The 72,089-nt window shown below is 44.9% G+C and overlaps 1 pseudogene; it reads left to right on the top strand.

Moving 5' to 3' along the window:
- Nucleotides 1–12,621: 12,621 nt before the first annotated feature.
- On the top strand, nt 12,622–41,922 carry LOC130085704 (uncharacterized; annotated as a pseudogene).
- Nucleotides 41,923–72,089: the final 30,167 nt, after the last annotated feature.

Here is a 72,089-nt window from a genome sequence, read left to right as displayed (position 1 = left end):
TAGGCCGAACGGAAGAACCCGATATTGGTAAGCTTCGCCCCCGAAAGCGAACCTCAGGTATCTCCTGTGACATGGAAGGATGGAGATGTGAAAATAAGCGTCTTTTAGATCTATCGTGACAAACCAGTCCTCGGACCTGATCTGACTCACGATTGCAGGAATGGTTAGCATTTTGAACCTGAACCTCCTCAGAGACCGGTTCAAAACCCTGAGATCTAAAATTGGCCTTAACCCCCCATCCTTCTTTGGAACTATAAAGTACCGGCTGTAAAACCCGGACTCCCTGTCCAAAGGAAGAACACGTTCTATGGCTTCCTTTAGCAGCAGAGTCTGTACCTCCTGTTCCATCACCTGAGCCTGCTCTGGAACCACTGTAGTCTGCACTACCCCTGAAAACCTGGGGGGGCAGCGCGCGAACTGCAGTCTGTACCCTGATTTTATTATATGCAGGACCCATGCAGATATGTTGGGAAGATGATACCATGCCTCTACAAAATCTACTAGGGGTACCAGCCTCTCGAGACTGGCCTCTGGTGTTTTTCGAGCATCTTTCTCGACTCCCTGAAGCGGAATACCGGCAGGGTGTAGTCGATACGGCTTTTGTGACCATAATTGATGCTTTTTCTTTATTAAAATATTTTCGCTGGAAAGAGATGCGGCCCGAAGCGTCGTGGACGGCGGGCAACATACATCGTTTCCTAGAGGGCTCCGCTGCGAGAACAACCTCGGTTGCCCTACAGTGGAGGGGACAGCCCTCAGAGGTCCTACCACTTCGGTTAGGACCTCTTCCCCGAAGCCCTCCTAGCCTGAATGACGTCCCTCAGGTCGCCCTTCTGGCTGGAGGACTTCGACTTTTGAGAGTGTTTCCTCTGTTGCCAAGCTCCAGGAGGAGGGGCTCTAGAGGAAACGCTCTCTCTCTGCTCTGCTCGGTGTGAGGAGCCGGCTGATGGCTGGGGCTGATCTTTTGGCCCCACCCTACTCGATTTGGATTTCGCCTTACGGGGGAGGTACTGCTGGAACGCCGCAGATTGTTTCTTCGCCTCCTGAAACCTGTCGACGACCGATGTAACGGCGTCGCCGAACAGGCCAGAAGGCGAAAGCGGCGCATCCAGCAGAAAGGATCTATCTTTCTCTTTCATGCCAGATAAATTCAGCCACAGATGTCTCTCCGTGGCCACCATAGCTGCCATAGAGCGGCCAATAGCGCGGGCCGTCTCTTTTGTGGCCCGAAGAGACAGATCTGTGGCTCTCCTTAACTCCGCAATATCTTCAGGAGTTGGCCCCTCCCCCTCATCCAAATCTTTCAGGAGGTCGGCCTGGTATGCCTGCAAGAGTGCCATAGAGTGCAGACATGAACCAGCCCGACCTGCCGCCATGTAAGCCCTGCCTATTAATGCAGATGTATCTCTGCAGGGCTTACTAGGCAACGCCGGGGTTTTTAGGGAAGATGCCGACTCAGGAGAAAGATAACCCGCTAAAGCCTCTTCCACCTTAGGCATCTTCCCATAACCCATATCCCGTGCCCCCATAACATTGCTGTAATCCACCATACTGGGATTGGAGACACGGGATGAGTGCGGTTTATCCCACGATCTCGAAATCTCTTTGTGGAGATCGGGGAAAAACGGCAAACCCCGGCGCTGAGGTTGCGATCTGTGCTGCAGGAAACGCTCATCAAGCTTGCTTCTCACTTGCGTTCCCTGCTCATCATGTGGCCAGCTGATGTTAAGTCTGGCCACAGCACGAGTCACAACCTCCACCAGCTCCTCATAACCTTGGCCGTGAACTGGCGCGCCTAGATCACGGTCATCCGCATCGATGCTGAGCACATCTACTTCCTCGGAAGCAGAGAGCTCAAGCATCGGGACCTGATCATGGGCAGGAGAAGCCGCGATGCGGGCTCCTGCACCACTCTCAGAGGCTACGAGATCCTCGGATGAAGAGTGAGAAGGTGCCTCAGCAGTCTCAATCTCATCCACAAGATCCCGCTGCGAACCCCACGATCTCAATCGCCGCGCCGCCTCAACGGACGCGGGACCAGAACCATGGGGAACGCGAGCCTGACCGTGCTCATCAAAGCACGCCAGCCGGGAGCGCAGCACTCTAATGGGAAGTGCTTCACAGTCTACACAAGCAGCTCCCTCGAGAGCTGCCCGTGCATGCTGCGCTCCCAAACAACTCACACACAAAGCATGTGTGTCCCCACCCGTGATAAAACGAGGGCAGGGAGGCACACAAGCTTTGAATTGTTCGCTGGCCATTATATACAATATATGTGACAAACAACACCAAATAAGACACACAGTTTCAACACAGAGCGCTTGCTGAAGAGCGAAAGCTAGTTTGTGTTTGTTCCGGCGTAGCTTTTATGCATCCGGTTATGCCGTCACATGTTACGTCATGACGCAACACCAATCAGGATTGGAATAGTTTCATTCATACTTCAGAGGCGCACGCTAAGGGAGCGTCCCCAAAGAGTCGATTCTCGACGCAGTGTTAAGTTCCCTCGAAAGGGAACACCCAAAATAGCAGTAGAAAAACTCTTATTACAATAAAAAAACGATGAACCAAATAAAAAAAAAAAGAGGGAAGCAAGTCCAAAGTCCTGATCTTCAGCTCAGAGGACCGTCAAATTCAACTTAGTCTCTGCTAGGCATCTATATTACAGCTGATGTCCATTTACGCTCCAGTCCCACGTAGAGGCCAGTATCAGCCCGATGCTGGAACACAGAGAAAGAAAAAGACTGCCAGCGTACGACGTCCAACTCACATCACTTTGCATCTACATATTTTTCAGTTTATTACGTCAAACTAAAACCTCCTTAAAATATCGGCAGGTTCAAAAGTCACTCAAGTAAAATTATGCAAAGCAGGCTCGTTCTCGTCCGTTAAAAGGCAATAAAACTGGATTTGATAGGCGCACCGCAAGATAGAAGCCAGAACGTACTCACAGCATGACTGGACAGCAACCCTGCTATCCAGTCCCATGTGTTCACGACAGAAGAACCACAGCAGTTATCTCCACTCGTCTCCTCAGCACTCACGGTAGTCTCTCGCAGCCGGTCATCAGCCCGTCTCACACGCTGCTCCTCCGACAGTGCTCCGCGAATCGCCGACTTTGTGGTTACTCGTCTAACGTTACAGTGTGCTGCAATCTCGCATAGCCATAAGCCGTCTCAACGCAAGTAAAACACTCTCTCTCTGATTCAGGCACACGTAATTTCTTCTCGCTCTTGCTGTGTTGACTTCAGTTATGGATGCACGATGCTGCCACCACCAGTCTCAGTCACAGTTGTTACGTTTTTTTATAGAGGAACATATTCACCGCTCCACCCCAAAATCCATCACTTAAATTATCAAAAAGAGAGGTGTGGCTATGGGAATACTGCTTGCAAAAAAAAGACACAGCAATCAACTGTGATCATGCATATATATAAAATACATTGTGCAACACCTTTGCTCCACAACATATAACTAATCGGTAACACTTTACAATAAGGTTCCATTTATTACATAAATTACATAAAAAGTACAGTTTGCTTACTCAAGTGTAAGCTTTAAAACAAATAAAACCACTTGTTTTTTCCCCCGAAAAAAGCATATGACTTCTTTTTTCCACACAGTGCTATTAGGAATCGATAAGAGAATCGTTAAAGAATCGGATCGATAAGCAGAATCGTTAGTGGCATTGATATTGATAAAATCTTATCAATTCCCATCCCTAGGAGACAGTTTTCAAAAATTTGCATCAAGTCGTTCCAGTTGCATAGTTCGCCGGTGCTAGGCTAGCGCGAGTCAACGGTAACTGCTAGCCTGCCATTAACCCTCTGGGGTCTGAGGTGTTTTTGGGGCCCTTGAGATGTTTTGACGTGCCCTGACATTTGTGCTTATTTCAGCTACTTAAAACATACCATTTGCCAACATATAAATTTGCTGTATTCAGCACAAACTCTGCTACAATAAATATGTGAGCAAAATGGATGTACATGTTTGCATTTTATAGAAAAAAATATATTATGCGTCTTAAGTACGTTTTGGGAAAAAAAATGTCAACGTAATAAGGCCATTTAACACAAACTGAATAGTTGTCCACAAGACTTTTGAGTTACTATTCTTGTAGGCTAGAATGTTTACTTCAAAATGAAGTGAAAATCATTCTGACCACTCTTTAACAAACAACAATATAACTATTTACATTTCTTACGTCAGTTTTTGGGTCAGCACTGCTGTATGCGTGGGAGTGTGAATGGCCATGAATATTAATGTGATTTACACCTGGGTGGGAAGACTAAAGACACTCCCCCAATGGCCCATCAAGGTTCTGTGAGGCAGCCTGAACTAAGAATAATTCACTGATGAATAAAAAGTTAAAAAGAACAGCATTTATTCAAAATAGAAAGTCATTCCTATCACTTAACACATCCTTTCAAAAAAACAAACATAAAAAGACCAAACTTGTTTTTGTTTAAAAAAAAAAATGTATTCAAAGAATCCTAAAAAAAAACTATTACAGGTAAAAAAAAAAAAAAAAGCAGCACAACTGTTTCCAACATTGATTTAAAAAAAAAAAAATCATATCAGAATGATTTCTGAAGGCTGATGGTTAGTTAGGTAAGTTAGCGGTACATCTCACTGATGCTGACATCTGTCCATTTATATTTGCAGCCTTTTGCAGTTGCCTTGGCAGCCTGGGTAATAGACTAACCAAAACTGAACATTTATATATAAAAAATATATTATATTTAGACAGTGTCACATATTTGCATAGGTATCGATTTCGGTGGGGGCGGTGGGTACGCGTCCCCACCAGATTTCGTCATGAGTCATTTTGTACCCACCACTTTTGGAAACATTGAGGCACGGATGTACCTAATATACAAATAAAACATCTCCAGTTAACTAGCAGAGCATTCATTTAGTCCGCTCTTAAATAAGAGATCTAGCGCTAAAATGTTTTGTTTTTGAACTCAAGCTAAGCGCTCATGTCCGCTGATATCAGTGTCATGGATACAGTGTTCTCTTGTGGCGGCGCGCGCGCAGTCTTCACTCGGACGCGCTCTTCAATCTATCGCCGTTGCGGCGGACACTATTCATTCCGGTGAAATCACAAAATAAAAGACACACAACTGCTTGATATAGACTGTAACCACTGATGAACATTCATGAGGGTTTTGATGAGGGACAAAAACTATACCGAGGGCGGATTAGAACCCGTAACCTTTGACACGCTTGGCAAAAGATCTGCCACTAGACCACTGAAGTACTCAAACAAAACTTGCGGATCGACATATTTTACTAAGTCATTATAACCTAAGCAGTTATTCAAAAAGTTTACACGTAATATTTCCTATGTCAAAACTAGGCAAAATATAGTCTGAAAATTCATTTGAGCTCTATGATCAGAAAAGGAATTATATAACACTAAACAACTTACTTCGAGCTTGTATCCTCGGCGGGGTCAGTTCGTTCTTCAAAATGCAGCCGTTCGTCGTCCGAGTTTCAAATTCCTCTGAGGAAAAGGTGAATTTTTCCCCGCTGTCCATAATCCTCTGAAGGAGTAGCGTGCTGCCATCCTCAAAACGCGATGAACTATCAATGATTCTGAATCTGATGAAGAAACTTCGTGTTGTTATGGCATTGATCGGGGGGCGTGCCGCGTGTGCGATGCATAGATCGCCTATTTACCATGTGAAAAGCTCTGGGGGCGTGGCGGCCTCAGCTCATTAAAGGTAATGAAGGGAGAACGAAAAAACTGTACCTCTCCTTGGTTTCAAACGGATTACATAAACTGGAAATATTTTTTTTTTAAATAAATTACTTCATTTACTTCACTCGTATCTCTGTGACAAATATTGACTGAGTTACAGTTAATTTTTCGGACGCGTTTCAGAATGGACTTTACTGACAGAGAGAAGGCAAAACGCGCATCATGTTTATTTTTCTTTATTTGGCGAAAAGCACAACACTTTGTTTTTATTGTGAGTATCCACAAATCGATTAATGTACAACACTTATATGTACGATCAAAATCAACAGAGTATTTTGAGTCTCTTTTGCACTGATGAGGAAAAAAGCGAGCAGATCACGCCGGCGTGATTGCCGACCCCAGAGGGTTAAAAACAGTTTTACCCACTCCACAGTACACCAAAAGCAAATACATTATAACGCTAGACTATCGATGTAAATGTCTGTTAAGAGAATAATGTTAGAAATCAAATTTGCATTGCAATTGCAATAGTTATACTTTGTTCCCTGTATTTATTAGCGCTGTCTACAGCAGCGGCAGAGTGATATTAAGTTACCTAGGCAACCGAGAGAGGTAGTGCGAGAGAGAGGTAGAGAGAGGTAGTGAGAGAGAGAGGAAGAGAGAGGTAGTGAGAGTGAAGTAGAGAGAGTTAGTCCCAAACGTGGGTTCGTGGAAAAAAGCCCATGTTAACAAGCTGCCATTGGGCGCACTATGGGCCGGAGGGATCGTAGGGTGAATTTGGATGACAATTGCCCACAGACTTGTAGAGGAGTGGGCCTTTATTAATAACCCCCCTATTCACGGATCCTTACCTACTTGCCACGGAACAGGTGGTTTTCGGACACCTCTAGTGGGCGACAGAGAGCATATTGCCCCATGACCCCCCCCCCCCCCCTCATCTCACTAACCCACTATTTGTCCAATAACCCACTAAATTGGGCAAATGCCCCCCACTGGTCGTAGGTTAGTGGTGGCAATCTCAGGTGGAAAAATAAGCCGTTGGTCAAGATCAGCCAGCATCTTCCAGTCCCTAGCAGCTTCCAGTTGTCCTGGGCGAGAATTGGTGTTAACACCTTTTCTTGGTGGTTGCTCGCCTGGGCGGAGGAATATTGTCTTCTGCGTGTAATGTTTTGCTAGAACAGGTGGCAACTTATTGGTCATGTTACGCTTGCCTTCTAATGCTAAAGCCAAACATCGCAGTACTTGGTCATGGCGCCAAGTAAACCGACCCTGGCTAAGAGCCACCTTACATCCTGTCAAAATGTGCCTTAATGTGGCAGGTGATGAACACAAAGGACAAGAGGGATCCTCTCCTACCCAGAGGTTTAGGTTCTGCGGTGATGGGAGAACATCATATGTTGACCTAATAAGGAAACTGATCCTACTCTCTTCCATTGACCAGAGGTCTTGCCAGCCCATCTTACGCTGTTCCACACTCTCCCATCTCATCCACTCTCCCTGCTTGGCCTGGGAAATGGCCTTTATACACCTCATCCTCTCCTCCTGCTGTCGCACCTCGTTGACTACCAGCTTCCTCCTTTGAGCTGGGCCTGCCTTGTGCCATTTAGGAGGAGCTAAACTGAGCCTAAAACCCCCTCTTCCATGCTGTACCTGTCCCACGATATCCCTAATTTGAAGGGTAGCCTTTGCCTCTACTACAGATTTCTTTGCTGACCACTTTCTACCAGTTTTTAACACAGGGGCTGCCTCCCTTACACATTTGTCGCGTGACTCTACTAAGGTCATTTCCAGTCTGACCTTGGCACACTTGAACTCCTCGGTTAAAGCAGAGACTGGCAGCTGCAATATTCCTTTACTATAAAGTCCTACTCTGCTGAGGCAGCGTGGAACTCCCAACCATTTCCTGATGTATGAACTTATCAACGCTTCCAGCTTATCCACTGTTGTCAAAGAAACGTCGTACACGGTCAGTGGCCACAGCAACCTCGGCAGTAGACCAAACTGAAAGCACCAGAGTTTTAGTTTACCAGGTAGAGCACAGCTGTTTATGCTCTTCAACCCTTCCACTGCTTGTCGTCTAACTTCTCCCACCCGAACTGTGTCCTTTAGATCCCCGTCGTACCATCTCCCAAGACTCCTCACTGGCTTCTCAGAAACTGTTGGTATTGCCTCACCATTAATGAAGAATGTTTTATCTACTACCTTTCCTTTAACTATCGAGATGCTCCTTGATTTAGAGGGCTTAAATTTCATTCGTGCCCATTCAATATTATCTGTTAACTTCCCCAATAACCGATTAGTGCAGGCTACTGTTGTAGTCATGGTTGCCATGTAATCCATGTATGCTCTGATTGGTGGTAGTCGCATCCCAGAAGCCAAGCGCTCTCCTCCTACTACCCATCTTGATGCCCTCATGATTACTTCCATCGCCTTGGTAAAAGCCAGTGGAGAAATGGTGCATCCTGCCATTATTCCAACCTCTAGGCATTGCCATGCAGTGCTGGATTTTGGAGTTGATATATAGGGAATGTACATATTCACCCTTTATTCAAATTATGAACACATGCAAAAGCAAGAGAGAACCAATGAAAATATTAATAACTTTTTGTTTTTCTTTTATTAACATTTCTTAAAATTAATAAATAATTAATACTACAGTGTTCGCTGCTGGATGAACAGATTAGTTGATAGTGGTATTAATTCTGCTAAATCGAGTTAGTTCTATTAATTGATACAGATATTTGTAATAATTAACAAATTATTTGCCAAATAATCTATAAATACCATAACCAAGTTTAGTGTTTTGTTCTTAACTCATATTTAAAATATTCAAAAATATTATATGTTTTTCCTCGTTGATGGTTTAAGCAAACTTGTAGGGTCATTGAATACAAATCCCCAAACCAGTCCCCTCCAGACATCACCTTTGGCCACTGCTTTATATAACTGGGCACTGAGCACTGTCTGACAAACTTTTGTAAAGCTGTTTCTTTTTTTCTTTTATCCCTTCCTGATAAGCCATGAGTACTGTCATAACTTTTCTTGATGTGAATGATGATGTGATTCCTATGAATAAATGTCCTGTTGCCTTTTAGACCATTATTTTACACTGGGCCTTTCACTTCCTTAGTCCTCTTCAATGTCTTTGCTTCTAGGAAAGGAATGGTTAGGAAGTCTTGATTCTGGGTGTAAAGTCATCCTGCCCTGGGTAGGACCTGCGGCTGGTGTGGCTCCCTGAGGAAGTCCTAACCGGATGCCACATCACATTAAGGTGCCAGCGAGACGTTCTAGTGTGGAAGAGCGTTGAATTGCTTCCCAGCCAGCCAGAGGGTGGCATAATTAATGATGTCCTCTCAAATTGTCTCTGTCACTCTAATGTTTCTAAATATCCTGCTAGGCAGTGGATGTTTGCATGTTTGTTTGAAAAGATTTCTACATGCGTGAAACCCTGCAGTTTCTAATATCTAGAAGGGGTTGGCACTCTGGCATGGTCAATGTCAGGCCACTGAAATGTAGTCCAATATTTTTTCTCAAGCACATTCATGCACACTGCATTTAGTACAGCTATTTTCTAGTCAACATTTAAAGCTACAGCTTGTGATTTGCGCACTGCTGGCATAATTACAGAAATAAAGACCATAGAGATTTGTTCACTCTCTGTCTGCCATTATTAGGCAAACAGGAACTCCTAACTGAAAACCATGCCACTGGTTGAGACAATGTAGACACAAACCCAAGGGTCAAGTTTTAGCAGCTAGCCAAAAATAATCTTTCTCCATTTTTTTTTTTTTTTTTCATCCACATATTTTTGGTGTATTTTGAGTATAAAAATGCAGGATCGAAACACCAAGATGTGATTAAATTTAACAAAATGTGCATAACAAGTGTATACACTTGCTTGGTAGATGCATTTTTTTATTCATTTGCACATAAATCTCAAATGTTGCTCAAATCTCAAATGTCAAAAGCCCAAATCTTCATAACTGACTTCTATTCTTTCTAGAACTTACTGTCATATTGTTGCTCCCATAAATGAGGCATCAGCCACCTTCTGTGCCAGTCTCCTCTGAAGTGACTATTTGGTAACACTTTATTTTAATGGCGCAGTTAAAGGGATAGTTCACTTTGAAATAAATTTTTGATATGTTTTAGCTTACCTCAAGGGCATCCAAGATGTAGGTGTCTTTGTTTCCGCAGTAGTTTCAATTTTGATATTTTTAGGTCAAACCATTCTTGTCTGTCAGTCATATAATGCAGGTCTATGGTCACCACCTCAAAGAGCATGCACAGAGAAGTCCAAATTAAACATGATTTAATGACTCGTAAATGTAAGTACACATTGATGGGCTAAGACACGAAACGAGCGGTTTGTGTGAGAAAACGAACAGTATTTATATCGTTTTTACCTCTTGTAACGCACAGACCGAAGCGCCCGCGCCCTCAGATCACTTGGACGTGGCTGTGGTTACAAGAGGTAAAAACGATAGCCACGTCCAAGTGATCTGAGGGTGCGGGCGCTTCGCTTCGGCTGGTGTATGAACGTGAGCTTAAAGCACAATTTATACTTCTGCGTCGAACTCACGGCGTAGCTGCGTCGCACCTCTCCAAAAATGTAACAACGCATCAATTCTACGCTGATGCAAGCGCTGAACAGCCTACTACGCAGCTACGCCGTGATTCGACGCAGAAGTATAAATTGTGCTTTAAGGTCACGTTCATACACCAGCCTCCCCCCAAAAAAGATAAAACTCACTTTCATTCAATTAGATTAAAATGGCAACTTGCATTGGATCATACCATCAAATTGAAGAAACAAAAAATATCAGTATATTATAGTTGATGTTTCTATGGCTCAAAAAATGTTTATTACACATGAAGCAAAACGGTAGCATCCAGGTTGCTAACTTCAGTGCTCCAGCCAAGCAACTACCATTGAGATGACTAGGAGTGCAAAGAGATATCAGGTTGTGTTTTAGTTCGGTACTGCAGAAATTACACACTGCGGCTTTGAAGCTAGTTGTAAGAATGCCTCAGTCACAGCACCTCACACAAACACACACTGTCTTTGAGCTCAGATGCAGTGTGTAAAAAGGCTCAGAATGGCTGAACGAGAGATACTCCCTTCTATTGACTCTATTGACGTTAGTCTGCGCAATAAGAAAGGAAATAAGAAAACAGGAATAAAACAAGAGAGGCTTTTCCTGCAAATGGGACGCGACAACACTAGCAACACAATGTTGACCTTGTTAATTATAGAGGGAGACAAAGGGGAAATGGAGTGTGTGTGTGTGTGTGTGTGTGTGTGTGTGTGTGTGTGTGTGTGTGTGTTGTGCAGTGTGGGCTGGGTCAATGATGGCAGCATAATCAAGCCTGATTTTTGGCACTATGTTGCCCTGGCAACCAGACTCATTTGCAACTGTACCAATTGCAGTGCCTGTGTTAAAAGCCCACTGTTTCATTCCCCCCCTTTTACCCGTAATGAGAGAAAATGGTTCGGAGGTCAGTTAAACAATTATTGCTATTTATGAGGAGCTGTTTAAGTGATTTATTCCTTATTTTCCTGAACAACTAATGTGCTGTTGCTCTTGCTGCACAGATTTGAAGCAGAGAGCGTGTTGTTTTGGTGAACATTCGGACGCACCTTCACTTAGCAAGAAGCTGATGAGATTTAAAACAAGATGACTATCTTCTGGTCTTGATGTTGCTTTGGAAAACGATTTTTAAGGAGTGAACAGGGAACAGATGGCAACATTTGAATCACTATTCGCTGCCTTGTACTGAATGCTTTCCTTTTTAGACTGCTTATTTTCTTATTGCTATTCACACGAATACACAACACACAAACACTGACTATTGTTGCCATTCCTTTTTAAGCACAGCTTATCAATGTGAGCAGCATTGTAATGAGGGTTAGCTAATGAAAAATCAATGCTCAATTTCAGGTTAGATTAATGAATCAGAATGTACATGGAGCAGTCGCAACATTATCTCTCAGAAAGCCTCTCTAATACTTTGATTCTCACTTATGGAGGAGTGCAGATCTGCAAATGTTGAGTAAAATATTAATATATTGATATATCAGGTTGATATGTAACAACATGTCCTAATCTTTTGAAAACTGATAAATAAATGTTGCATTACATGTGTTCGGATCTCAAAGTTGTATAAAGCAGGAATACAAAAAAAAAAAAAAAAAAATCTACTGGACAGTGTTTTTGTTGATAGTGCTGGTTAGAAGTTACATGCACTTGTTAATTTCAAAACTACTCTTAATATTTGTATACATAAAAACCCAAACATAAAAATGTAATCCTAAGATAACATGAATAGAACGATTTGTACGATATTTTGTATTATTATTCGTTTTATTAGTAAAGTAATACACACGTAATACACGTGTGTGTGTGTGTGTGTGTATATATATATATATATTTACATGAAAATGCATATATATATTTATACACACCCACACATACATATATGCATGCCATATATGCATGCCTTAGCAACTAACTGAAACTGGTTTATGAAGCGGAACTAAAATTAAGCTCTAAAATCTCTCATGCCATTTGGGACTCTGCGGGCTAGGACGATGAATACTGTCTGGAGCGGAAGGCCGAAGCCCATCACCAGGTCCATCCCAGAGTCCGTGCCGTTTGAGTAGGCCTCTCCTGAGCCACCCAAGGAGCACTGGCTCATCAACTTTTCTACAGAGCCAACCTTTATCCCAACTTTAAAAGCACTCAAACTAACCCACTGGATGATCCTGTCCCTCCCTGGCTACTGCCCATCCCATTGTCTCCGTCCTCACTGCTGGCTCTGTCCAGTACTCTGCTGGTTCAGTCCTCTGCTGTTTCAGTCCTCTGCTGGTCCAGTCCTCTGCTGGTTCAGTCCTCTGCTGGTCCAGTCCTATGATGGTCCAGTCCTCTGCTGGTTCAGTCCTCTGCTGGTTCAGTCCTCCGTTGGTCCAGTCCTCCGCTGGTTCAGTCCTCTGCTGGTTCAGTCCTCTGCTGTTTCAGTCCTCTGGTGGTCCAGTCCTCTGCTGGTTCAGTCCTCTGCTGGTCCAGTCCTATGATGGTCCAGTCCTCTGCTGGTTCAGTCCTCCGTTGGTCCAGTCCTCCGCTGGTTCAGTCCTCTGCTGGTTCAATCCTCTGCTGTTTCAGTCCTCTGCTGGTCCAGTCCTCTGCTGGTTCAGTACCTCTGCTGGTCCAGTCCTATGATGGTCCAGTCCTCTGCTGTTTCAGTCCTCTGCTGGTCTAGTCCTCTGCTGGTTCAGTCCTCTGCTGGTCCAGTCATATGATGGTCCAGTCCTCTGCTGGTGCAGTCCTCTGCTGGTCCAGTCCACTGCTGGTTCAGTCCTCTGCTGGTTCAGTCCTCTGCTGGTCCAGTCCTCTGCTGGTCCAGTCCTCTGCTGGTTCAGTCTTCTGCTGGTTCAGTCTTCTGCTGGTTTAGTCCTCTGATGGTCCAGTCCTCTGCTGGTTCTGTCCTCTGCTGGTCCAGTCATCTGCTGGTGCAGTCCTCTGCTGGTCCGTTCAGTCCTCTGCTGGTCCAGTCCTCTGCTGGTTCAGTCCTCTGCTGGTCCAGTCCTCTGCTGGTTCAGTCCTCTGCTGGTTCAGTCCTCTGCTGGTCCAGTCCTCTGTTGGTCCAGTCCTCTGCTGGTCCAGTCTTCTGTTGGTCCAGTCCTCTGCTGGTCCAGTCATCTGTTGGTCTAGTCCTCTGCTGGTCCAGTCTTCTGTTGGTCCAGTCCTCTGCTGGTTCAGTCTTCTGCTGGTTCAGTCCTCTGCTGGTTCAGTCCTCTGCTGGTTCAGTCCTCTGCTGGTCCAGTCCTCTGCTGGTCCAGTCCTCTGTTGGTCCAGTCCTCTGCTGGTTCAGTCCTCTGCTGGTTCAGTCCTCTGCTGGTCCAGTCCTCTGCTGGTTCAGTCTTCTGCTGGTTTAGTCCTCTGATGGTCCAGTCCTCTGCTGGTTCTGTCCTCTGCTGGTCCAGTCTTCTGCTGGTCCAGTCCTCTGCTGGTTCAGTCCTCTGCTGGTCCGTTCAGTCCTCTGCTGGTCCAGTCCTCTGCTGGTTCAGTCATCTGCTGGTCCAGTCCTCTGCTGGTTCAGTCCTCTGCTGGTTCAGTCCTCTGCTGTTCCAGTCCTCTGCTGGTTCAGTCCTCTGCTGGTCCAGTCCTCTGCTGGTCCAGTCCTCTGCTGGTGCAGTCCTCTGCTGGTCCAGTCCTCTGCTTGTTCAGTCCTCTGCTGGTCCAGTCCTCTGCTGGTCCAGTCTTCTGCTGGTCCAGTCCTCTGCTGGTCCAGTCCTCTGCTGGTGCAGTCCTCTGCTGGTCCAGTCCTCTGCTGGTTCAGTCCTCTGCTGGTCCAGTCCTCTGCTGGTGCAGTCCTCTGCTGGTCCAGTCCTCTGCTGGTTCAGTCCTCTGCTGGTCCAGTCCTCTGTTGGTCCAGTCCTCTGCTGGTCCAGTCCTCTGTTGGTCCAGTCCTCTGCTGGTTCAGTCCTCTGCTGGTTCAGTCCTCTGCTGGTCCAGTCCTCTGCTGGTTCAGTCCTCTGCTGGTCCAGTCCTCTGCTGGTTCAGTCCTCTGTTGGTCCAGTCCTCTGCTGGTTCAGTCCTCTGCTGGTTCAGTCCTCTGCTGGTTCAGTCGTCTGTTGGTCCAGTCCTCTGCTGGTTCAGTCCTCTGCTGGTCCAGTCCTCTGCTGGTTCAGTCCTCTGCTGGTTCAGTCCTCTGCTGGTCCAGTCCTCTGCTGGTTCAGTTTTCTGCTGGTTCAGTCCTCTGCTGGTCCAGTCCTCTGCTGGTTCAGTCCTCTGCTGGTCCAGTCCTCTGTTGGTCCAGTCCTCTGATGGTTCAGTTTTCTGCTGGTTCAGTCCTCTGCTGGTTCAGTCCTCTGCTGTTTCAGTCCTCTGCTGGTGTCGCACAGCTCATCTAGCTCTCCATCTCTGCCGTTGGGTCTCCTCTCCACCAGCTTGGCTCTGCAAGATGGATCCCCTGGCTTCACAGTGGACCTCCATGCCCATGACTCCACCACGGCCTGTCAGCCCGTACGCTCTGTCCTCCATCATCTCCACTGTGATCCCTCGTCCCTCTGGCTCCACCTGGGTCTCTTGTTCCACAGCGGACTTCCTAACTCCGACCTCACCCCTTCACCCGTTCAGCTCCACCTGGTTCCCCCTTCACTTCAGCTCCTTCTTGGTCTTCATTGCCACCGATGTCACCCCATTCTGCCAGGCCCTTGTCAGTGCCTCTATCCCTTAAGCCAGCGGCATCGCCTTTGACTTTCTGTCGTCCCTGTCCGTGAGCCCTTCACTTGCACTGGGGTCTCCATCTCACCCATCTTCAATTTATACCACAAAGCAGTTTGGCAGTGTTTTTACTTGCATCTCACCTTATTGGAATGAACAGAACCAGAATTGATTTCCATGTCAAAGAAGGCGGAGCATCAGAGCAACACACACTTATTACATCATTAGAACAGACTAATAGTAGTTTGAAGGTGTTTATCAGCCTGAGCAAACTCCCGAGACAAACTCAAAAATATCTTAAATGTTGCCAGATTCATTCAAAACAGCCATGGGAACTATCCTGAACTGTGATGTCAGTTTAGTACGGTGGCCGAGAGAACTCAACGTGCTGCAACTGAAGAAAACACATGCAAATAGAAAAACAACCCCAAATTAAGAAAACATCTTCATCCGTTTCACAACACATGTGTGCTCCAAATACTCACAACACAACCAAATACAATAACGAGCTGCAAAAGTTCACAACACAACCGAATACAGAAAAGTGCAGTAAATAGCACAGACCACAACGGAAATGTTTCCAGGGGACCCCAATAAGTGACAAACCCAGCTGGGATGTGCTTATTGCTCGTGAGCATCCCTATGTCCTACTCCCTTCTGAGGGCAGACGGCAGAGACCTTGAAGTGGGGACTTTGGTGTGAGCACGGCACGTGTGTATTATGTAGCTGTTTGGAACGCACTTGGTGAAGGGAGCAACGAAAGACAACGTAATTTCCTCATTATTTTCACCTGGGATGTTCCCATGACAACGCAGCACTGTGTCCATCAGCTGTATAGCTGTTATTACCAGAAATATCTTATTATTGCTGTTAACATAACTGTTGCAAATAAATATACATTTTATACAAAAAAAGTTTTTAAAATATGTGTTGTATAGGCTATCTATGTGTGAGTGTCTCAACTTTAAAACTTTCCATCTCATCTTTGGACCCTGCATTACCTAACATTTCTTATGAAATGTATTTAAACATAACATGACAACATTTGTACAATGTAACTGGTGTATAGATTAACATATTTCCCTCTTGTTCTTTTTCTCTTTCTTTTTAATGCATTTATTTATTTTAGTTTTCAGCTCATTGTTTTTTTCTCATTAGTATTCTGACGACTTTGTATATTGTATACAAAGTTGTATGTCATAAACATATGTTTTGAAAATAAGAATAAAATAAATAAAGTAGACTTTGAGCTATAAGCACGTCCCAGCCGGGTTTGTCACTTATTGGGGTCCCGTGGAAACATTTCCGTTGTGGTCTGTATTTGCAGCGGGTTCCTGTATTTGGTTGTGTTGTGAGTATTTGGAGCACACGTGTTGTGAAACTGATGAAGATGTTTTCTTAATTTGCGGGTGTTTTTCTATTTGCATGTGTGTGTTTTTTTTCAGTTGCAGCGCGTTGAGCTCTCTCGGCCACAGTAGTTTAGAAAGGCAGTTTCTAAAACTGTGAAGAAGACAACATAAACATCGTCCCAATAAACACATTGTATGCCAGTATGTTTGATTGCCTGTAAATGTGTTGTCAGTACAACAGAAGATGGAACTTGAGTTGGAAGTCCGTGTTTTGAAAAAAATATGCATTGGTGCTTTCAAAATGTTAGTTTGGGGTTTGTAGCATATTTGCACAACAAATATGGTAAACAGAAAATCCAACGTGCTTGCTTGACACGTGAGAACCAATGATATTTATTCTCTTGTGTCACACAATCACTTTCGAGCTTCCGCAAGAACCATTGAGGATTGTTCTTGTGTGTCAAGCAAATATGGTGGAGAATGGGTACATTTTTGGATTGTCTACCCATTCAAGAGAAAAAAGTTAATATTTTAATCATACGGTGATGCTACAGTACTTAATTTTTAGACGTAAATAAGAAAAAAAAAAGCTTTTCCGCTAAGGAACTTCCACAATAATACCTGACGCACAGAGAAAATGGCAGCATTGAAATCCTATACCCGAGAACGGGTGGAAGCTCGAGATTAGCCACAGCCGCATGGATTCTTCATCTTATCTCATGCCAGCAATGGGTCTGTGAGATTGAATAGTCTGAAGGTTTTTGAGAGCAATAGTTCAGCCATCGGTGAGCTCTTAAAAGTAATTTGACAATGTACTACTCTTTTACAGTTCATAAGCGTAGCCTTGGTAACACTACTGCATCCTCTACCGAAGTAAACAAATTTAGGCTTAAAATGTTTTTATCAATGCAACCGTCCTTCGACAAAACATTTCCTAGCATACGCCTTACTAAATAAATATTTTAATTCCACAGTCCATCTTTTCAATAACCCATGGCAATTTATCATTGAATTATCTAAAGGTTGAGTGTTTTGAATGGAGCTCTTATTTTAAGCTCAACATATTTTGCTTATTTGCAAGTGGCATTCAGAGGAAGCAATACAATTATGTCGTCTTATACATTTCCATCTCCAGTGGATGCACAATAATCGTCTTTCTGTGCTAACAACCTCATAAGGAGTTGAAACACAGAAATAACCAGAATGACTTGCTCTCCACATCCGATGCAAAGTTCAATTTGCAGTCTTATTCCCCTACATAGTGCGGCTACTGGCATGTGGTCATTAAAGGTAAGGCTGAGTGGGTGGCACTATTTATGTGCCAGGTCAATACATCGGCAGGGAAGTGATAAGATGAAGGCCCTTGAAGCAAGGCTAGCGGTAAATTGCCAGTGGTTAGGAGTTACCAGAGCAAACTGAAATTTGGACACTTCTGTCTAGTCACAGAAGGAATAGTTCAAGCAAAATAACAGTTCTGTCATTATTTATTTATCATCATGGCATTACAAACCCGTATGTTGTTCTTTTTCCTGTAAAAAAAATAAGGTGAATTTTTGAAGAATCTTGATGCGTCTGTTTTACATTCAAAACCAGTTTAGTCATGACAACTCAAAGTGAATTATGCTACCAGCATTTATTGTCATGGGACATGGAATGTACATATGCTTTATTTTGTTGGATGAGATCTACTACGCTGCTGAGCAAATACAAGAATTTGTTCAGCTTAGTTAAAATAACATACATAAAGGACATGCTGCTGCAAGAATAAGCAAGAGCCCTCGTAGCAATTCTTTACAGGTGGTGCTGGGGAGGAGGACGGGTAAAAATAAGTTTTCATTATTGCACATCAGGGAGTTTGCAGGCTAGGGTACAAACATATATATACATCAGTGGCGGGCCGTGCATTTCACACCTAGGCCTTCTGTCCTACCTGAATTAATAACTTTTAATAGTGTAACAGCGCAAAAGACTCTCTATAATTGTTGTTTTTATTTTGCACCGGCAGTTATTGGGTTAATGCGGTGAGTTTGGAAAAGGCCGGTAGAGAGAAACGAGCGCGTGAGTTCGGCTGGTGCGTTTGTGTACAGTTGTTCTTGCGTTCGGATTATAAGTTCAGAAACGGAGCCTCCCTTATCTTGTCGTTCAATGGTTACAATAGTCCTTTTTCAGAGGTTACAATAGTATGGATGTTTGAAAAAAAATCACGTTTCGATCATACATTTAAAAGAAAAATTAAGAAGAAAATCATATTCACCACGGGGAAAAAAGCATTATAAGTTACTCACAAAAACTACTGATTGTTTTTTACACAAAATCCATCCTTATTTCTTTCCTCAAGAAGACTTAAATTACTCTGTTGTACAGGTTATCTGTGCATTTCAGTTCCAACAATGACGAGTCTAATGCTGAAAGTCGAGTCCCGTCATATTTCTAGCACAAGTTTTATTTCGCTTTAGAGAGTGTCTGCTCGACTGAAGCAGTGGACACAGTCACCGCATAACCTGCCGATGTGTAACGTTACAGCTGTCCCATGCTCTCACACAGAGTTTTGAACGAAAGCAATGAGATCAGCGGGACTTTTGCCTTCAAAATCATTCGTGGCATAACTTACATTAGTTAGTGTTTACCCGGACAGATCGAGCAGTGTTCCGTGACTCTGCGTTAAGCTCAGGCTGAATAAGGGATTTTTTCCGGTAGGTTGGATCCTGCTGGGGGTCCAGGAGGGAAAGAAACATTAATTTGTGGGTTGAAAAACTATTAAATCTACAGGAATATATTTTAGTTTGCAGTTCGCTACAGATGCGGATAGCCTACTGACTACCAGTAATAGTACGCGCTCTGAGCATCCAATCAAAGAACGTGAAAATGCTGACGCTATTGTACGCCTGCTAGATGGCCCCGCTGCAGTCAAATCGAAATCTGATTGGCTGATTAAATCTGACTGCTTATCTGATTGGGTAAAGCAACGGTTTCATTGCCATTCATTGTAAGCTACAGGCGCCCGCACTGTCGATTCTGAAGGCCTGAAGGCAGATTTCTTTGACCCTGGCAACGCATGATGGCTGAAATATGATTGGATAAAAGCGCTAAAATAATCATACACTACTGGAAGCAGCGCAACCAAGAGAAAAGCTATAAAATTAAGAGAATGAACTATTGGGAATAATTTAATACTCATTCATGGAAAAAATATATTAAAGTGCAAGTCAGTGATTCTGATAGTGTTTAGGCCAGCAGAGAAGGCCTTGCTGGCCCTGACGGCCCACCACTGATATACATATATATATATAACATATATGGTTATGTGGATTAGGAAGCATGGTGTTAGCAGAACCAATCAGTGAGATCCTGCATGACCAAACATAATCAAATAAGCCATACTTTTATGCTACATTTAAGACATAAGATAGGTAATGTTTTTCTTTTTTGTTTTTTAGCAGAGGTGGTCATCATTTTCCATGCACTTTTTCATTGTTCTCAATTGAAAAGTTAAATTACCAGTTTATATAAAGCAAGTATTTTAATATTCTTATAAACAAAATACTAATCTAATTAATTGCAAATTTTTCTGTAAGCAATCGCAATTAGTCACACACAACATTGTAATGAAAAAATAAAATAATACAAATATATTTTCACATTGAATCTCCAAATTATTGTAGACAACATAAAGACAGTATATTTTAAATATTTGTTTAATTACATATTTTTAATAAGTACTATGAATGAATGCTAGTGTCACTGATCCCAATACTGATACTGATGTCTCTATTAACTAGATTTTTTTTTTCTTTTTTTTTCTGGGGATAAAATGAGTAATTATAGCATTCAATGTTACAATTAAAAGTCAGAATTGTTTTACCATAATAGGCCTAAACTGCAAAATAGCAGATTGTTTTTATTTAACATTTATTAACAATTACAGAACATAAAAAAAAAATCTTACATAAGACATTACATTACATAACATAACATAACATAACCCATTATAATAAATGTCACATTTAGCTGTGCGTCTTTTATATAGTGTGTTTGTTTCTACTCTGTTTAAATGAGAGCTGTCAGTTCATTTAATAAAATTGCTAGTTAAAAGTTTTGGTACGATGTTTTTATGTCAGGATTGATCCTCTCGATACAACATTATTGCATTCCCAAGTATTCAAACTTAGTTCTGCATTTACACCCGCATGTCTGCAAGATACTCGGTCTGATTTTGGGCCCAGTTTTCCCCTTCTGACAATCCTAGGTAAAGTCCCGATTATCTTAATGGTTCTACAAATTATTTGATCAGATTTTCCTGTGGTGTTAAGAGTGACTGAATCTGTATCCAACATGTTCCATCAGAAATCCTGTACACACGCGCACGCTCTGTAGATTGTCACGTGGAACGAAACGATGACAAATCAGAAAGCGAGCTGACCTAAGACGGCAGCATAACACAACTTCATCAACCCTTTTTCTTTTTTCCCCACAAAGTTTCTGTAAAAAGCATTCCAAACACTATTCTTCTTACCTGTCGTTCGCAAGTCACGTTTTACAGCGAGAGATTTCCCGTGTTCACTGTAAAGGTTGTTTGTGAATGTCTTGGTCTCATTGCGACACTCTACACACTACAGCAACAAAACTGTACATATACACAGTATACATATATAGATTATGGATACTAGGACCTCATGCCTTCTAGTAAACATTTGGGCCGAACCCTTCACAAGCAAGAGGCCATAAGCACCGCAAATCTATCTAAATATAAAACATTCATATACTTAATATTCAGCATTATTATTGACTTGAGCACAGACACTGTTGGATGAGAACTTAACCGAGCTGGGCTGCGTTTCCCAAAAGCATCGTAAGCCTAAAATTGATCGTAGAATGGCCTCTACAATCAACTGACGATGCTTTTGGGAAACGCAGCCCTGGACGATGACATCACTGTATTCTACAGAGCTGCTTAATAGCTAAAATTTGACTCATTTCATTTCATTATTGATGAACTTTACACAGCTATTGAACTGAACTGAACGTGGCTGGAGACACACATGTCCTGGGAGAGCGTATTTTTAATTGTAAATGTTACAGATCTCAGAATGGAAAACTATGAAGTGTACGCGAGGGAAAGGAAATTGAACTTTGCTGTCACAGAACCAGGAAATCAGATAAGTAACGTTCATAATTGAGTTTCACTGTGTATGCATAATTCATATTGCAGTTAGATTTGTATTTTGTTCTTTCTTTCTTATGTTCCAGTTTGAAGGACCCCAGAGGTGTGTAGTGTGCACATTATCCACTCTCTTCAAGATCCATTGCAATAATTCTCATAATCTAGGTTTAATCTAAGTTAATGCCGATCAATTAATTTACCTTTAGGATCAAATAGTATTTAATAAAATGTTACATCTGTTGCTATTTTCACAGTAATGACCTGTATTAAATATGTACGATTTTTTCATGATGTGTGTGTCTATTCTTGATGCTGCTCTGCTGTATGGCTCTGAAACGTAACATTTGTGAGTAACACTTTTAGGCTGATCTGAGTCTAACTGCGACAATGCTAAAATGATTGAGATGTTCACAGAAGACGAGTGTGAACTCCAGCAAGATGCTTTCGTTTTTGCAGTGAGAATAATGCAGCTAAACATTTAATATTTGACAATGTTTTTTGATAGCAATGTTCAGCAACCGATAGTCATATCCAATGATGCAACGTTTTTATGAAATTTCACCAGTTTTGAACTGAAATATGCTGTCATTTATATTATTAAATGACAGCATTGTGACAACATAAACAATATACATTTTTAGCTTTTTCAACATATTAGACATTCAAATAAGAGTGAATGCTTGCATATTTTTTAAAATAAAATAGTTTTCAAATAATTGAAATTGATTACTTCACATCTACAATTAGACCTATAACTTTTGTTTTTCTTTATTCCCTTAAATCCTTTTTAATCCTTTAAATAATTCCTTTAAATAAAAAGACCCCAATGTCCTCCCCCAATCTTAAAGATGGTTACGGGCTTGGTATTTATAGCCATAATAAAATATTATAAACATTAAACATCCACGTCTTTGACGTCGAACAGTATATGCGTAACTTCATGTATTTATAAAATGCAGTCATGCTTCGCTGGTTTGCGGTAAGAAAAACAAGCGCATCATTATGGTCATTGAGCGCTTGAGTACTTGATGGCTTCCAACAGCGCCAACTAGTGGTTAAAGTTGTAGACTAGCCTATTCAAGCCCACTAATGTGGGAGACATTGTGCTTTTTTACCTGCCAGTACAAAAGGGTCAGAACTGGCCTCATAACCAGCTTAGACACCCCACTATCAAATCTGATTTACTGCAGGAAAATATTTTTGCCCCCTGAATCAGGTTTTAGTTCAGAGGAGCAGACCACATGTTGTGAAATGAAGCAGGCAGCTAAACTAACCGGGTTGTCATTTGCCCTTGTGGCGATCCTATTGATTTACTGCTTCTCGCTGATGGTTTCCTGGAGGGTGCGTGGACAACAAACCCTGAAAAATGTTCAAATGCAACAAAAGGTTCATGAGAATTCCTCCCATGAGGCCGCCAGCCTGAAGCACATTCAGTGATTCAAGAAGTCAGAGGTGAAACCAGATAACCTGTCTGCAATTTGGACGTAATGCTTTTTAATGATCGATATTACAGACATCTTTACATGGTCTCTGACAAATTACAAACTGTGTGCAACTGGCTTAAATGAGTTTGCAAGCTTTCCCTCCTTGAGCGCAGTGAAGTTACTGTAGAAAGGTTGTAACATAGTTGTATCGGTTAACAAGTTGATAACTGATTGTGCCATTCTGCAGTTACCCAGTTATGTTAGACTGTGCGTGCATTGAACAGCAGTGCCACATTTAATTATGCCTGTTATGGAGGAACCTATAGTGAATGCGTGAATAATTGTTGCTGCTCAGTGGTTGCATTTGCGGAATGTGTGGTCGCATTTTAGAGAATATATTCAAGAGGTTCTTCTGGAAAGCACTTGGCTTTTCCTAATCTAAACTTCATAGGAAAAAGAAAAATTTCCCAGAAATATGTATTCTGCATTGCTGGGTATCAAAAACATTGACAGGTTTTAATATTGCAAGACCATTTTGAAAACTTGGGGTAGCATTATAAGGTCATTATCGCATAAGGTTAGAATTGATTAGAATCGATTCAAATGTTTCGATTGAATTCAAAAGCTTTTCCAAAAATTCAGAATAATTCCGTATAAAATTATATTAGATTCAAATATTACGTATTTAAACATTTTTAAAGGGGACCTATTATGACGCTTCACAAAGTCTTGATTTTGTTTTTGGGCTCTAGAACAGGTTTTTATGCAAAATACATTAGTTTCCCCGTATTTGATATTGTTTCAGCTCCTCTCTTCCCAGGCACTGTCCTACATGACACACTTCATGCACTTACGGTCTTGTGTATTTACAATGGTCGCTGAGTGCTCATATCCGTTAAGTCCACAAGACCATAGGGTGTCCCATTTGACATTTTAGGTTTCAGAAGCGAACTTTGCGGCCGATGTGAGCCCTCGATGCAAACTTTTGCAAGGCTTACAAGCCCACGAGCTGCATTTACTTGTTTGATAAGTTTGGTTCACCAATGTAAAAGTAAAATAGTATAATTAATATCTAATGCATTTCCAATAGCTTCTACAGTTAGCTTTGATGACTGCATCTATCCAGAGTGATGCTTTACATTGCTACCTTTAGTTTGTCTTGAATCATGATATTTCTTAGACTGCACTATGATTTAATTTGGTCTGTATTCATCAGGCATTGGAGCAGCTTTACAGGAAACTCTGACCTTGAAGATATATTTGTGCATTCAAAGATGTCTACAATGTCTGAAGGACAATATTCTCTTTAACAGGACAAGTGTGCATCGTGCTCGCTTTATGAGCTTTCTGTCTGTATAGGAGGAGACGCTGATTTTACTGCCGTTTAGCTGAAGCTGTTAACCTTTATTGTTTCCCTTGATTGTTTTTTAACAGTCTCTTTTAAGATATTACTTTTAAATACAAGCTTCATTATGTTTATAATAAAAAGATATGTATCAACATGATTGTGTGTAAACGTTTGTTTGCATATTATACAGAACTGAACAGAAGTAACAATCACCAGCAACACAAAGAAAGACCCATACGACTGCTGTTAACTGATGTGATATGAGTGTTACATTTTTTTTCTCTCCAATAATTAAATGAGAGAAAAATAAGACAATAAAGGTAAAATTGTTAAAAGTAGACCAAGGCAGCAGTCAGAGAAGAGGTTAAATATGTGGAATGAAGAGAGGATGAAGGGTGCCTAAAAAATAATCCTTCACAATTGTAAGTTTTACTGAACGATCTCTTTTCCATGTTACTCAACAAACGCATGATGCAATCAAGTGAACTGAGTGGTTTCAATGAAAAAAGTGTTGTGTCAGCTTCACTTGGCAAATGTTTGTTCAGTCAATGGTGAGTGAAATGCACAAATTGAAAAATGCAATGCAGGGTGTCCCAGCTGAGTTGAGGAACTGAAGGGCAAGCAATAGAATGACTTTAGAAACACTGAGCATTACGAGCAACTATCAATCTGCAGCTCCTTACTGGTTAACGACTGAAGTTCAGCAGGGTTGAGCCTGGGCAGTATCTGGAAGGAATGTGTCCTGGGTAAGGATGCTAATTTCCCTTTCGAGGGAACTCGCGATGCGTCAACGACGCTTTGGGAACGCCCCCAGCGTGAATGCGTCTGAAGCATCTATGTCAACTAGTCCAATAGAAAGAATAAGCGTCACGGGCGGGTGACGTCATGACCAGAAAGGGATAAAAGCACATCCGGTGCAAACCGGCATCAGCTTCTGTGCCTCAGCAAGCGATCTGTGTTATACTGTCTCTGTCTATTTATTGTTGTCTGTCGCATATATATTGGTAAGAGTTATGGCGAAACAAATGTACAAACAGTGTGCTTCTCCCTGCCCGCGTTATTTAACGGGTGGGGACACACACGAGCTTTTTGTCATTTGTTTGGGAGTGGAGCATGCGGTCTCAGCCTTCGAGGGGGCTGAGTGCCAGCATTGCGAGATGCTTCCGCTTCGCATGCTCCACTCTCGCCTGTCACTCTTTGACGAGAGTGGTCAGGCTCGCGATCCTCAGGGTGCAGGACCCGCTGTTGCCTCGGCAACACGGAGAATGCATTCTTGGGGATCGCAAAAGGATCTTTCGGAGGGGTTGGAGACGGGTCCGAGGGCCTTTTCTCCTTCCTTACCCGGAGGATCCAGTGCTCTCCCCCCGGTGTGGGAAGCCCGCTCTGCGGCTTCTTCCGCCCGGGGAGAGAGTCCTCCATTACTTCAGTGCTCTTCCTCTGAGGAGGTTGATGTAATGAGTATGGAGAGTGAAAGCACACACACTGGGGAAAGAGATTCGCCACCTGTTTCCCCAGCATATGAGGAGCTGGTGGAGGTGATGTCTCGGGCTGTAGAAAAATTAAATATTGAATGGCCAGTTGAGAAAAGGGGCACTCGTCCCAAAAGCAAATTAGACGAGCGCTTCCTTTCTTCAACCACATCATCTCCACCACGAGGCCTTCCCTTTGTCCCTGATCTTCATAGTGAGCTATCTAGATCGTGGAATAAGCCGTACTCGTCACGACTTTTCAGCCCTCAGGTTCATTTATATTCAGGTATAAGAGGGCTGAAAAAGTACGGATATGAGGCGATGCCCCAGGCTGAACAGACGCTCGCAAGCTATCTGTCACCTGGTCCGGCATCGTCTCTGAAGGCCTCAGCTTTGCCCACTAAACCGCTTAAAGCAACATCGGTTTTAGTGAGCAAAGCTTATACGGCAGCAGGTCAAGCTGGAGCATGTATGCACACTATGGCAGTGCTCCAGGCTTACCAAGCTGACCTGCTGGGGGATCTGGATAGGAGTGTGGGAGTTGGTCCCGACGAGGTTCGAGAACTTCGTCGGGCCACCGATCTGTCTCTCAGGGCTACAAAGGAGACCGCCAGAGCAATTGGGCGGTCTATGGCAGCCCTTGTAGCTACTGAGAGACATCTTTGGTTAAATCTGGCCGAAATACAAGAAAAAGATCGGGCTTTTTTACTAGATGCTCCGCTTGAGCCTTCTGGTCTCTTCGGCGACGCAGTCAATGCGGTCGTCGAGAGATTTTAAGAGTCAAAGAAGCAAGCGGAGGCATTTAAAAAGTTTCTCCCTCGCCGTGTCCAGCCCCCTGGGGCTTCTGGGCGTGAGCAGCCCCAGCCGTCGAGCTCCTCATATCGTGCGCAACAGAAAGAGAGTGTTTCGTCTCGTGCACCTCCACATAAACACTGGAAACAGGCGCAACACTCTCAGTCGAAGTCTTCTAAGTCGAAGCCGGATCTGAGGACCGTTCTTCAGGCGAAGAAGACTTCGGCTCAAAAAAAGAGGTCCTGACGTCACTGGCGTCAGACCTGTGAGGACAGCCCCGACCGAAGTGGAGCGGTGTACACCTCAGAATACTGTGCCCGTTCCACTTCGGGGTCCTCACGGGACCGTTCTGCCAACCCCGTCACCCTTGGTGCTTCAGGGCGCAGCGGTCTCCAGCGAGTCGCTGATGCTATGCTGCGGCACTGCATCGGTTTCGCGCCCTCTGAGGGGGGTTCTAGAGCAGCCAGTTCAGGTAGTTCCTGCCATTATGTTTCAGGCTCCAGAACTGGCTGTCTCGTTAATACCAGAGACCGAGAGGCTGGTTCCCTTAGTAGATTTTCTGGCAGCGTGGAAGCTACTGCCAAATATTTCTCGTTGGGTCCTGCGGATTGTAGAGAAAGGATACAGAATCCAGTTCGGTTCTCGTCCTCCTCGCTACAACGGGGTGTTGCTCACAGTAGTGCATCCCGAGCAGGCTCTGGTAATGGAGCAAGAGATAAAGGCCCTGTTAGCAAAGGAAGCTATAGAACAGGTGTATTCACTCGACCTAGAGTCGGGTTTTTACAGCTGTTATTTCATTGTTCTGAAAAAGGATGGAGGGTTGCGTCCCATTTTAGATCTTCGTCTGTTAAATCGTTCAGTACAGAAACTCAAGTTCAAGATGCTGACACTCAAACAGATCATGACTCAAATCAGATCCGAGGACTGGTTTGTCACGAAAGATCTGAAGGACGCTTACTTCCATGTCTCCATCCTCCCTCAGCACAGGAAGTTCCTAAGGTTTTCTTTCGGGGGCAAATAATACCAGTATCAGGTACTTCCTTTCGGTCTAGCTTTATCACCCCACACGTTCACGAAATGCGTAGATGCAGCTCTAGCCCCGCTCAGGCTGCAGGGCATACGTATTCTGAACTACATCGACGACTGGCTGATTCTAGCGGAATCAGAGCAGTTGGCGGTTCGGCACCGAGGTGTCGTTCTCGCTCATATGCAGATGTTGGGGTTGAGGCTCAATCCCAAGAAGAGCCTGCTTTCTCCAGTACAGAGAACCACTTTCCTTGGTGATGCGGGCCACTCTGTCGCCCGTTCGTGTAGCTGCTATCCTGACAGCCACAAAAGAGCTGAGGCTAGGCCAGTCACGCACTGTAAAACAGTTCGAGAGACTGTTGGGTCTTTAGGCAGCAGCGTCCAACGTGATACATTTTGGCCTGCTGTACATGAGACCTTTACTGTGGTGGCACAGGACCAGAGGGTTCTCCCCGAAGGGAAACCCACTTCGTATAATCAAGATCACGCGGCGGTGTCTCGGTTCAGGGTCTGTGGAGGAGTCATCATCTTTCTTGGCACATAAATTGCCTGGAGATGATGGCTGTCTTCAATGCGTTGAGGCAATTCCTTTCAGACCTGAGGGGCCATCATGTGCTCGTCCGTACAGACAACACATTGGTGGTCTCTTATCTGAACCGTCAGGGGGGTCTGCGTTCGCGTCCGCTTTGCAAGCTGGCGCACCAGATCCTCCTGTGGTCTCTGGGGAAGGTACTCTCCCTGAGGGCAGTGTATATTCCTGGGGACCAGAATATTGGAGCAGACATCCTGTCGAGGCAGGAGCTGAGGCCAGGGGACTGGAGACTGGAGAAAATTTAGGAGTTTTACGGCCAAGCAGAGGTGGATCTGTTTGCGTCTCAGCATACAACGCACTGTTCACTTTGGTTCTCCCTTACTGACTCAGCCCCCCTGGGGCTGGATGCTATGGTGCAGACGTGGCCGAGGCTACGTCTGTACGCATTTCCCCCTGTTGCTCTGCTCCCAGGAGTTCTGGAGCGAGTCCGCCAGTACGGAATAAGCCTACTGCTAGTAGCACCACGCTGGCCGAGTCGGATCTGGTTTGTGGACCTGATCCATCTCTTAGACGGTCCTTCCTTGGAGATCCCGATCAGGAGAGACCTTCTGTCTCAGGCCGGGGGCACAATATTTCACCCCCCGGCCAGAGATTTGGAACCTGTGGGTTTGGCCCCTGAGGGGGCCCAACTCATAGAGAGTGGTCTCTCATCTGAGGTTGTTGAGACCATTCTAAGCTCCAGAGCTCCAGCTACTAGGAAATTGTATGCGCTTAAATGGAGAGATTTTTCTGTATGGTGTCACCGACATCAGTGGGATCCGGTTAACTGTTCTGTGAACACAGTACTCGAGTTCCTACAGGAGCGCTTTATGTCAGGTCTATGTCCTTCCACGCTCAAGGTCTACGTGGCGGCCATTACGGCTTACCACGCCCTGCTGGGGGGACCCCCTGATTACACGTTTCCTCCGTGGCACATTGAGGCTGAGGCCTGCAACTCGCACTAGGGTGCCAGCTTGGGATCTTGTTATAGTACTAGAAGGCCTGTCTAGGGCTCCATTCGAGCCCTTAGATTCGGTTTCAGAGAAATTTCTTACCCTTAAGACTATCTTTCTGCTAGCTATTTCGTCCCTTAAGAGAGTTGGAGATCTTCAGGCCCTTTCGGTTTCCCCCACTTGCCTTGAGTTTGCACCGGGGATGGTCAATGCATTCTTATATCCAAAACAGGGATATGTCCCTAAGGTGCCGACCTTGATTCCGAGGCCTATTGTGCTGCAGGCTTTCTGTCCTCCTCCTTTTACATCTGCGGACCAGGAAAGGCTCAACCTCTTGTGTCCAGTGCGAGCATTGGACACTTATGTCCATCGGACATCTTCATGGAGGAAGTCCGGCCAGTTACTTATTTGCTTTGGGTCACCCAAGAAAGGTCTTCCTGCTTCTAAACAGACGGTTAGTAAGTGGATAGTTGAGTCTATCGCACTTGCATACGAGTACTCTGACCAGCCGTGTCCTTTGGCGGTCAGAGCTCACTCTACGAGGGGTATGGCGGCCTCTAAAGCCTTACTATTTGGGGTTTCTCTTCAAGACGTTTGTGATGCGGCAGGCTGGTCCTCACCGCTCACATTCGTTAGGTTTTACAGCTTAGACCTGGATGCTGCCCCAGGTTCTCAGGTGCTTAGTGCTTAGTTACAACAGACTGACACTCAGGTACTTGGAATTCTGGCGTTTTGGTGTATTCTCGTTCCCAAAGCGTCGTTGATGCATCACGAGTTCCCTCGAAATGGAACGTCTCAGGTTACGACTGTAACCATAGTTCCCTGAGAAAGGGAACGAGACGATGCGTCACCCTGCCATACTTCCTGCATCCCTGTGATCGGCTTGCTTCGGCAATTTTTGAAGCCAATGCCGGTTTGCACCGGATGTGCTTTTATCCCTTCCTGATCATGACGTCACCCGCCCGTGACGCTCATTCTTTCCATTGGACTAGTTGACATAGATGCTTCAGACGCATTCAAACTGGGGGCGTTCCCAAAGCGTCGTTGACGCATCGTCTCGTTCCCTTTCTCAGGGAACTATGGTTACAGTCGTAACCTGAGACGGTTTCTGCTTGGCCAGCAGGGGGTGTTCATAATGGGGTTGCCAGAAAATCACTAAAATACACCAAGGAGATGACAAATGGTTTTAGTTCTTGGTGCCTAACAGCCTACTTGAGTGAACCATGTCAGGTGAATCATCTGGCATTAGATAGATGATTAACTTGTTTCTTTTTCATTTGAAAGCAGGATTTTTTAAATGCATTCAATGGATTAGTTGCTATAGTAGATGAACATGCAGGCCATAAACTGTGCATAGCATGAATAAACAATGTCCTCCAATCAAAAGTTTGGACGAATAATGTAATTCTAAAAATACAGTGAAATGTGTTAGCTTATTATTAATGCTACTGTACAGAATGGTGACACACCAAAATATGCTACTGTTAAGGTTTCAAGAGAGAAGGTATTTTTAAGAATGTCAGTAACCAAAAAGTTGATGGACCCCTTTGACATCCATAGTATAGGACTTAATGCCTCTTTATATATATATATATATATATATATACACTCACCGGCCACTTTATTAGGTACACCTGTCCAACTGCTCGTTAACACTTAATTTCTAAGCAGCCAATCACATGGCGGCAACTCAGTGCATTTAGGCATGTAGACATGGTCAAGACAATCTCCTGCAGTTCAAACCGAGCATCAGTATGGGGAAGAAAGTTGATTTGAGTGACTTTGAACGTGGCATGATTGTTGGTGCCAGAAGGGCTGGTCTGAGTATTTCAGAAACTGCTAATCTACTGGGATTTTCACGCACAACCATCTCTAGGGTTTACAGAGAATGGTCCGAAAAAGAAAAAACATCCAGTGAGCGGCAGTTCTGTGGGCGGAAATGCCTTGTTGATGCCAGAGGTCAGAGGAGAATGGCCAGACTGGTTCGAGCTGATAGAAAGGCAACAGTGACTGAAATAACCACTCGTTACAACCGAGGTATGCAGCAAAGCATTTGTGAAGCCACAACACGCACAACCTTGAGGCGGATGGGCTACAACAGCAGAAGACTCCACCGGGTACCACTCATCTCCACTACAAATAGGAAAAAGAGGCTACAATTTGCAAGAGCTCACCAAAATTGAACAGTTGAAGACTGGAAAAATGTTGCCTGGTCTGATGAGTCTCGATTTCTGTTGAGACATTCAGATGTTAGAGTCAGAATTTGGCGTAAACAGAATGAGAACATGGAACCATCATGCCTTGTTACCACTGTGCAGGCTGTTGGTGGTGGTGTAATGGTGTGGGGGATGTTTTCCTGGCACACTTTAGGCCCCTTAGTGCCAATTGGGCATCGTTTAAATGCCACGGCCTACCTGAGCATTGTTTCTGACCATGTCCATCCCTTTATGGCCACCATGTACCCATCCTCTGATGGCTACTTCCACCATGTCACAAAGCTCTAATCATTTCAAATTGGTTTCTTGAACATGACAATGAGTTCACTGTACTAAAATGGCCTCCACAGTCACCAGATCTCAACCCAATAGAGCATCTTTGGGATGTGGTGGAACGGGAGATTCGCATCATGGATGTGCAGCCGACAAATCTGCGGCAACTGTGTGATGCCATCATGTCAATATGGACCAAACTCCCTGAGGAATGCTTCCAGCACCTTGTTGAATCTATGCCACGAAGAATTGAGGCAGTTCTGAAGGCAAAAGGGGGTCCAACCCGTTACTAGCATGGGGTACCTAATAAAGTGGCCGGTGAGTGTATACACACTAGTACTACTTACTTATCATGAATTATAGCTCAAATTATACTTATTTATAAGGATGGACTTCATAGAAAGTGTTACCAGAAAGGGATATACCTTGGGGTAAGTACATAATCTGGAAATGTTCATATTTGGGTGAACTATTTCTTTAAGAAGCCTGAAGAAGAAAACAGCTCACCAACATCCAAAACACAACATATGCTGGTCTTTTCAGCAGGGTAATTTTGCTATTGGGAAGAACGTATGTTTAATTCGAATCATTTGTACAATACAATGGTGTGGCCTGCAGGGGACGCTTGTAAAAGTACTGCAATATCTCAAGAGAGATCTTCATGGAAAAGAGGGAAATTAGTGATATAAGTTCTTATTGAAATACATTGATTGATTTAAATTTTGTCAGCGAAAAAGAAAAATGCCAATTCAAAGACCAGTAGTATGATTAAGAGGGCTATCATATCTCTGTAAATCCATGAAATTAAAATAATATATAGCCTACTGTGGGGGGACTCTGTTTAGTTTAGGCAGCATCATGGTAGCATTTTCCCTAAAGCTGGGTCCATTTATATTTCTCTCTTAGCTCATTCTCGGTTTAACATTATTATTTTTCTATTGTGAAAAATGTTATAAGTTATAAGTACATCATTGTCATGCTGTATGGCTGTATGGTAAACACACAACACTGGAGATTCAGAGAAATAAACATTCTTTAATCATAAATCCTAAGAGAAACTCAGGAGAACACAACCACGTTAAAACACAGACAAGACTGAACAAAGAACTGAGAGGAACTAAGTAATTAAGTGGGACAGAAACAGGGGCGTGTTTAATCAGAAACCATGGAAACTAATAACGACCAGGAACACAGGAAAAACGGGAACGGCGAATTCGAAACCAAAACACAATGAAACTAAATGGACTTAAACATTATCCTGACATACATTAGGATATTTTAATGTGTCTATTAAGTTCACCACAATTCAGTTTATAAGTTGACAGACGAGACCAAACATGACAAAGTTACATGTGAGACGCAAGTTGATAAATAATATGTAGTGGGAAGCACATGTGTCCTGTAATGCTGGGTACACACCAAAAGATAATCGGGCTGATTTTGGGCCGATTTTCCCCCTTCCGACAATCCTAGCTATGTCCCGATTATCTTGATGGTTCTACAGATTATCTTATCAGATTTTCCCTTGGTGTGAGGTGTGTTAAGAGTGTCCGAACCTGCTCGGAAGAACGTCGGAGCCGCCCCGATCGCGAATCGTAAATATTCAACATGTTGAATATTTACGATCAGAAATCCTGATGTGTGGGGGGAACCCCGATGACAAACGTGCGGAGATTATCACGTGAAACGAAACAATATCCAATCAGAAAGCGAGATGATGGAAGACGGAAGCATAACAAACGCCATGGCGTTGCAAAAAGTTAAATTGATGTGGATAGCAGAGATGGAGGATCAGCTTGTTGATTTGTGGCAACAGCACAAATGTTTTTCTGTGAAAATCCAAACACTATCATCGCAATTTCTTCCTGCATATCGTCCGCCAAGCTTATTCTGAAGTCTCGCGAGATTTTGTGAGATTTCCTTTGTTCACAGTCGAGACTCTGGTTGAAAATCTGTTCGTGTGTGGTGTGCTGTCTTTGTCACATCATGGCACACCACACATTATAGGAGCAAAACGCTTAAATCTAGGATTTTTTGTCCTCATGCTTGTGGTCTATCACATTTTGAAAATCTTATAAGATGTAAAAAATCTTTTGGTGTGTACCCAGCATAAGGCAAATTGCACAGATGTGTATTAGAGTTGCAAGTGACTCTGCCTCCTCAGACAGAACCATCCTGTGCCTGGATTGTCCCAACAGTCCTCACTTAACATGTTAATTAATCCCTTTCACCAGATATTATGATGACGAAGAGCATTGTCCCACAATTAATTCACATGAATATCTTTATATAGATTACTAATATATTATGGCAGCTATTTGCTCCTGCCTACACTATTGCCATCCATTGCCAAATTGAAAAAACAAAACAAAACATGAGAACAAAATTAATTCAGTGTACCCATTGTCATGTTCACAGTCATCATCACAATTGCAGTGGAGGACTTAATAACAGTAATTAGTTTAGCCTGACATGTTTAGGATGGGAACACAAGCCAAACTTTCTCCCTCTTTCCAGTGATGTTTACTGCAAGCTGCAAACCCCCTTATTATAGTCAAGGGTTGTACTAACAGTTTTAAGTGCTCACGCATGCAATATGAGACAAATTCACTAAACAGTTGTGGTATTGTAGTGTGTGGTATTTAAACAAAATCCTTGTAATCCAGTAAACTAAATGCACTAGAAAAGCACTATGCATAAGTCACTGTCATCCTTTTTTTTACACAAATATACCTACTTTTGGTGTAATTTAGGAGTATTCATACCAGTCAGAGTTAAAGGCTTTATGACGAATGTCACATGTGAACAAACAGGAAAACTGATCTCATTGCATCTGCTTTTCTGAGAAAGTGTTAACGGCAGTACGAACTGATGGCAACATCTATGGTCTTTTAAGGTGATCAGCAAACCTAGTTAGTTATTTTTATGGTAACACTTTATTTTGATAGTCTACTTTAGACATTCTACTAACTGTAAGTAACTTTGCAGCTACATGTCAACTAACTCTCATTAGAGTATTAGTAGACTGTCTTCTTAATATTTGCTAACACTTTATTTTGTTGGTCCCCCAACAGACATTCTACTGACTATAAGTAACTTTGCCACTACAAGTCAACTCATTCTACTAACCCGAACCCTAACACCTAACCATAACCTAACAGTCTACTGACAGTCTACTACAGTCTACTAATACTCTAATGATAGTTAGTTGACATGTAGTTGCAAAGTTACTTATAGTTAGTAGGCTGCAAGCAAAGAGGAGAGGGGACCGCTTGCGGAGCTACGCAGCATAATCCGCAAAAAGCTGATTACCCTGAGGAGAGCGGAGTGGCATAGGAGGAGGAGGAAGGAGAGGTCCAGGAGGAGAGCTGCCTTTCTAGTGAACCCATTTGGATTTACGAAACAGCTGCTAGGACAGAAGCGCAGCGGCCAGCTCACCTGCTCTAAAGCTGAGGTTGACCACCACCTCAAGCAATCCTACAGTGATGAGTACAGAGAGCAAGACCTAGGCCCCTGCAGGTTCCTGATTAATCCACCTGCACCGGCTATGGACTTTGACGGGAAAGAGCCAGGCTGGAAGGAGATCCAGGAGGTGGTTAGAAGGGCAAGGGCAAACTCCGCTCCAGGGCCCAGTGGAGTACCGTATAAGGTTTATAAGAACTGTCCAAGACAGAGACTGCTCCACAGACTCTGGAAGATCCTTAAGGTGATTTGGAGGAAGGGAAAGGTAGTAGACCAGTGGAGACAGGCAGAGGGTGTTTGGATCCCGAAGGAGGAGAAGTCTCAGAAGATCGAGCAGTTCCGGACCATCTCACTGCTGAGCGTTGAAGGAAAGATTTTCTTCAGCCTCATTTCCAGGCGACTGACAGACTACCTCCTGAAGAATTCCTACATCGATACAGCAGTCCAGAAGGGAGGAATCCCAGAGGTACCTGGATGTCTGGAGCATACAGGTGTGGTCACTCAGCTTATCAGGGAAGCCAGGGAGAACAAGGGGGACCTGGCTGTGCTGTGGCTGGAGCTCGCAAATGCCTATGGATCCATACCCCATAAACTGGTCGAAGAGGCACTGAACCGGCATCATACCCCGAAGAAGTTCAGAGACCTCATCCTGGACTACTATACCAACTTCCATGTGAGAGTCTCCTCCGGAACAACAACCTCAGACTGGCACAAGCTTGAGAAGGGAATCATCACTGGCTGTACAATCTCAGTCATCCTTTTTGCACTCGCCATGAACATGCTGGTGAAATCTGCGGAGCACTGTAGGGGGCCCCTCTCGAAGTCAGGAGTTAGACAGCCACCCATCCGAGCCTTCATGGATGACCTGACAGTGACCACAACATCTGTCCCAGGCTGCAGGTGGATCCTGAACGCCCTTTGTTTGTTTGTTTGTTTATTCACAATACAATACCTCTTCAACACATTACAACAGTACAGTTTGAAGATACAAAGTAGGTTAAGTATCATGAAATGGGTCTCCCAAAGAAGCTAAAAAGCTTATAAATAGGGGCCCATGGTTCTTGTACAAGTAATTATAGACAAGGTACAGTGAGAACACAATAAGTGCACACAGGGAATACCACAACATACGTATTAACAACATACTCACTCATACAATCATACACACATCCCAGTAATCCATGAAAGTCAGTTTTAGAATTAGATATAGGTTAATAAGAGCTTATGTTTTAATTGTCTTTTGAAGTTGGAGATAGTGGGCAACACCTTAAGACCATCATCAATCCCGTTCCAGATCTGCGGCCCCTTACAAACAACACTCATACTGGTGCGCACATGTCTGCGGTATTTTCCGAATATAAGTGGTTTGATTCTCGTTTGGTATGTATGCCGGGGGCTGTAGATAGGAACAAGCTTACTCAACCTAGGGTTCAGGCTATTTACGATTTGAAACATTAGACAGGCATTATGATATTTATTTAGCTCAGCCAGTCTTAATATCTCAAAGTGATAAAAAAAGGGGCGGGTCGGGGAATTTATCTCCGACCAGGACAGAGCCCGTATGGCTTTCTTTTGCAAGGTTTCGAGTTTTTTAAGATGACTTGTAAAGGTGTTGCACCATATCACATTACAATAGATAAGATGTGGTTCAAAGAGAGTTTTATACATCATCATAAGGGCAGACAGAGGAAGAAAGTGCCTGATCTTATAAAACAAGCCAACATACTTTGATAATTTATTTACTAGATGGTCAATATGACATTTAAAGCTAAGAAATTCATCAATGAGGACCCCCAAAAATGTTGTTGAGTATACTCTTTTTATTACCTGCCCATTGATTTTAATCAGGCATTGTGCAGTGTTTTTTAAAAAAGCTGATTTTTTGTTCGCATTAAATAAAATGAAATTTGTTTTGCTAATATTTAATGACAGTTTGTTACATTTAAACCAGGAGTCAACTTTAGTTAACTCTGAGTTTACTATATCTTGTAGTATATGTGGGTTTCTGTGTGATGCAAATAGATTTGTGTCGTCAGCAAAAATTATTTTATGAAATATTTTAGAGGAATTTATAAAATCATTTATGTATATAATGAATAGAAGTGGACCCAAGATTGAACCTTGGGGGACCCCATAGATTATAGGTATACAAGTAGAGTTTTGATCATCGACATGGACATACTGTTCCCTCTCATTTAGATAACTTCTGAACCATTCAAGTGCTAGACCTCTGATACCATAATGATGTAATTTGTATAATAAGATATCAAAGTCAATGGTGTCAAATGCTTTTGATAGGTCCAAGAAGACACCAACACCGCATTTTCCCTCTTCAATACAGTCATTAATTTGTTCTATTAAGTCGAGTATTGCCATACAGGTTGTGCTCTTTTTTCTAAAACCATATTGTGAAGGGACAAGAATATCCAATTTGTCAAGATAACCACTAAGTCTATTGTGTACCACTTTCTCCATTACTTTAGAGAAAGTGGGTAGAATTGATATGGGCCGGTAATTGCTCATATCATTTCTGTCACCAGATTTAAAAATTGGGATTATTTTAGCAATTTTTGTCATTTTTGGTACAGTACCAATAAACAAAGAAAGATTAATACAATGAGCCAATGGTTCTACAATAATGTTCGCTACTGCCTTCATGATCCTACTGCATATTCCATCCACACCAGCTGAGCATGAGCTCCTCAAGTCCAAAATGATCTTGAGGAGTTCAGTACCGTCTGTTGGCATCATAAAAAATGAGTGAGTGTAGCTACCAGAGAGAAAGTGCTTAAAGGTGACATCCTGGGGTTGGCTTATCTTTTTAGACAAATTTGCACCTATTGAAGCAAAATGATCATTAAAAGTCTGTGTTAGATCAGCTTTGGCATCACCAATGTCAGGTAGAACAGTCGGTTTATGCCTCCTATTAAGAACTTCATTTAGAACATTCCATGTCCTCCTGCAGTCCCCCTGCGAACCTTTTAACAGTTCGGTATAGTGAATTCGTTTTCTTTTTCTTATGATCTGCGTTAGTTTATTTTTATATGAAATATATTTCTCTTTTTTTAAGATAGAAGGGCTTTTTATGTAAGATTTATAAAGCTTAGCTTTATATTTAATTGACTTCAAAATCCCCTTTGTGATCCAAGGGTTCTGGAGAGTAGTACTGCATCTGACAGTCTTCTCAGGAATTGTGTCCTTGATGGAATCTTGAATAATCTTTATCAGACTGTCATATGCAGTATCAGGAGTCACACTGTCATAGACAGAGTCCCATGACTTTGCCTGTAAGTTAACAGTTAAATGTTGTAAGGTTCTCTCATTGATTATTTTAGATTTAATTTTAAAGAGTGAAGGAGAGAATGATTTATCAGAACCAAAGAATATTACAATGGGAAAATGGTCTGTGATGTCAGACTGCACAACTCCTGTCTCCAACTTAGTATTTTGAATATTAGTCACGATATTATCAATAATAGTTTTAGATGTCGGTGTAACTCTAGTAAATCTGTTAATGGTGGGGAAAAAGGAGGAGGAATGCAATGTGTTCATGAAGTCGTGTTTTGCCCCATCTTCCTTAGAAATATCAATGTTATAGTCACCAAGAAGTATGCAGTCCTTTTTTAGCTTATTCAATTTATGTAATAGATCTTCCAATTTACTGCAAAATATGTCAAGAGCAATATCTGGTGGACGATAGATAACACCGGCAATAAATGTTTTGTCAGACGTGTTAATCTCAATAAACAAAGACTCACAGTGGTCATCCTCTAAACAAAAATCACAGATATTGACTTGGAGACAGCTCTTGACGTAAAGGCAGACCCCTCCACCTATCCTATTAGGTCTGTTCTTAATGTATAGATTATACCCATCGAGATTAAGTAAATCGACATTTGAAAAGTCATTTAGCCAAGTTTCACTACATCCAATAACATCAAAATGACAGCTTAAGTTAGATAACAGGAAAGCTAAATCAGAGTGATGTTTGTTTAGGCTTCTGATGTTTAAATGTAACAGTGAATAATTATATATATCATTTAATGGTTTTAAATTTTCAAGGTCAAAAACATTACAACTGATTTTTCCACCCATATCAATGCAGTGCTGAGAATCTCCAACGATATTAAGATCATCAAAACCCATATAAACAGTACAAATTGATCATGGAATTTTCTGGAATTACATTGAAACATTGACACTGCAATAGCCGCAAACGCCAACGGAGCAACCACACGCATACGCATACACACAACATATACATAAAAAAATATTGTAGTACCATTGTGTAGTAATTTGTACCACGCCACAGTCATCAGCAACAACTTGCAATGAAAAGAAAAAAAAGAAGAAATAATAATAACCTCAAAATGAAACATAAGATGTCTCTCACCATACCGCCCTAGAAACAGGCCTCCCGTGAAAGGGAGCAGTCTATTGTAAACATTAAGTCATATTAAAGTCCTGATAGAGAGACTATCTCCCGTTTTTGGGCGACCTGTGATCTTATGCGTTCCGTGAGGGCAAGGAGACAATAAAGACTTCAGCCTCAGCTACCGTTGGAAAATGTTTCCTACCTCCTGACTCAATCTTGATGTAAAGCCTGGCCGGGTACAGCAGGGCCGGCTTAAACCCTCGCTCGTACAACTCCGACATGACCACCTTGAACTCGTTCCGCTGCTGCACGACCTCTGGAGGATAATCCTCAAACACAAGGATGGAATGATCCCGGAATTTCAGCCTACCCCTCATGGACCGGGCATGACGGATGATCTTGTCCTTTACCTGGAACCTGAGGAGACGGATGATGACCGGTCTTGGCCGCTGGTTGGGTGCAGGTTTAAGTGCCAGGGCTCTATGGGCCCGTTCACATTCCACAGGCGAATTTAGGACCCCTCCAAAGACCTCCTCGAGCATCTTTGTGAAAAAGACTGTCGGTTGTATCCCCTCCACGGATTCAGGTACACCGATTACTCTGATGTTGTTACGCCGACTTCGTGATTCGAGGTCGACAACTTTAATTGCTAGTTTAGCATGGTCCGTCTGGAGCTTAGCGATAGCTTCATTTGCAGCTTTCAGGCATATCTCTCGCGCGTCACCTTTGCTCTCAAGAATTTCAAGTTTCTCAGCGTGTTCTGTCACTGTATTTATGACACAGTTCAATTTGGTCTCAAGAGCTGAGAAAGTTTGTTTGAAACTTCAGGAGCTGATGTCCTGGGCTCGCATGAACTTCAAGCCGGGTAAGTCAAGGTCCCTCGTGCTGATGAAAGGGAAGGTCACTGACAAGTTCCACTTCTCACTTGGCACCACCAAGATACCATCACTGACAGAGGAACCTGTGAAGAGCCTGGGGAAGGTGTTCAATTGTAGCCTGAGAGACGCAGCTTCCATAAAAGCGACCAACCAAGACCTGGAGACCTGGCTGGCCGCGGTGGACAAGTCTTGCCTTCCTGGCAAGTTCAAGGCCTGGATTTACCAGCACGGCATCCTCCCTCAGATCCTCTGGCCCCTCCTGGTATATGAAGTCCCCATTTCAACGGTGGAAGGCTTTGAGATGAGGATTAGCAGGTTTCTGCGCAGATGGCTGGGACTGCCTCGAAGCCTGAGCAGCATCGCACTATATGGGCAGAACAACAAGCTGAAGCTTCCCATGAGCAGCCTGAGCGAGGAGTTCATGGTGACGCGGTCCAGGGAGGTCCTACAGTATCGGGATTCCAGTGATCCAAAGGTTGCCTAGGCTGGGATTGAGGTCAGGACAGGGCGGAAGTGGAGGGCTGCCGTGGCAGTGGACGACGCAGAGTCAAGGCTACGGCAAAGGGTGTTGGTGGGCTCAGTGGCACATGGGAGAGCTGGCCTGGGAAGCAGAAGAACTCCTCGTTACGACAAGGCAGAAGGGAAAGAGAGGAGGTCCCTGATCCTGGAGGAGGTGCGTGCAGGAGTTGAGGAGAAGCGAGCTTGCCAGATGGCTGGGATGCGGCAACAGGGCGCCTGGACAAGATGGGAGCGAACAGTGGAGCGCAAAGTCACATGGACTAAGCTTTGGAAGGCTGAACCCTACAGGATAAAATTCCTGATCCAGGCGGTCTATGACGTGTTGCCAAGTCCATCCAACCTCTTCTCCTGGGGAAAGGTGGAGACACCAGCATGCCCCCTCTGCCAGAGGAGAGGAACGTTGGAACACATCCTGAGCTGCTGTCCAAAAGCCCTGGGCGAAGGGCGTTACCGTTGGCGGCATGACCAGGTCCTAAAAGCCGTAGCGGATTCTATCTGCAGTGGAATTAGCCACAGCAAGAGCCTTCGCCCAGTGAAAACCACAGCCTTTGTCAGAGCTGGGGAGAAGTTAACACCAGCTGCCCGGGGTACCTCCTCTGGCCTGTTGGCAACGGCGCGCGACTGGGAGCTGGCAGTTGATCTGGGCAAGCAGCTGAAGTTTCCTGAAGCAGTTGCCATAACAACATTAAGGCCTGCCATTGTGCTCACCTCAGAGGCCTCCAAGCAGGTAATCCTCTTAGAGTTAACAGTGCCTTGGGAGGACCGTATGGAGGACGCCAACGAAAGAAAGAGGGCAAAGTACTCCCAGCTTGTGGAGGGTTGCCGGAGCAATGGGTGGCGGGCAATATGCCAACCTGTCGAAGTGGGATGTCGAGGGTTTGTGGGCCATTCCCTCTGCAGGGCCTACAAAATGCTTGGCATCACAGGGGCGAGTCAGCGAAGGGCCATCAAGTTGGCCACTGATGCTGCAGAAGTAGCATCAAGGTGGCTGTGGATCAAGAGAGGAGAGGCATGGCATGTAGGCTAGTAGCGCTACCTGGACATAAGCTGGGACTTGATCACCCCGGCTGGGTCGCCTAGGGGAGGGGGTCTGATTGTTGAAAGACCCGAAACCCCCCGTGATCCTAGGTTACATCACTGATGAAATGTCCAGGTGCACCAGACGGTGTATCAAAAACCAGTAGAATGTCTAAAATGGACTATCAAAATAAAGTGGAACCATTTTTATTGTTGCCGGTTTTTTTCGATTTAAATAGCTAAATGTTAGTGAGAAGAAGAAAAAAAAAAACTTTTAGATACCAATCTGCATATGCGATTGACATAGGTTATGCTCATATTTGCTCACTCCTTTGATGGTACCTTAAATAAACGGCTCTATATTTAACAAAGCACATATAAAAGACCTGAACTGGAAGCGATGCAACCTGTTTTACAGAATACAGAAGTTTGTTGGGCATAACCCCCATTTGCTTAATGTAGTTAATATTGTATTACTGCCCAAAGAATGAAGGTGGTAAAATATTTTGGAAAAATATGTTTGTGTACGTTTTCTATTGATCATGGCAGCAATACACTGTAGAAAAAAATAAAAATAAAACAGTATTTCGACATAATTTCCCATTTAATGCAACATGTTTTCACTTCCAATTCAACACATATGAACGATTGATCAGGATCCCTTTTTAACATATTAGGGTATTCCATTGCTTTCAGTTGTTTGCCTTATGTGTCAGATCAAGACACAATCAATTATTTGCATGCAAATAAAGAAGAAGAAATTTAAAAGAAGAAATTATTTTTATAAATATTTATATTTTCATAGATATTTAGGAGAACCTAACCACACCCCTACCCTAAACCTACCCACTTCTGAACAACACAACTCGTGTTGCAAGACATATGATATATTTATGTGAAGAACAGAATAGATCTCATTTGAAAGATACACCCCATAATTAAGCATGATGCAATCCGTTACAAGACATATAAGAGCCAATGCCACTTAACAATTAAAGCTGAAATAACCCTTCTTCTGGTGGCAATGTCTGAACGCGTGTCCAGGATCTGAGGTTTACGGCGGATGGATTTCCTGGAAACAAATCAACGGATCCCAAAATCATAGACTTTAAAACAAAGAAAGATAAGACTAAATATGATCCAAAAAACGTTAATGAGAGACAATGAACTGAGGAAGACTGAGGGCTTAAATACGGGAGGACGGTAATCAAAGGAACATGGAACAGGTTTGACACTAATCAGGGACTATGGAACAAATGAAAGAACTCAGGCAATGACAATGAAATCTATGACAAGAACAAGAAAGATAATTAAACATGACCGTGACATTAATCCCCCTCCCCAGAAAATGCGTCCTTGTGCTACAAAACAGTCCAAGCTGAGGGAGGGAGAGAGAAAGGAAAGGTGGAGGCTCTGGAGGAGGACAAGGCGCAGGCAGAAAAAGACACCAAAGAGATGAGAACCAGAGGAACCAGGGTAGAGATGTAGGTGGGAGGAACCAGGCCTGAGACAGGATAAGCAGGTGGATGACCCAGAGTCATGACAGGTTGAAGGTCCATGGAGGAGTCGATGGAGGGAGGAGCCAGGATGGAGCCTTGGTAGATTGGCCAAGCGGAACCAGGGAGATGACTGACTGAGGTAGAGAAAGTGGAGACCATGGTGGAGCCAAAGAGCCAGGGTGATGCTGAAGGCTTAGAGGGCCACGGTGGAGCTGAAGGTGGGCCTGACAGAGGGGGAGGCGTGGATTTGGCGGTGCCCGGAGTCAGCGGTGGTCCAGCAATAGTGGCGAAGGGACTACGTCTCCGTTCCCTTCGTCAGGGAACGAGCGTTGCATGCGCAACCGAGACGTTCCCTTTCAGTCGTACACGTTCGACGTAGTCGACATCAACTGAATGGGATCACCATTGAAAACGCAGTAGTGCTGCCACCTTCCAGTGCCTAGACAAAAGCCTACTGATCCCCTCACATTATTGAGGTGGAGATAGGACAGGGCTTAGTCACTGCTGTTCCACAAAACCACTGGGAAAGCGTACTCTTTCGATGGAAGGAGGGACGCTACGGAAGCCACATCCAACCCACTTGGACAAGAGTACAAGAGTCACAGGTCCAAGATGGTCGTAACCCACCACCTATCTTGTGTACAATGAAGTATGGGCTATAGAAGCCAGACTTTATATCGGCTGGGCTCCATCGTGTCCTTTGCCAGTGGGATTTGCTCAACACCAAAGTGTAGCGAATAGCAATGAACTTGGGCGGACGCTGAGCGATATTGATCGCAAAGCCGAGTCTGCTGGTCCGGAGAAGCCAGCTGGACTGGTTGGGAAGCATCTTAGGCTTCTACGAACCGTGCCAGGGAACCAGAGTTACCAGAGACGTACTCGGAATGGGGCAGCGAGTTGGAGGACAGGGCTCGGAAGGCCCAAAGGCAGCCCGAAGCAGGGTCTGAGTGTGGTGCACAACACTTACCTGTCTCCATGTGACGCAGGGGGTGCGTGAGAAGGCGTGACCGGGTCCTCGAACCACACCCAGTGGTCGCCTGGCAATACAAGAGGGGGCTAAGGGGTGCAAGGCTTTACAGGGTCGGGGAGCCAGTGGCGGAACAGTAACCATCTGAAGAGCTCGATCCCCCATCCCTGGGTGGCCTGTGTCAGGGATGCTTGGCCTTGCGCTTGCCACCTGGATTGGCAGCGTCTGACACCGGCTGGGCAGCCTTCCTGCGGCTGGCTCCATGCTGGTCCATGGAGGCTGCTGCAGAGGCTTAACAGGAGCAGGAGCGGCGGCAGGGGGACGCCGTCGGCAACGAGCAGGCGGAGGAACTGCCACCGGCAGCGGGTGGAGGCAGCAGCGGGCTGCCAGAGCAGGATGTGCCGGATGGCCTCGATCTGCACTTGGGCGGCAGAGAACTGTTGGGTGCAGTTCTCCACCGCATCACCGAACAGCCCAGCCTGGGAGATTGGGGAGTCTAGGCAACCGAACCTTGTCCGAATCTGCCATATCAACCAGGCTGAGCCAACAATGGTGCTCCTGTACCACTAAAGTGGACATCGGCAGATCGATCACGCACGCCACAACACTCGTGCCCCTGAGGGCGAGGGCGGTTGCAGTGTGGAGCTCACCTATTAGCGCACGGTCTGGGCTACCCTCGTGCATGTCCATGAGTGCCCTGGCCTGATAGACCTGTGGCTTGCCCACACGCTTTGTAAGCTCTGTCCGTTGGAACAGATGAAAACTCACAGGCCTTAGGGGGGAGACGAGGATCCTCCATCCAAAAGGCAGCGGCCGCCAGACACAAGTGCACCTGTGTCGCGACAGACCGCTCCACTGGAGGGATAGCCTCGTAAACCACCGCTCCTCCGTCAAGGATAGTGAGGGGGGGAGGAGCTACTCAGGAAGTTTCTGGCAGAGAAAGGTGCCGTCCACGACCTGGTAGCTCTCCATGCACTTTGGGAAAGAAAGGCACTGGGGAGAGGAGCTGAGAACAAGCTCCGAGATACCAATCATCCAACCGAGACTGTTCGAGACACGGTGGAGGATTCCACCCGAGCCTGATAGCCTTGGCGGCCCATTTCAGCATTACTAACATTTCTGCATCTGGCTCGGGCAACTTTACACTCCCAGAGGGAAATAACGCAGCCAAATCATCATTGCCAGAGGTCAGCTCACCCTCCGATGCAGCAATCGGCACACTGTCTTCTGGAGGGGCCCCGAATCAAATGGTTGGTCGGTCCATTAAAGAGGGACCAGCGCGCTCAACGGGGAGCTCCACCGGCTGCGGTGTGATAGAGGAGTGAGGAGCCCACAGGGATTGGTTACCGGGCAGGGTCGCCGTAGCGAGGTGTGGTAATGGGGGCTCCACCTTCACGCATGAAGGCAAGTCTCGATCTCAACACCGCGATAGTCATGTTCTCACAATGAGAACATGAACTATCCACAAATGCTGCTTCAGCGTGCTGAATATATATATATATATTTTTTTTTTTACAAACACGTGATGCAACCATTGTGACCGTCAGAGGGGGACAGGGAACGACCGCATCCAGAAACGCACGGATGAAATGACATCTTGAAAAAGACGCAAACGCACCCGTGTTGCTCTTTCAGGGAATGGGACCCATCACCAGTGCCGGAGCACACAGGGGAATGACCGCGGCAACACTGAACAGTGAACTGAAACAGTGAAGCACTCACTTCTTTGCCCTCTAACCAACCATCAACAAACACACAGAAATTATGCTGTTAAAACATCAGTTGAGAGCTCAGAAGCTCGTGATCACCGCTGCACTTGCGCTGTAGAACCACCAGCACTGGGAGAGTCTTCCAGAAGAACACAGACACACTCGCTAGTTGAAAACTTCAACACTCTTCAGAGACATCGACACCGATCGGCTCCGAAGCGAAAGACAACTGGTGCGTGCATCCACTTCCGGATTCATACCTTTTTTTTTGGAGCTCCGTCGAATTGATTCATATATCCTTGATTTTCTTCTTTACCACTCAAAACAAGCACATTCTATTTTTACAGCATGTGAACTTATCTTCGATACTATTCCTTTAAAAAAACAATCGGATTGCTTTGATATCGCTACTTATATCCAACTTTCCGAATTTCCGCCTACTAGCCTTAAGCCCGCTAGCATTGCACGCGTGGCCTCTCGCCTATCGATCGTCTCATTTACACCCGTTTCACTGAAAGGATACGGGTTCTATCCAGGATTTCAGTCCTAAATTAGTAGTGATATTGGTAGTATCACTACTAATTTACTGTTCATCTGTTATAATGGCGAATATATCGGATGTGTGTCTAACGTTACCTCTTAGTGAAGGGGAGGACACATTTGAGCTGCATTCGGTACAGTTGGAGCTGGAATCCATGGAGAAGCAGATCCGTGATCTACTAGAGAGGCAAGCCGAGCTGCGAGATCGGCGATCAGCGCTTGAAACATCACGCGCCGATGCTCACAAGTCAGTGGTTAGTAACTTTTTGACTCCGACCTCGTCTACTCCGTGTGTTTCTCTGCACAGGACGCAAGCACCCAGGACGCGATCATCCCTGGCTTCATTCACTCCGGCACCGACACAACACCATGGACCCTGGATGATCCCACAGCGGAAGACACGAGCCAGGACCAGAGCAAGAACCTCTCCGCCCCTCCCGGTCATCGAGATCTCCACCCGGAACCGCTTCTCCCCTCTTCGCGAGTCGGAACGCGACGACGCCGTGATCATCTGCAGTTCCATGGTCCATCATGTCCGTGCTACCTCAGGTAAAGGTAAGGTGCGCACTCACTGCTTTCCTGGTGCTCACTCACTGCTTTCCTGGTGCTCGTGTTCTAGATGTCGCTGCACAGGTTCCCGAGATCCTGAACGGTGACGAGCGTGTCGGAGCTGTTGTGCTGCACGCGGGAGTGAACGACATCAGGCTGCGGCAGACGTAGGTTCTGAAGAAGGACTACAGGAGCCTGATCGAGACGGTACGCAGCACATCGTCTGAAGCAACGATCATCGTGTCTGGACCACTTCCCATGTACCGACAAGGACATGAAAGGTTCAGTAGATTATTTACACTAAATGAATGGTTAATGTCATGGTGTAATGAACAGAAACTGCTCTTTGTAAATAATTGGAATCTGTTATGGGAGCGACCTAGGCTCTACCGTGCTGATGGCCTGCACCCCAGCAGAATCGGAGCGGGTGTTCTGTCGGACAACATCTCCAAGACGTTACACACCATATGACTAGTAAGTCAAAGTCCAAATCAAAGTCTTTGCTGTCTCAACTTAATTGATATCTTAGTAGTGTAGAACATTATATAGAAACTGTGTCTATTCCTCGTTTAGTGAGGCCAAACAATAAATCTACTGTAGGATCTATGAAAAATCTTATTGTAATTAAACCAGTGTCACTGTTGTGATGTCTGTCTGTGTTCCCCCTGTCTTTGTGCACTTGGTTCAGTCCTGTTCCCTGTTTTCCCGCTCCCCGTTATCTCTATTAGTCTTCCCAGGTGTCCCTGATTAACCACGCCCCCTTGTCATCTTGTTTAGCTTGTTTGCCCTTGTATTTAAGCCCTGTGTTTCAGTCCAGTCCTTGTGAGTTCTTGATGTTGTAAAGTTGATGCTGGTTGTTCTGTTCCTGTGCCCTGTTCCTGGTCTGAGTCCTTGTTAAGTTTGAAGTTTAGTTAATAAAGTGTGCTGCATTTGGATCTTGCTTCCTCCCTTGCTTCAACCACCTTCATAACAGTCACAATGTTAGTCTGCACCAGTCTGTCTTTGTCATCACTACACTTCCCAGGATCCCGCTTGTCTCCTCACCTGAACTCACTTCCTCATCAGCCACCTGTTTCTCGTCATGATCAGCTGTGTCACCTGTTTTCACCTCGTCAGTGTTTATTGGTATCTGTATTTAGTTTCCTGCTGTCCAGTGAGTGTTGGTCGGTTCTCGTTAATGTTTGCGTGGTTTCTTTGATTCATGTGTGTTGGAAGATTAAATTCCTGTTGCCTGGTAATCCTCGTCTCCTCGTGATTCCTACTACCACGAAACCTGACAGAAAAACCGACCTTCAACAAAAGATGAATAACAAACTTTGTGTTCCACAAGACGGCCGGTCTCTAGAAGACTACGCAGAGATTTATCTCCATCTTTTCCAGGACCCGAATTGGAATGAGGAATCTCTCACACATCAGTTCTGGAGTGGGATGGACGATACTCTCGCCCAGATACTGCTGTTGGGAGATCTCCACCTCCCTTTTGTCGAGTTCATCGACCGCACATTATGGGTTTGTGGATCCGCCCTCACCGTGAGTCTTATCAAGGGGCACGAGTCTCATTCTGCCGTAAGCGCCATTCCCAAACGTCCTTCACCGCTGGTTCCGGTAGTCCCTGTTCCGGTGGTTCCAAGTCTGGTGGTCCCGAAACGGAGGAGGAGAAGGAAGACTTCGTCCGTGACTGTCCCGGTGGTCCCTCGAGTCCGGTGGTCCCGAGTCCGGTGGTCCCGAGTTCGATGGTCCCGAGTCCGGTGGTGCCGAGTCCGGTGGTCCCGGAGGTCGTTCCCGTGCACCCCGCTGTCAGCCCTGAGAGCATCTCGGAGCTGCCCACCATCAGTCCTGCCACGGCCCAGAGGGCTGTCTTCCTCTCTTATGCAGTGGCGGTACTGCATGCTTGGAGGAGTCACGTCACGCCTGCCGAGCCAGAGCTTCACGTCACGCCTGCCGAGCCAGAGCTTCGCGTCACGCCTGCCGAGCCAGAGCTTCACGTCACGTCACGCCTGCCAAGCCAGAGTTTATTGATATCTGTATTTAGTTTCCTGCTGTCCAGTGAGTGTTGGTCGGTTCTCGTTAATGTTTCCGTGGTTTCTTTGATTCATGTGTGTTGGAAGATTAAATTCATGTTGCCTGGTAATCCACGAAACCTGACAACCAGAAAATCTCAATATCAGTGAACAAAAACAATTTCTAAAGCTAGGTCTTCTAAACATTACATCGCTCACATCTAAGGCGGTTATTGTAAATAAAATGGTAACAGATAATAGTTTCAATGTACTTTGTCTTACTGAAACCTGGCTTAAACCAAATTATTATTTCGGTCTAAATGAGTCTACTCCACCAGGATACTGTTATAAGCATGAGCCCCGTCTGATCGGTCATGGCAGCGGTGTTTCAACAATCTATAGAGATATTCTAAATGTTACTCAGAAAACAGGTCACATGTTTAATTCGTTTGAAGTACTTGTGCTAAATGTTACACTCTTAGATGTAAGAAAGAAATACCTATTATCTCTAGCCTTGGCTACTGTATATAGACCTCCAGGGCCCTATGCTGATTTCCTAAAAGAGTTTGCAGACTTTCTCTCAGATCTATTGGTCAATGTCGATAAAGCAATAATTGTTGGAGATTTTAATATACACGTAGATAACACAAATGATGCGTTAGGGGCTGTGTTTACAGATTTATTAAACTACTTTGGGGTCAAGCAAAACGTCAGTGGTCCCACTCATCGTCTAAATCATACAGATATAGATATTATACCGCAAAGTGATGATGTCACTGATCATTACATGGTAACTTGCATACTACGTACTGCTGAAATTTGTCATGTTGCACCACGTTGTCGACCAGGCAGAACAATCCTTCCAACCACTATAGATAGATTCTCAAATAGCTTACCTGATCTATCTCAGCTGCTCAGTGAACCCAAACAAACAGATGAACTAGAGGAAATGACTAGCAGTTTCAGCACCATTTTCTCTGGTACATTAGAAATTGTTGCACCAATTAGATATGTCATTACGAAGCCAAAAAAATTTTTTGTGTGGATTGACTTGCATGGATGAATTGTTCACCACAAAACGATCAATTTGGGCAAACAAAGTAAGTATGGTCAATTTTGAATTCATGGGGACTTTAATTGAATTATACCCGCACCGCAGGCCAGAGTTTGAGATGCAATCTCGCACACCAATGTGCATTGGCTCGTTTTAACAGTACTCGAAGATGACAGGCTCCCTAAGCGTGATCCCATTCAGTCGACATCGACTACGTCGAACGTGAACGACTGAAAGGGAACTCTATTAATTGCACTCACAAGTATGATTTTGTGAACATAGGATGTGGAAATAAACCATCACTAATATGAAAAGAAATGAAAGTATAATGAGATTAGCCAAGCTAATAAGTGTAATTTTCATATACCCTAGATTCCTGCATGATTCCCTTTATTTATTGCGACAGTACTGAAGCTAATTCTTGACAATTTTGAAGAAGAAACATGACAATTTAAATAAATTCTCTTCAAGTAACCAGACTGTCAAGACAGAATATTTAATAATTCAGATATGATCACACCATCAGCAACAGATCATTATTAGTCATAGAGGTATTTCGGGAAACACAGATTTGTGTGCGTTGGGGACATAAACACACCTCCATGGCTTAGTGAGGGAGTGAAGATATCGCCCACATATGTGCTGGAAGGATCAGGTGAGGATTAGGGTGTGGACTGACAAAACTGAGAACTTTCCACGTTCCCCATTCCATTTGAAAAGGATTAATAGCACAAAGAAAGATTATTGGTGACTGGATAACATGTTAAAACTTTAGTGATACACATCACTTTGTACAGTTGAATATCAATCCTAAATCTAAATTACTTTGGGGAGTTTGAGTTAGGTGAGTATGTGTTCTGTTTCACAAAAGAATGCGATAGTTTTGTAGCTTTTTTTTTAACATAGGCTTCTATAGCACCAGTTCACTAAAACACAGTTAGCTTGAGTGTGAAAGGTTAAATACTACTCAATATTCACTTCTTTGATGCAATATATTCAATAAACTTGAAACCTCTCTTTAATTTCATAATTTAAGGTTTAGCTTGCACCTGTATTAAAATGTGTTAAAAAGTGTTCTCACTGCTCCGAGATATTTTCAACAGTTCAAAACCTAAAAGTTGCAGAGCTGTCAATCAATTTAAAAAAAGCGAATTAATTGCAAATTTATTTAGCAATTAATCGCGATTAAAAGACTGAAGCTTGTAATTTTGGATATTTAAATGTAAAATGTGAATTAATGTAAAATCAACACCCAGAAAACTATATATATATTAAAATACTATTGTCACAGATAGATTCTGTTTTGATTTAGTTTTCATTGTGTTCAGTTTCTGTTTGCCTGTTTAGTTTGACCCAAATTCATACTCTTTCAGTAAATTGCAAGTTTCTACTTTGCGGTTACTTTTTGATTGTTCTGTGTTAATAAAAGAAGACTTCTGCGTTTAGATCCTTTTTGCTTCATTGTTGCAACCAATGTGTGACAGCTATTGTTTATTAGATTTGTGTACCTTTTATTTTAATTGGGAACACAGATTCTCTCCTGTGAAGAATATATTTCCAATAAAACCATCAAGACCCTCAAAATTATCTGTTGGCTTAAAAGGCATATTTCTTACAGAAATAACAAAACACAGGTGCCCTCAGGGGACCGTTATGCTAACCCTGCCACCTCGTGTGCTTCAGGGCGTAGTGTTCTCCGACGAGCACATATCTCAGGGTCCACACAGAAACGGAGTGGTCTTGGGTTGCCCGCCCCCTCCGTGGAAGCTACTGCCAAATATTTCTAGTTGGGTCCTGCAGACCATAGAAAAGGGTAATCAAATACAGTTCCGGTCTTGCCCGCCCAGGTTTATGCTGGTCCTATCCACTGTGGTGGGCCCCGAGCAGGTTCTGGTAATGGAACAAGAAGTGAAAAATCTGTTGGAGAAAGGGGCCATAGAACATGTACCTCCCTCCAGCAGGGACACCGGGTTTTACAGTCGGTATTTCATCGTTCCAAAGAAGGATGGGGGGTTGTGTCCCATTTTGGATCTGAGATTTCTGAACGAGTCAGTCATGCAGCTAAAGTTCAAAATGTTAACACTGAGACAAATCGTGCAGCAGATCAGATCCAAGGACTGGTTTGTCACGATAGATCTCAAGGACGCATACTTCCACATTTCCATCCTTCCATATCACAGGAAGTTCCCAAGGTTCGCTTTCGGGGGCAAAGCTTACCAATATCGAGTTATTCTGTTCGGCCTGGCACTATCACCCCGCACTTTTACGAAATGCGTCGATGCAGCTCTGGCACCACTGCGTCTGCAGGGTATTCGCATCATGAACTACATCGACGATTGGTTGATTCTAGCTCAGTCGCATCATTTGGCGGTTCGGAATCGAGATGTCGTCCTTGCCCACATGAAAGAGCTGGGGTTAAGGCCAAACGCCAAGAAGAGTGTGCTTTCTCCACTACAGAGGACAACTTTTCTAGGTGTGGTTTGGGATTCTATGTTGATGCGGGCATGCCTTTCACCGGCATGCATAGATTCCATCCTGTCAGCTGTGAAAAGAATAAAGCTAGGCCAGTCACTCACTGTCAAACAGTTTCAGAGACTGTTGTGCTTGATGGCAGAAGTGATACCTTTTGGCCTGCTGTACATGAGACCCTTGCAGTGGTGGCTCAGGACCAAAGGGTTTTCCCCCGAGGGGCAACCCCTTTCGCATGATCAGGGTTACGCGGGCAATGCCTACGTGCCCTGGTTATGTGGAAGAAACCGTGGTTCCTGTCCCAGGGCCCCGTGCTGGGAGCTTCTTGTCGTCGCAAAATGCTAACGACAGATGCCTCCCTCACCGGCTGGGGAGCGATCCAAGAAGAACACTCGACTCAGGGTCTCTGGGGGGACTATCTGTCCTGGCATATCAATCGCCTAGAAATAATACAAGAAATACTGTTGGCTGTATTTCTTGCCCTCAGGAATTTCCTCCCAGACCTCAGGGGCCACCATGTATTGGTCCGCACAGACAACACATCGGTGGTCGCCTATATAAATCACCAGGGGGGCTTTCGCTATGCAAACTGGTACACCAAATCCTCCTGTGGTCTCAGAGAAAACTGCTGTCACTCAGAGCAGCTTACATCCCTGGGGCCCTGGATATTGGAGCAGACATCCTGTCGAGGTAGATATGGAGGGTGTTCGGTCAGGCACAAGTGGATCTGTTTGCATCTCGAGAGACGTCTCACTGTCCACTCTGTTTCTCCCTCACGCATCCAGCTCCTCTCGGACTGAACGCGATGGTAAAGACGTGGCCGAGGCTCCCGGGAGTTCTGGAGAGAGTTCGCAGGGACCATGTACGCCTGCTCCTTATAGCCCCGCGTTGGCCGGGCAGAGTTTGGTTCCCTGATCTAGTGTCTCTCCTTGACGGGCCTCCCCTGGAGCTTCCCGTCAGGTGGGACCTTCTGTCTCAAGCAGAGGGCTCTATTTTTCACCCTCAACCCGAACTGTGAAACCTGTGGGCTTGGCCTCTGAGGTTGTAGAGACCATTCTACAATCCAGTGCTCCCAACACGAGGAAACTTTATGCCCTGAAGTGGAGAGTTTTCACTTCATGGTGTAGTGACCATCAGTTGGACCCAGTTAACTGCCTCGCTGGTACAGTGCTGGAGTTCCTGCAGGAGTGGTTCACTGCAGGTCTATCCCCATCCACTTTAAAGGTTTATGTGGCGGCCATAGGTCCTTAACACATTCCTTTGGGTGGAATGTCTTTGGGTAAAGACCCCTTGGTATCTCGTTTCCTCCGTGGCACTTTGAGGCTGAGGCTTGCTGCTCGCACCAGGGTTCCGACAAGGGATCTGGCGATTGTCCTTCAAGGCCTTACCCAGACTCCTTTTGAGCCTTTGGAGGAGGTGCCAGCTAGATTTCTTACTTTATATAAGCTCTGTTCCTCCTTGCTATCTCATCTCTCAAAAGAATAGGATATCTTCAGGCTTTGTCGGTTGCACCCACATGCTTGGAATTTGTTCCTGGCATGGTTAAAGTGTTCCTCCATCCTATACCAGGTTATGTTCCCAAGGTCCCCACTAATGTGGCCAGATCTATAGTATTGCAGGCCTACTCCTTTTCAAGATTCGGACCAGGAAAAGAACAATCTGCTATGGCGAATTAGGGCACTTGATGCTTATGTCCACAGAGCTGCCCTGTGGCGTAAAGCCGATCAACTCTTTGCATGTTTTGGACCGCCTTGCAAAGGGTCCCCACCATCTAAGCAGAGAATGAGCAAGTGGGTGGTCGAGGCTATCAGTCGAGGCTATCACTCCACTGATCGAGGGTCGAAGCTATCACTTATTTATGAGTTGACTGGACAGCCTTTACCTATGGCTGTCCGATCCCACTCAACTAGGAGTATGGCGGCCTCTAAGGCCTTATTGTCAGGAGTGCCCCTCCAGGACATTTGTGATATGGCAGGGTGGTCCTCACCGCATACATTCGTCAGATTTTACTCTTTGGACTTGGACCTACACCAGGGTCTCGGGTGCTTTCGTCCTAGTGCTGCTCTTATGATTTCACACAGGACAGACACTTCTCACTATGGTGGCGTTGGTATAGACATTTCCTTAGCGTCAACCGACGCAGCGCGAGTTCGCTTGAAAGGGAACGCCTCGGTTACGACTGTAACCTCGGTTCCCTGAAGAGGGAACGAGACACTGCGTCACCTGCCATATCTCCTACGTGCCTGTAAGCGACTTGCTCAGACCTTAAAGACATCATCACGCAAAGCGTTCCCTTAGTGTCAATTGACTTTATGCACAGCTGCACTATTTCCTGAACTTAAGCCAGCTCCTTTATTTCCTGTCTTACATTATTGGACACACTGATTAATTCAGGTGTGCCTGACCTCAGTAGTCATAGCAACAATAATCAGACACACCTGGATTAATCAGTGTGTCCAATAATGTAAGACAGGAAATAAAGGAGCTGGCTTAAGTTCAGGAAGTAGTGCAGCTGTGCATAAATTCAATTGACGCAGCATCTCGTTCCCTCTTCAGGGAACCGAGGTTACAGTCGTAACCGAGGCGTTTGTCTTTTAAATTTTTTTTTATTAGATCAAATAACATTTTAATCTGTCATATGGTCATGTTACAGTACCCCACCTATGGTGCATGTTGTTTTATTTCACTTCCATTCTTTCGGGGTAAATCAAGAAAAAAACTGTTTTAATGAAACAAAACCACATAATTGTACTAGACGTGCAAAATTAATATGGGAAAAAACTCTGAATCCCAAGTGAATTTACATAAACTGAGAAAGTCAAAAAGTGTAATTTTGTGCCCCGCTCTCCACTACTTGCGTACAATGGGTTCCAGCCTGGCATGTGTTGCTTCTCTCTTTGACCACCACTGCGGTGCACACCTATGCATGTCTATTTTGGACTCTTCTTTGTAGTAGTTCAGATATTGTTCTATGGACTATTCCTCAGGACAGACACTTATAACTATGGTGGCGTTGGTATAGACGTTTGGTGTAGACATTTTAGCTATTATGCGAGCCGCAGCTAGAACCAGCTTCCAGAGGAGATCAGATGTGCTCCTACAGTAGTTACATTCAAATCCAGACTCAAAACACATCTTTTTAGCTATGCATTTACTGAATGAGCACTGTGCCACTGTTCGTCCGACTGTTTTTACTGTACTTTATTTTTTTATTTTTTTTCTAAACTGTTTTAATTATTCTTATTTGTTTTGATTATTTTAATTTCTTCTATGTAAATCACTTTGGATTACCATTGTGTATGAAATGTGCTATATAAATAAACTTGCCTTGCCTTGCCTTGCCTTGAATCAGATGAAACCAGCAAGACTTATTTTGGTGGCTGATGCTGTTTTGTCTCTTTTGACTGTTGTTTTCCAGGACTCACTGCCATTACCAGGTTGCTTACTGAAGTCCACACCTCATTCCTTTCATCTTTGGGAAGACACTTCAGGTCTTTAAACCTTGGGTCAATTGCAGTAGCAATTTTCAGCAATGTGAGGTTGGTGCTGTCCTTCCTTTAAGCTAGGTTTGTGTTAAAATCTTTTTTGAATTTGACTGCATACATCGTCTGTGGACAAGTAGCTCAAGGCTGGCAACACCACTGAACAGGAGACACACTGTTCTCCCTCCAGCAGTTCAGTCACATATCTGCAATGGAAAGCACAAGATGTTGTAAAAATGCCAGTAAATTGGTATTAATTGCACTGAAAATCACTATTTTCCTGCCTGCATGCTACACACACACACGCGCGCGCAACACACACCTGAAACAGAGAGAGGGAGGGGGAGAGAAAACAGAACAAGAGACAGAGACGAACGAAATATTAACTTGCCTGCTTGGTTCAAGTAGTTCCTCCTGCTTTTACAGTTTGGCAAGCTCCTGTGCATGGAAACGTTGTGAAGATTTGTTTTGCTGGATTCCTCTTGACCATTTCTAGGGACAAATTCCATCTTGTTGTAAACTCCTGAATGAATGAGTCTTGCTTCTGTCCACATTGCAATTTGCTATTCACTTAACTCCTGAGCGTTTGATGGACTACGCTTAAAGTGCCCGACAATCTTACGACATTTAGCTAGAACACTTTCGAATCCACTGCCGTGAAAGGAAACAGTGACGGTTTGTTTCAAAATGTGGGCCGTGCAGGGCAGGTGTTCAATTGGAAGAAGTCTCACGGTAGAAACCATGTTACGAGCAGTGTCAGTGCCAAGTGTGGTTAACTTCTTGATTTTTCATTCTTTTGCAACATCGAGAAAATTATCAGCACATGCCTCAGCACAGTGTCGTTCTTCTGTTTTACTCACAGTTAGTGCAAATGATTAGCCTGAAAAAATGAATGCGCTGTCGATTTCTTTTACAACAGACGCAATAGCGGAATCTATACATCTCAGTTCTCCAGCTGCAGTCATCTTTGAGGGAAACCAGTTCAACCCAAGCGCTCTTTGATAACGCGATGATTACGTAACTGCAGATCATCTGTCCATCATCGAATTAAACCCGCCCTGGCAATTTGATTGGCCCGACTAATTCTGAACCGATCATAATTACTCCTCAATGGATCGAGTCCATTCCCAAAAAATGTTGTGGGCGGGGTGCGGGCTGGCATCCAGGCTAGCAAATGATGGCAATTTCCATTCTTTATCAATGAAGTGCACTGTGATGCCTAAGTAGTTGTCATTGTTCACAGAAGTCCAGTGGTCTCCTATGAGTGTGACGTTGCTTGCGCTAGCATGTTCATCCTCCATGCCCCCTCATCTTCATATAACGTGTGAATTTTTGACATGATGGTTCCTCTCGAGGGCAGATTATATGAGGTGTCTCCCGATGCAGTTCAAATGATTTATCTCAGTCCATCGTCATCTACTATGTTAACTGGGCGGCAGTTTTTAGCTATCCAAATATCCAAAGCATCCGTTATCTTATCACTTACAGATATTGTTAAATGTAATTTACGTTGGCGAGGCCCTGTAGAGATAGTTTCGGTAGGGTGTTGTGCTTTTAAATGAATTACTTCTGTGGTAATACAATTGTGACCCTGGATCACAAAACGAGTCACAATTAGCACGGGTATATTTGTGGCAATAGCCACAATTTTTCTTTTATGCCAAAAATTATTAGGATATTAATTAAAGATCATGTTCCTACCGTAAATATATAAAACATTTATTTTTGTGAGTGAATGCAGCAAAATCATGAAGAAGGCGAATTACTTAAAAAGGCGATTTTCTCAGTGTTTCAAATTTTTTTTTACCAATTTAATTTCAGATTTTCAAATAGTTGTATCTTGGCCAAATATTGACCTATCCTAACAAACAATACATAGCTCAACAAATGTACACTTGTGACTGGTTTTGTGGTCCAGGGTCACAATTCGGCTTTGCAAAATGCACAGTTCCCCTTCAGGGACTACCGCTGCGTGTAATCGCAGTGGGAACGCCCCCAGCGTGACGCGTCTGAAGCATGAATGAAATCAGTCAATGGAGAGAAAGAGCGTACGGCGAGTGACGTCATAGACCAGGAAGCTATAAATATCCCCTGAGCACACAACACGCCAGCTTTTGTCACTTCAGCAGCTCTGTGCGTGTGTCTGAATCTGTCGATTGTGTTTGTCTGTTCTGTCAGGAGTTTATCACTATATATATATATATATATAAAAAAACCAATATGAGCGAGCAGTATAGAAAGTGTGTTCCCCCCTGTACTCGATACATCACGGGTGGGGATTCTCACGAGTTATGTGTGGCTTGTTTAGGTGTTCAGCATGCCCAGTCGGCTCTCGAGGGAGTCGACTGTCAGCATTGCGAACGCTTTCCTCTTAGAACTCTGCGCTCGCGGCGATCGCTCTTTGAGGAGAGTGGTTTGCTGCGAGCTCCCCAAGGCTCGGGTCCCGCTTCTGTTGAGGCAGAGCGGCGGCGCTTGACTTGGGGTTCGCAGATGGATCTCACCGGCGATGTTGAGACGGGCCCCGCCCTATCTCAGCTTTCTCCGGCGGGATCCGGTGCCTCTCACCCGGCTTCGGAAGCACGCGCTGCGGCGGTTACTTCTGCCCAGGTGGAGGCATATGATGATGTTGAATTGAGATTATCCAGTTCTGAGGATCTGGATGTCGAAAGTTTTGCATCAGAGGGTTCTAGTGTGACACATTATACTGCAAATGAAGAAGATTTGATGGATGTGTTATCTCGGGCTGTTGAAAGGCTCAGTATCGAGTGGCCAGCTGATAGACAGGATTCTAAAATCAAAAGCAAACTAGATGATAGATTTCTGTCTGCACGACCTCAACCTTCTCGCCGGTGCTTGCCGTTCTTCCCAGACCTTCATGCTGAAGTTTCAAAGACCTGGGTTAGACCGGTTTCTAGCAGGATTTACACGAATCAGTCAAATGCTTATGGTAACATTTTTGGTGCTAAATCTGCTGGTTATGTGGCGATGCCGAAGGCGGAGGAGACGCTCGCGAGCTATCTCTCTCCTGCTTCTTCGGTTTCACTTAAAGCGCCGGCTCTTCCATCTAGACCACTAAAGAATACCTCTGTGCTGGTGGGGAAGGCTTACTCGGCGGCTGGGCAGGCGGCTGCGTGTTTGCATACGATGGCTATTATGCAGGCTTATCAGGCCGACCTGCTCAAAGATGTTTCTGAGGGGGGTGAAATTTCGGCTGATATGATTAGCGAACTTAGGCAGACTGCTGATCTCACTCTGCGTGCCACCAGAGAGTCCGCTAAGTCTATTGGTCGATCTATGGCAGCCATGGTGGCCACAGAAAGGCACTTATGGTTGAGTCAGACATCGATGAAGGAAAAAGATAAGTCTCTCCTTCTAAATGCTCCTGTTTCGCCTGTGGGCCTCTTCGGTGACGCTCTTCACTCGGTCACGGAGAGGTTCCAGGAAGAGAAAAAACAGGCGGCTGCTTTTTCAAAATTCATCCCTCTCAAAGTACGTGTCACTGGGGCTGCTGAGCGAAAAGGGCAGTCCCAGCCGTCGAGTTCTTCCTCCTCAAGAAGAGCACAGCAGAAGCGGAGTGTCGCGTCTCGTGCCCCCCCGCAGGGAAACTGGAGGGACGAGGCGGGGCGCTCCCCGGCGCGGCCCTCTCGGGGCAGGACTGATCTGAGGACAGTCATTGTCGCCAGGAAGGCCGCGTCGAAAAAATCCTGACGGGCTGAACGTCAGGACTCTGAGGGTGGTCCCCATCGGGAGAGACTTGAGTTCACCGCACAAGAACACGGTGCCCTGTCTTTCCCGATGCCCTCAGGGGTCTGTTCTACTAACCCTGCCTACACAGGGCGTAGAGAGACTCGGCGAGCGATTTCCCGAGGGACGCTCGCCCCCTCCGAGGAGGGTTGTGGAGTGTTCAGACCAGCTGTTTCCTGCCAGTATGTTACAGGGCGCTGTGTCTGTCACTCGGGATGTTCATCCAGAGGCCAGCCTCGAGAGGCTGGTTCCCTTAGTAGAGTTCCTGGCGGAATGGGAAATGCTTCCCAATGTTTCTCAGTGGGTCCTGAATATTATAAAGAACGGGTACGCTATTCAGTTCAGAACGCGTCCACCTCAGTTCAGAGGGGTTCTGCCCACGGTGGTGGGCCCCGAGCAGGCTCTGGTATTAGAACAGGAGGTAAAAACTCTGCTGCAAAAAGGGGCTATAGAACGGGTTCCTCCACCCAGCAGGGAGTTAGGATACTACAGCCGGTACTTCATCGTTCCGAAAAAGGATGGAGGGCTGCGTCCCATTCTAGATCTGCGTGTCTTAAATCGCACTGTAGGAAAGCTCAAATTCAAGATGCTCACTCTCAAACAGATCGTGTCACAAATCAGATCCGAGGACTGGTTTGTCACGATAGATCTAAAGGACGCTTACTTCCATGTATCTATCCTCCCTCAACACAGGAAGTTCCTGAGGTTCGCTTTCGGGGGCGAAGCGTACCAATATCGGGTTCTTCCGTTCGGCCTAGCACTGTCACCCCGCACGTTCACGAAGTGTATGGATGCAGCTATAGCTCCGCTCAGGCTGCAGGGCATCCGTATTCTGAACTATATAGACGATTGGTTAATCCTAGCTCAATCGGAACAACAGGCGGTTCGGCATCGAGATGTCGTTCTGGCTCACATCAAGAGGTTGGGGTTGAGACTCAACGCCAAGAAGAGTGTTCTTTCTCCATTACAGAGAACCACTTTTCTCGGTGTAGTGTGGGATTCGACGACGATGCAGGCACAATTGTCACCTGCTCGTGTTGCTTCGATTCTTGCCACAGTAGATCAAGTCAAGCTAGGCCGGTCATCCACTGTAAAACAGTTCCAGAGACTGTTAGGTCTCATGGCAGCTGCGTCCAACGTGATACCTTTTGGCCTCCTGCACATGAGACCGTTACAGTGGTGGCTCAGAACCAAGGGATTCTCCCCGAGGGGAAATCCGCTTCGCATGATCATGAGTTCGCGACGGTGTCATCGCGCCCTGGTTATGTGGAAAGATCCTTGGTTTCTGTCCCAAGGCCCTGTGTTGGGAGCTCCTTGTCGTCGCGTTACGCTAACGACAGATGCCTCTCTCACGGGTTGGGGGGCGATCATGAGTGGTCGCCCGGCTCAGGGTCTGTGGGGGGACCATCACCGTCTATGGCACATAAATTGTCTAGAGATGTTGGCAGTGTTTCAGGCCCTGAAACATTTCCTCCCAGACCTAAGAGGCCACCATGTTCTTGTCCGGACAGACAACACATCGGTGGTCTCTTACATCAACCATCAGGGGGGTCTGCGTTCTCGCCCGCTTTACAAACTGGCACGTCAGATCCTTCTATGGTCCCAGGGGAAAATTCTCTCTCTCAGAGCTATTTATCTCCCGGGGTATTTGAATCAGGGGGCAGACATCCTGTCGAGGCAGGGGCCGAGGCCCGGGGAGTGGAGTCTTCACCCCGAGGTGGTGGAGCTCCTATGGGGACATTTCGGTCGTGCCGAGGTAGACCTATTTGCGTCCCGAGAGACATCACACTGTCCACTGTGGTTCTCTCTCAGCCAGCCAGCCCCACTGGGGTTGGATGCTATGGTACATCCGTGGCCGAGGTCACGCCTGTACGCTTTTCCCCCGATCGCTCTGCTCCCAGGAGTTCTGGAGAGGGTTCGCCGGGACGGGCTCAGTCTCCTGCTTATAGCCCCGTTCTGGCCGGCCCGAGTATGGTTTTCGGACCTAGTGTCTCTCCTCGACGGCTCTCCCCTAGAGATACCGATCAGGAGAGACCTGCTCTCTCAGGCGAGTGGGTCGATCCTTCACCCCCGTCCAGAGCTATGGAGGCTGTGGGCTTGGCCTCTGAGGGGGCCCAGCTCATAGATTCTGGTCTCTCGGCTGAGGTCGTTGAGACCATCCTCCAATCCAGAGCTCCCTCCACGAGGAAGTTATATGCCGCGAGGTGGAAGCTTTTCACCTCTTGGTGTGGAGAGCGCCAGCAGGACCCAGTTAACTGCCCGGTTGGTACAGTGCTGGATTTCCTGCAGGACCGTCTCTCCACAGGGTTATCCCACTCCACACTGAAGGTGTATGTGGCGGCCTTAGCTGCTTACCACGCCCCTTCAAGTGGAGGTTCCCTCGGGAAACACCCACTTATATCTCGCTTCCTTCGTGGCACCCTGAGGCTGAGGCCTGCAGTTCGCACAAGGGTACCAGCTTGGGATCTGGCCATCGTCTTAGAAGGTCTCTCCCTTGCTCCTTTTGAGCCCATCGAGGAAGTTTCGGAAAAGTTTCTTACTCTTAAGACTATCCTTCTTCTTGCTATTTCATCTCTAAAAAGGATTGGTGATATTCAAGCACTTTCGGTGGCTCCCTCGTGCCTGGAATTTGCTCCTGGTATGGTTAAGGCCTTTCTCTGTCCGAGACCAGGTTATGTTCCTAAGGTGCCGACTACTTTGGTTAGACCTATAGTTCTGCAGGCTTTCTGTCCTCCGCCTTTTCTGACGTCAGACCAGAGGAAACTTAATTTGCTGTGCCCTGTTAGGGCTTTAGATGCGTATGTCCACAGAGCTGCTCTGTGGAGGAGATCGGAACAACTGTTTGTCTGTTTTGGGCCACCTAAGAGAGGGTGTCCTGCATCTAAGCAAAGGATGAGCAAGTGGGTGGTCGAGGCTATCTCGCTTGCTTACGGTTCGGCCCATCAGCCTTCACCTTTGGCTGTAAGGGCTCATTCCACCAGGAGTATGGCTGCCTCTACAGCTCTTCTTTCAGGAGCTTCTCTTCAGGACGTTTGTGATGCGGCAGGCTGGTCCTCACCGCACACTTTCGTCAGATTCTATTCCCTTGACCTTAGCTCCACTCCCGGGGCTCAGGTTCTCTCGTCGGCTTGTGTCTCCTAATGACACACGACGGGGATTTGGTCGTATGGGGATGTGGGTATTGCGTTCCCACTGCGATTACACGCAGCGGTAGTCCCTGAAGGGGAACGTCCCGGGTTACGTATGTAACCCTAGTTCCCCGAAGGGACGGACGCTGCGTGTCCTGCCATACTCTCGGCATCCCCTTGGGTCGCTGCTTCAGTGACTTTTAAGCTGGCGTGTTGTGTGCTCAGGGGATATTTATAGCTTCCTGGTCTATGACGTCACTCGCCGTACGCTCTTTCTCTCCATTGACTGATTTCATTCATGCTTCAGACGCGTCACGCTGGGGGCGTTCCCACTGCGATTACACGCAGCGTCCGTCCCTTCGGGGAACTAGGGTTACATACGTAACCCGGGACGATTACTTTTGTTTTATCCAAAGATTCATCGGGCAGTGTTTTATACTGAAACTTTCTGTCTAAAAGTCCTTCCTTGCTCTTATCCATCTTTAGTCAGGATGATTCGTTTCAGATGAACTTAATTCCAGAACGAGTTAATTCCATATATATTTTTTTTTACGCTTTAGATATTTTTTATTAATTGCATGTGTTAACACACTAATTTTGACAGGAGTAATATATATATATATATATATATATATATATATATATATTGTATGAGCCCTCCACCATTCAGTTTAATATGTTGCAGGCTCATTTATTGGTAATAAATAATAAATTATAATGCTGAAACTAAATAATCTAATAATATTGGGCTTGTTTTGGAAGCTCCCGTTGCTTATTTGTCTCGCGAGAGTTGGCAACTCTGGGCGCGACACGCGAATAAAAAAATAACTGCCGCCTTATTGATATCGGTAAATTCGTGTATTAGCTTTAAAAATAAAAATGCATCGTTTCCTTGTCCCAAGTCAACAGAAGAAAGCATTAAGAGAGGAGACAGTCACGGGACCCAGCAAAAAACGTAGGAAATATGATCCTGAGTATTTAAAGTTAGGTTTTACCTGGTCGGGGTCCGAGGCTGCACCTCTGCTGCAGTGTGTGGTCTGCAAGGAGGTGCTAGCAAATGATAGCATGAGACCACCTTCGGCGTCACAATGACACTAAGCACACGAATTTAGTGAACAAGACAGTTGAGTTTTTTGAGAGGAAGCGTGATGATTTGCAGTCTCAAAAAAGCATAATAAAGTCGTTTGGCACCATTAACATGAAGGCGACAGAAGCTTCTTATCGTGTCGCGCTACGTATAGCGAAGGCAGGCAAACCCCATAACATCGGCGAAACATTGCTACTCCCTGCAGCTAGAGATATGTGTTAAGTGATGCTGGGAGAAGCAGCTGCTGCTAAACTTGACGCGATCCCTATCTCCGACAATACCATCCAGCGACGAATATCAGACATGGCTTGTGATGTCAAAGAGCAGGTCCTGGACTGTGTTCGTGAAAGCCCCTTTCACGCCATTCAGCTGGACGAGTCCACTGACGTCACACACTGTGCTCAATTGATGGTGTACATTCGCTTTATCAAAGAGCACAGTGTGCAGGAAGATTTTTTGTTTTGCGTTTCTCTACCCGCCCGCACAACAGCTGACGAACTTTTCAAGGCCTTGAATAACTTTTACCAGGCTAATTGCCTTGACTGGGGCCGGTGTTGTGGGATATGCACTGATGGGGCAAGAGCAATGACTGGCCGTCACAGCGGTCTAGTAAAACAGGTGCGGGCAGTTGCCCCTGCGGCTGTCTGGAAGCACTGCATTATCCATCAACAGGCTTTAGCAACAAAAAGGATGCCCCAAGAATTGCGTGCCGTTCTTGATGAGGCTGTCAAATTGTGAACTTAATTAAATCGCGTGCCTTAAACGCCCATCTGTTCTTAATCCTCTGCAATGAGATGGGCGCTCAATTCCAGCAGCTCCCGCACTCCGAGGTCAGGTGGCTCTCTCGGGGCAAAGTCCTCACCAGGCTGTGCAATTTGCGCGAAGAAGTCCTCCTCTTCCTCACTGAGATTAACTCCCCACTGGCAAAACATCTGGCAGACATGAACTGGCTTGCTATGTTGGCCTATCTCTCCGACATCTTTGATAGGATCAACTCCCTCAACACCTCTCTCCAGGACAAAGAGTGCCACGTCTTTTCGGCACACGACCAAGTGTCTGGGTTCAGGAAAAAGCTGGACTTGTGGTGTGCTCGTGTTGAACGAGGTTCGGTGGAAATGTTCCCAACCCTGGAGGATGTGGCGGAGAAGACAGGGCTGCCTCTTAACTCTGTCCAAACGGTCATCACTGCTCATTTGAATGGGTTGCGTGACCAGTTTGGCGAGTATTTTGGAGAGGACGCATTGGGAAATCAGTGGGTGAGAAATCCGTTCTCTTTCCCCGCCACACCCCGTGATGGACTGAGCCTGCAGGAAGAGGAGGCCCTGGTCGAGCTCAGCTCGAATATGGACTTGAAGCAGAGACTGGGAGAAATGCCGATCACGCGTTTCTGGTTTTCTGTGGAGAGCGAGTTCCCCCAGATCTCCACTAAGGCTACGAAAGTCCTAATCCCCTTCACCTCCACCTACTTGTGTGAGTGTGGGTTTTCCGCACTGACCATGATTAAAAACAAATACAGATCAAGGCTGCAGGTGGAGGACGACTTGGGTTTATTTCTCTCTGGAGTGCAGCCCTGCATCGAACACCTCTGCGCATCAAAAGCGCGGCCTCATTGTTCCCACTAATATGGACGATTAAATTGAAACTCACGTGTTGTCTTGAATCCATAAATTGGTTGGGTCATAGAGGGTTGATGCCGCTCTTGTAGCGCAAATGACGTGAATGGCGCATTTTGTTTGTTTAAAACCTTTTTGTTTAAAAAAAAAATTCATGAAAAATATGTGAATCTGTTCGATCTGATAACATGCCTTCAATGCAGTTGACGGTTAAATGTTATGTGTTCCGTGAACAAACAGCGTTGTCGTTCATTGATCAGTCAGAGCTGTCCATTGTGCTGATTTTGTTCGAGACGCTTTTTCAGCCGTTAGGTGTCGTCATCGGTAGTTTTGCCGCCGATTACACGTTAAAGGGATAGTTCACTTCAAAATGAAAATTCTGTCATCATATAGGCCTACTCACACTCAAGTTGTTTCAAGCCTGTATGAATTTCTTTCTTCTGCTGAACACAAAGGAATATATTTTGAAGAATGTCAGTAACCAAACAGTAAACTGGTCCCATTGACTTAGAAAAAAAAATACTATGGAAGTCAAAGGTTCCAGTTAACTGTTTGGTTACTGACATTCTTCAAAATATATTCCTTTGTGTTTAGCAGAAGAAAGAAATTCATACAGGCTTGAAACAACTTGAGGGTGAGTATATGATGACAGAATTTTAATTTTGATGTGCATCACTTTAAGCATGTTTTGTTGACTTGTGGTTAGGCATATGCTACTGATGTTCAGTGATTTTAAAAGTAGCCTCAATTAGGCCTGCATGATGTTGGAAATTATTTGCTGTTGCTGTTTAGAAAATAAAATGTCTTCAAATACAATATTAAAAAAGATTTGTTATTGATCAGACAATCAGTTGTTATTGAAACTCATCATTGCCTGGAACACACAAAAGATGGCATTTACTGCAGAGGCGTGGGTTAGGGCAGGCAGACGGTGTTTTGGGGAAGGGGGGGCTCGGCTGCCCTTACCTACTCTAAGGGGAGGCTCACATTCACCCAATTTGAAAACCCCTGTGCTAGGGGGTTCTCCCTACTTTCCTTGCAGCTGCTCACATTCCATTTACCGAATGTATGTGTATGTTTCGGCAGTCGTGAAAGTCTTACGACTTGACTTAGACTGTCAGTGACACAAAATGTTGCAATTATATTTTCAATCTCTAAAGCCTGACATATGAATAATATTTGTTTTAAGAAAAGTTTGCAGTTGTATCTTCTTTTTGAGTATCATATTTGATAAATCATTACGATATATGGAGAATATGGATCTCATACTCAGGGAGATGGGGGCACATTGCATATAAATCCAATGTGGTGCAAAAAAATAAGATGAAATTCATATTGTGCATAATGTAAATCAATTAGATCTTTATTACAGTATAACAGACTACTTACATAAAATGCATACAAATATCAGGTATCACTCTATATCTTAGTCTTAGTGAGATGATATTTAAATGCTTAGTTTTATGATCAAAGCTCTATAGCTTTTCTGCAACGTTTTGATCGTGTTGATCATTTAGAGGCCTTAGAAATGTGCATATCAAATATGAAACAGTAGGCTTTATAGGGTTAACATAACAAGGCTTTATTTATTTTGAAAAATAGCAAGTGGAAATGCTGCCCACAAGTGTTCAGTGGCTTTTATGATGTTGTGGGAGTATGAAACATGATGAGGAACAAGGTGGATGATGACCCCCTAACACATGAACTAATACTTTATGTATCTGTTCCTATTTATAGCACTTCAATTAAAATGCTTAACATTATATCACTGCTGTGACAGATTTTATTCCCTCCTTAAACTTGCAGAGTAAAACTGTTTCCCAAAACATCGGCAAAATGAAAGTGTGTGTGCATGTGTGGGAATGTGTCCTGCGGCTCTATAGTGTCAAGAGTCTATAGAACCCCTGAGCAGAACATACAAGCTGAGAATGAATGTAGTTTTACTTTCAGATGAGTCAGCAGTTGCTAAAGAACATCTTATGAAGAAAAACGAGCCATCCACTCTTTATCTAATGGCCCAAAACCCTCATAACTGGTGTGTCAACATCAAATGGTGCAGATAAATGAAATTGGTTATTCAAAGCTGTGATAGTTTTGACACTGTGATGGGGAGGGAGTTGGATGCAGAAAAACTAAAGGTATATAAACTAGTGTGATGATAACAGTGCAGAAGATTTTGTCTGCTTAAACTTCTCAAAGAATGCAAGCACAATAATGTTAATAATGTTTTAAACCTTTCCTGGAACCTTCCCACTACACATTTGGAAATGTTCCCTTATTAGACACATCTAAACAAGGGACATATGTTGTCTATTGGAATAAAGCTGGAGAACTACTTTTTTCATACAAAACGAGTAATTATGGGCTTTTCAATACATTTATGGAAACGGGGTTCACGTAAAGTGATGTCAGAGAAGCCGAGGGGCTGAAGGGACCCAGCGAAGGCGGGGTCGACAGAGAAGCCGAGGGGCTGAAGGGACCCAGCGAAGGTGGGGTCGATGAACTGGCTGACCTTGAAAGAGCACCTCCTCAGAGGGAGGCTTGGAACTCTGGAGACACCAGAGACTTCACGCTGGGCGGAACCAGTGGAGACACAGGAGACTTTGAGCTGGACGGGACCAGTGGAGATACAGGAGACCTTGAGCTGGGCGGAACCAGTGGAGACACAGGAGACCTTGAGCTGGGCAGGACCAGTGGAGATACAGGAGACCTTGAGCTGGGCAGGACCAGTGGAGACACAGGAGACTTTGAGCTGGACGGAACCAGTGGAGACATAGGAGACTTTGAGCTGGACGGAACCAGTGGAGACACAGGAGACTTTGAGCTGGACTGAACCAGTGGAGACACAGGAGACTTTGAGCTGGACGGAACCAGTGGAGACACAGGAGACTTTGAGCTGGACGGGACCAGTGGAGACACAGGAGACTTTGAGCTGGACGGAACCAGTGGAGACCCAGGAGACTTTGAGCTGGACGGAACCAGTGGAGACCCAGGAGACTTTGAGTTGGACGGAACCAGTGGAGACCCAGGAGACTTTGAGTTGGACGGAACCAGTGGAGACACAGGAGACTTTGAGCTGGAGGGGACCAGCGGAGACACAGGAGACTTTGAGCTGGACGGAACCAGTGGAGACATAGGAGACTTTGAGCTGGACGGAACCAGTGGAGACCCAGGAGACTTTGAGCTGGACGGAACCAGTGGAGACACAGGAGACTTTGAGCTGGACGGAACCAGTGGAGACACAGGAGACTTTGAGCTGGAGGGGACCAGCGGAGACACAGGAGACTTTGAGCTGGACGGAACCAGTGGAGACATAGGAGACTTTGAGCTGGACGGAACCAGTGGAGACCCAGGAGACTTTGAGCTGGACGGAACCAGTGGAGACACAGGCGACTTTGAGCTGGACGGAACCAGTGGAGACACAGGAGACTTTGAGCTGGACGGGACCAGTGGAGACACAGGAGACTTTGAGCTGGACGGAACCAGTGGAGACCCAGGAGACTTTGAGTTGGACGGAACCAGTGGAGACACAGGAGACTTTGAGCTGGACGGGACCAGTGGAGACACAGGAGACTTTGAGCTGGACGGAACCAGTGGAGACACAGGAGACTTTGAGCTGGACGGGACCAGAGGAGACACAGGAGACTTTGAGCTGGATGGAACCAGCGGAGACCCAGGAGACTTTGAGCTGAACGGGACCAGTGGAGACACAGGAGACTTTGAGCTGGACGGGACCAGTGGAGACACAGGAGACTTTGAGCTGGACGGAACCAGTGGGGCTTTGATATTCATGCAAACATCCTCTTCCAATTCATAATAACATCCAGAGGTCAGCTGCAGCTCACCCTCAGTGGTTAGAGTGTGGACGGGGTCTTCCTCCATTCCCTCAAACTCCACTAGTAATCGCACAGCGGCACATGATGATGCCGGCTCAAACACCTTGTCAGGCATTTTGTGAGGCTCGGGCTCAGAGGCGATGGCTTGCTCAGTCCTTAACTCTGGCTTTTTCATCGCGGCAGACTCTGGCCTTCCGTCAGCGTGAGCTCAGGCGTCATGTCCGTGCCTCGGGGTGATGCTCTGGGTCCGGAGTTGGGGTGGTGATATCCCCCGCTGGTGTTTGGCATCCCGCAGTTCACCAGCACCCACTCCACAAATTTGGTCAGGCATGCTTTTTTGGACTCGTGCAAACTTGCGAATTAGGAAACACACAAAGAGTGGTCAGGGAAGTTTGTGTTTTGCACACCAGAAATCAGGCCGGGACCCAGATATTTTTTGTTGAAATCTTATGGTGTGGTCCATACAGAGCAGCTGGACAGTCGGTATGTGTTTATATATCCAATTTGAGGGTCAGGTATTCTGTCAGGATTGTTGTAGTAACACGCACAACGAAAGGAGTAGAGAACAAAAACAGTCTTTAATAAATCAACAAGGAACAATCAGGAGATCGTAGGAAACATAATCTCAACTTTGTTAAATAAAGACGATACCGGACAAAGGAGCTAAGGAAACACAGGTCTTAAATACACAACAAGCTTAATCAATGTCAAATGAAACAGGTGTAGGAACTAATTAACAACCAGGGACACTGTAGGCGGGCTTACACTGTGCAATGTCTGTGCGATTTCAGCAAGGTTTCCCACTCACACTGGCGTGCGTTTCTCAAAGCCAACTAGGGTCGCAAGTTCCATCGTTACCAATAGAGTTCAATGGAAATTGCAATCATAGTTGGCCAATGATGCTTTTGGGAAACGCACCGCTGTTCGAGTAGATCACATGCGATGTAAAGCCAAAGGTCAGGATTTATGTGCTCACACTATACGGTCCAAACTTCGAACTGCGACTTCACTGCTCACACTATACGTGTGAAATATGTGCGATAAATCCCCGTGCTGGGTTGCGCCGATAGACCATGATATCATGTATCCAGAGAAATTGTCGAAGCAAGCATCAGCTATCAATATCAAGAGGATTTAGCATTTCCAATGTATGCATTAAATTCGTATTAGTATTATTTCATTATTATTGGCGAATGCCTACTTTTATTATTAAATATGCTATAATACATTGGCGCATCACCGGACAACCGACACGCTGTGAGAATAATTGAAAATGATCTAAAAACATTTAGGTCGATTTTACAATGAATTATAGGCCTATAATTAAAATTATTAACAGTCTATATTAATATGTCCGAACACTGCTGCAATAATAAATCATCAATAATAATTAAAAACAGCTTTATTTCAAAAACAGCTTGTTTAACAGGAACATTGTTTAACAAATTAATAAAAGAGGTAGGGTGTCGCTACATCGCAGGTGGCTTGGAGGACGTGGGTAATATGGTTTATCCATTATGCAACACGAACTGGAGGTAAGCAACAGTAATTTGTAGCTAGTTTGAGTTACAGAATTTAAAGATCTCCCTCTTTTTGTTTTCTTTCTTGCTGCATTAAAGATAAAATGGTTAAACTTCTGTTTCCGAGGAGGCGCAGTGAGGGAAAAAACACTGAGTTTAGGGCAATCGGTTCGTAGCTTTGCTTCAACTGTGTCACTATATAGTCTATATATATATAGACTATAGTCACGAGGAGCGACCCAAGTTTCTGACATGTCAGAAAATCATCTGACCATCCGATTGCCGGTCGGGAGAGGTTTATCGCCTCTCGTTTTCCTCTGCACACTGCATGAACACTGCACGACAAACGACGGACGACAAAGCTGAAAATCGTCCCGACTCGAAAAGAGTTGCATGAGTCAGAATTCGGCTCAAAATCAGACGAAAATTACACAGTGCCCGCCTTAACTAGGGAACACAGGCAGGCAAACAGGGAAACTTGAAAATGTTATACCTAAATTCATTGATAATCTTTCACTAAAAATATCTGACTCAAATAAACAATTCTCACAAATCAAAACCTTTCTTAAACATGTCACAAAGAGTTAGGTCAGATGTCAAGATTTACAGCTGGTAACTCTTTATTTTACCGTGTCCTTGTTATACGTTACATGTAGTTACTATAGTAATTGCAATAAATCGTTCTAAATTACAAGCAACTAACCTTGATCCACACCCTAATCCTAACCCTAAAGTAAGTACATGTAGTTAATTATTATTAACAAAGTCCCTTTCAAGGAAAGGCTGTTCACACAGCGGTAACAACTCCAGGCAGCTATTTCGGGCATCCAACACCAAGTCCATTCTATTTGAATGGGGGCATCCTGAAATATCAAAATTTAATTTAAAAGAAAATAGTGCACAAGGTTATATGTATCATTTTTGTGGTGCTTTGTCATTTTGGAGAAAACTTTCATTAGAAGGCCAGGATGTTCCTTTAAAAAATAACCTTTTGTGTTCCTTGGAAGAAAGAAAAGTAATTTTAGAATGATATGCAAGTCAGTAAATGATGACAAAATTTCCTTTCTGGTTGAATTAGTCTTTTGAAAATATGATGTTATAACTCTATTGTGTTCCAGTAACTCA

This window comes from Rhinichthys klamathensis, unplaced genomic scaffold (genome assembly GCF_029890125.1).
Source record: "Rhinichthys klamathensis goyatoka isolate OS25496 unplaced genomic scaffold, OSU_Roscu_1.1 h1tg000087l_1, whole genome shotgun sequence".
NCBI classification, from domain to species: Eukaryota; Metazoa; Chordata; class Actinopteri; order Cypriniformes; family Leuciscidae; genus Rhinichthys; species Rhinichthys klamathensis.
The sequence above is the reverse complement of the archived record's forward strand: the minus strand, read 5'-3'. Positions and strand labels throughout refer to the sequence as shown.